Here is a 72089-nt window from a genome sequence, read left to right as displayed (position 1 = left end):
CACGGTGGACAGAGTAGTGAACCTGGAATCGGGAATCTTCCTGAGATGTTCCATTGACCCAGGTCTTCCTGTGTTCCAATCCAGCCTCACACACTTAGCTGTGTGATCTTGGGCCAGTCCCTTCACTCTATTTGCTGCATTTTCCTCATCCATAAAGTGAGCTGGAGAAGAAAATGGCAAACTATTCCAGTATCTTTGCCAAGAAAACCCCAAATAGGTCACAAAGAGTGGGATACGACTGAACATCTATGATATAATTCAGGTTATGCTAAGAGATTTCAACATATGGAGTAAAATGACTTACATGAAGAAGGATTTCACTCATGATACATATGCTGCCTGCTGAAGGGCGAACACATTGAAGAAACTGCTGGACAGAGAGGCTGTAGAAGAGGACGCCTATCCCAGATGCAGAGACCATGGCACTGAGAACATCCATGTAAAGACTCATGCGATCCTGAAAGAGAGTAACTGTGGATGCTCAACTGCTGGTCCTTCCCATCAGCCAGAGCTTCCACAGTGCCCGAGGGGAGAGAGTTCCCAAAACAGGGCACATATGTTATATGGAGAAAACCATATACATAATTTGAATCAAGAGTCCGTTCTTACCTGACTTTCATATTTCACACCATTAAGAATGGTAAAGACTCCTGTAATGGTGTACTGTGAAGAAGAGAGCAAATTTGTTAGTGGAACCCAAGTAGCCTCCAGAGGCTGCACATCTATTGATTTATACCATCACCAAACCCTCAGGATATCAGCAGAGTGATTCAAAGCAGCAGAGAGATGCTATAGTGGGGTCAAAGGGGAGTGCAATATAAGTAATAATATCATTGGGACAAAAGAGAAATCCAGGCAGAATTCTAGGAGAAATTTCAGGTGAGAGAGATCACTTTCAGTTGAGGTGATCAGAAAAGTTTTCATGATTTTCAGCAGGTCTCAAAAATGGAAGAGGTCACTCCAGGCCTGCCACGGAGAGGGGCAGAAATCAAACCTCAGAAATGTAAAAGGGCCAGGTAACAGTAGGGACCCAATGGAGAGTAGTAGTCCACTTGACTTAAAAGGTTGAGTATATAAAAAATGTTAGCATGCTTTGAGGCAGAAAGGGTGTGTGAGAACCAGAGTGTGAAGGGTGTAGACTACCAGGATAAGCTAAGCATTGGGAAGACCATGAAGATTTTTGTATGGAGTAGGGGAGGGATCAGGGTGGTATCTTCTGAACACAACACATGGAAAACTGTGAATGGGTTAGAAATGGGAAAGGAAGGCAGCAAGGAGCTCCTGAAATGTGGAACTCTACCAGCCATCAATCTCATTCTCTCAGTATTGGCTTTCAAGTGGTCACATCTTCCAGATTGCTTTGATTATTTACCCAGTTTTCTAAGGGGAAGAAGAACTGAGAGGAGTCCTTCAGAGTCTCCCATAAAGCCATGTTTATACCTTGTCCTAGGAGAGGTTTCTACTGCTCATGGTAGATTCTGAGATTGCTGGAAATCTGGTCAAGTGACTGGACAAAGAATACAAGCTAGGCACCACCTACTGACTCTGTCCTATTGGTGTCCAGCATAGGATGAGACAGGCAGGCTTTCTCATCCTTTCACAATTCTTTGCAGAGTTGGACAAGCCTAGCATCTTACTTATATGGATAGAATCAGGTTCCTGGACACTACTAGGAATTTCAAAATGGTGTTTTCAGCCTGGTATCCAAAATTATTCTGTTCATTATACTCACACATGCTCCTGTCCAGAATGGATATCGTGTGATAAAGAAACGAGGAATACTTGACTTTGGAAGGCCAGTTTTGTTGGTGTTGGAAAATAATAAGGCTCCAAACAAAGTGATGATTAGACCTATCAAAATCTGGAGAACCTGTGTAAAAAATAAAATGGAAAATTTGGAAATGGGTGTAAGAGTGGGCTCTTAAATAAATGAATCCTCATCCACCTTTGGGAGCTCAGGGAGAGCTTTCATAAGGGGAGGGGTGGGCCTGTTACCCACCAATCTTCTATTCTCTTTCTAATCAAGTTCTTACCCTGATTAGAAATGAGATTCCCTGACCTCCAGCAGATGAGGCAGCTAGATGAAGGGCATAGGGCAAATAGATGACCTTGAGATGACAATTCTATTCAATGAAGGTCAGCAAACACTAAGTACTCCCTGTGGGCCAGGTACAATGTTCAAATCTGGGAATAAAAAACAGGAAAAGGAAACTGTCCTTGCCCTCCAGGAGTTGACATTCGGCTGTAGCTGGCGATACAGCGGTTAGAGTGTTGGCCTGGAGTCAGGACACCTGAGTTCAAACACAGCCTCAAATACTCGTGAGCAAATAGCTTAATCTCTCAGCCTTGCTTTCCTCATCTGCAAAATGGGTGTGTTAATAGTATTTACCTCCAAAGGTTGTTACGAGGATCCAATAGGACAGTATTTTTAAAGCACTTAGCACAGTGCTGGTCACATAGTATGTGCTTAATAAATGCTTACTCCCTTCCCCTCCCGATGGATACAACATTGACATAAGAAATTAAATACAAGCTAATAAAAAGTAATTTCCAGAAGAGAAGCACACTAATAATGTTGGGGAGAGAGGGAATCAAGAAAAAACCTTTGGGAGGAATTGGCATGTCAGCTGTTCTTTGAAGGGAGTGAGGGATTTCACTCAACTAAGAAAGAGAAGGGGTCACGTTGAAGCTCTCAGGGATCGCCTGTGCTGAGCACTGGAGACGGGATAGGAAATGAGGCATCCAGGGAACAGAGAGCAATCCAGTTGGATCAGAATGAGTAATGAGTGAAGGCAGACAGTGTGAGTTGTATGGGGTGTGCTATATTAAAGGCTTTTGATGCCAAGCCAAGGAGCTTGTATTTTACCATAGACAATAAGGAACCATTGAAGATTCTTGAGTGCAAGGGGAAGCAGTCAGAACTGTGTTCTTCAGGTTGGTCTCTAGGTGGAGATTATGTCTGATAATCACTTATTCAACAACATCATTTGATTAAGGAGAGAAGGAAAACAGGGAGTAAAACAAACAGCTTCCTTATACTAGTCCATCAGGCTAGGAAAGACATAATACAAGGCCAAGATGGCAGATTGGGGTGGCTACCCAGCTAAACTCTCCCGTCATTCCCCTCCAAACAACTGCAAAATAATGCCCCAAATCAAATTGTGGAATGGTAGCGCAACAAAAGGTCAGAGTGAGACATCTTTCTGGCCAAAGAAAAGTTAGGAGGTCAGCAGGAGGGGTTTGTGGCATTAGGGCAGAGGCCTGCCCAGAGCTCACACTACAGTATTGGCAACAGAGGCTGCCAGCTACAGCAGCAACTTTGGAAGTTCTTAGCCCAGAGACAGTAAGGAGATCAGACAACTGGTCAGAGATTATAGGGTACCCTTTGCTGGCATGGTACAGCTGGCACTAATTTGCAACTCTACTAACTGTACGCAGTTCTGTGTCTCCGTTACAGGGCAGAGAGGAGCTCTAGTGGTCAGTCACAATGGAGCAGGAGCCCTGGTCACAGTTCCAAAGCAAAAAGAGCATTACCACCTGTGCTGCAGTGGATCAGGGGCCCTTCCTGAGTAAAAACCAGAGTACAGACCAGGAAAGCAATGACCATATATCTTAACCAGGACCACACTATCCTGGAAGTATGAAAAACTTGTAGACCCCCAGAACTATCTCTGAAAACAGCATCACAAAAAAGCCTAAAGCTTAGGACAGTGCCTCCTCACCCCAAGGGAAGCAGAACCCAACTTTAACATGAAGTTCAAAGTCAAGAAATAGGCCAGAAAATAAGCAAATAACAAAGAATTTGACCATAAAAAGCTCCTGTGATGGCAGGCAAAATCAAGACAGAAACTCAGAAGAAGATAACAAGGTTTAAACAACTACAAAGAAAGCCTCAAAGAAAAATGCTAACTGGATCCAAATATAACAAGAATTCCTGGAACATTAAAAAAGAGATAAGTAGTAGAGGAAAAATTGGAAAAAGAAATGAGAGTGATGCAAGAAATTTATTAAAAAAGAATTAATGGCTTGGTAAAAGAGGCACAAGAAATGCTAAAGCAAATAATACTTTAAAAACAGAATTGACCAGGTGGTAAAAGAGGCACAAAAAGAGAACTCCTTAAAAGGTAGAATAGGTCAAATGGAAAACGAGGTACAAAAGCTCACTGAAGAAAATTATTCCTTAAAAATTGGAATTGGGCAAATATAAGCTAATAACTCCATGATATAGACATCAAGAAAAAATAAAACAAAGTAGGAGAGGAAAGGGATAAGATATATATATATACACACACACACATATGTATATATGTTATATTTGTGTATATATTTATATATATCCTCATTTATGTATAGAAATGTAACGTACCCAATAGGGAAATAGGAGGGGAAAGGGATAAGAGAAGGGGTAGGGGATGATAAAAAGGAGGGCAGATTAAAGGAGGCATTGGTTAGAAGTGTAATAGACTTTTGAGGAGAAGGGGAAAGAGAAGAAGAAGAAGGAGGAGGAGGAGGAGGAGGAAAATGGGATGAAGGGAAATACACAGTAATCATATATGTGAATGGGATGAACTCACCCATAAAACAGAAGCAGTTAGCAGAATAGATTAGAAAGTAGAATCCAACAATGTGTTGTTTACAAGAGACATACTTGAAACAGAAAGACACACAGAGTTGAAATAAAGGCCTAGACCAAAAATCTAAGATGCTTTAGCTGAAGTAAAAACAGACAGGGGTAGCAATCATAGTCTCAGAAAAAAGCAAAAGCAAAAACAGAACTAATTAAAGGAGATAATAAGGGAAAATACATTATGCCAAAATGTGCCATGGACAATGAACTTGAGGGAGGAACTTTTGTTTTTGAATTCTCAGAGCTTAGCACATTGTTTGGTACATAGTAGGTACTTAACAAACACTTGTGGACTGATAATATAGCTCCTGTTTCTCCCACTGAAAGGGGCAGGATTTAAATTTGTTTCTCTACCCACTATACCACAATGCCCCTTTGTATATAGAGAGAGCCATCTTCTTCCTTAAGAGTTCCCACCCAACTTTGGGGTCTGTCCCCATTCAAGAAGTGATCCTCAAACTCAGGGCAGGGTTTTTTGTTTGGAGATTTTTTTTAACCATAAATATTTTGGTTTTAATCGTCTTATATGTCAACAACTTTGGCTATTGTTTTGAATCAGTTAACTGCCTGTTAGAAAATTAAATTAAGGTTAGAAAACAGAAGATTAGGGTTTGAATGTCTCATGGATAGTCTACAAAGAAACTTTTAAAATGGTTATACTTAGTCTTTCTCTGTGACCCTGCTGCCTGCCAGACTGAGTCCCCAGTCTGCAGTCATACTGACCTAAAAGACTAAAAGGAATGATCAGCCTCTTTTTTGGTATGAGGAACAGATCTGACTTACCCCCATTATATTTGGCTTCCCTTTAAGCAAACTTGGCACAAAATGTTGACATTTATAAGGAGTTGCAGTCATTTTTAGCTTTCTTTTATGGCGAGGATTTAGAAACTTCTTCATATTTTCTTTGGCCCTTGGCTTTGCCTCCATGGTGTTGGAATTCATTCTGAGGCAGAGATCTGCTCAGAATCTAAGCAGCCAAGCCTCACCACCCACGTCACATTCTGCTTCTCCTCTGGGCTGCTCAGCTAGTCCTCTGCTTTCTATTGGAATCCTAAAATCATGGAATCCTGGAGTCATAGAGTCATGGAACTCCAGAGTCATAGAGCCATGGGCTTGGGAGGGACCTCTAGGCTTCATCTCTTGGTAGTTACTAATTTTTACATTTTTTTGTCTTATGAATCTGACTATCAGCAAAAACACAAACATTTCTACATAAAAAGAACACCAAAGGGGATTGAATGTGAACCCATGAATTTCTGGCATATGTGATCTGACACTTTTTAAAGTGTCTATTAAAGTTAACTAGGAGAGAGCTGTATCACAAAAACCTGGAGAGAAGAGATCATGAAGGAGAAGAGCCTGGTCAGTAGTATCAAAGGCTACAGAGAGGTCAAGAAGGATAAAGATTGAGAAAAGGCCACCAGATTTGAAAATTAAGAGATCACTGGTTACTTTGGAAAGAACAGCTTCAGTTGAATTGTGAGGTCAGAAGCCAGTCTGTAGAGTTAAGAAGAAGGTGAGAGGAAAGGAACTGGTGACCTTCTCAAGGTGTTTAGCCTTAGCCTTCCTAGAAGGAAGGAGAAATATGGGACAATTGCTGGCAGGGGTGGATGGATAGTGTTTGGATGAGGTTCAGAGGAATAAGAAATAGAAGATTAGCCCCATGGGGATATTCTCTGGGCCTACAGATGTGGCATTTAAAAAGGTTTGAGAGACGTAATTTCTGGGTAATTTAATCATTTTATTAATAATGCCAGCGTTTGAATAAAAGCATGGTTATTTGGTCATGTCTGTCTGTATTAGGAGGGCAGAGTTTATAATTTCAAAGAGGATCATATATATGTCTGAAAGGTTCGGAACTGCTGGATATAAGAAATTCTCAAGATAAGAGGCAGAAGAATCAAAGCATATATTTAGGCTCCACAGTAACCAACCCGTGAACCAGCATCCCCATTTTGATATATTGATCAAAAGCTTCCAGGCCCAATAAGTATGCCGCACAAGAGTAACCAGGAGGCCACAGAGAAGCATGATGGTGTACAGCAAAATCATATACATGCTTCCCCTCTATGGTAAAAAGATTACCCACTGTCCTCAAGTCCTTGTTCAGCTTCCTCCCGTAGGTCAGCTCTGCTACCGGCAGCTCCTGCTTCAGCTTCGGCTGTGGCTGTAGTTATAGCAGCCTCTGGCTCCAACAGAAGCTGTTTTTAACCATCTGGCTTCTGCGGGGGTGTAAGGTACGCCGGGGAAAGCACAGGTTCTTTCAATCTGCTTAAGCAAGGTGAAGGGGTTGACCGGGAAAGCACAGGTTCTTTCGATCAGCGTAAGCAAGGGAAGCAAGGTGAAGGGGCCGACAAGCTTACTCCAATCCAACATACAAACAGCATTCAGTTCAGGGGAAAAAGCCAAACTAGTCAAGGGCACTTGTTTACTAAGTGCTAAGGAGCCCATTTTTGGTTACCAACACACTGTCTTAGATCAAAGAAAATCATGGTGGGGTTACAGTTTATATGCCCTTTTGGAAGAGTATTGTTTCTGAGGGCTGCAATCAACTCTGAATAGTTAGCACTTAATGAGACAATGAATATTACAATGAGTTCTGAACTCTGATTATGTAGTTTACTTCTTAGGTTAAGTCCCAGCCTTGAGCAATCTATTCAAATCATTCATCCTCACCCAAACTGAGCAGAGTACTTACAATGGCTACCCCACCTGGGTGGGGTCTGTATAGAGGAGAAACTTAGCTCAAGCTTCAGAGACCAAGGTCTTGAAATGAGGAAGAAAAAGGGGGAAATATGAATTTTCCCCAAATCATTGACTATTAATAATCATTTCTCTCAAGAACCACTGGAGGAATTCATGACAGTTTCTTGAGAGACACCACCATGCTGACCTAGAGATAAGACATACTTAGTATGGAGGAAATCTACTACCTAGCTCTTTTCTGCCAATCTCTCTGGGGAAAAACAAAACAAAACAGAATTGTTTTTTTTATTTTTGTCAATGACTCAGATAAAGTCACGTATTATACTTGTCCAATGTGTAGATGACACAAAGCTGGGAGAGATCACTAAACACACCAGCTGAAAGCATCAGGATCCCAAAGCACCTTGACAGGCTCTATTGGGCTGAATCTAGTCAGGGACAACTGTAAAATCATGTACTTGGGTATCAAACAAGTGAATTTCTTAAGTATAAGATAGGGAAGACTGATCTAGTGTTCACAAAGTGATGCACGTCCATTCTCTTGTTGAATCCTCACAAGAACCTTGCTTAAAGCAGTATATAAATGATACTGCTACTAATAACAATTATGATGAGGGTGATCACAAACCTACAGCTACTAAGCCTCTATTCTGGTGATGCCTTTATTCCTTGAGCCTTTTACTGCTCTCCTCCTGAGCTCAAGGAAGGCTTATAGAGTGTTACAAGGCCATACTAGTAAATGTTCAACCACTGGACTTTTCAGGAAAAAAAATGTATTTCTATACACTTTAAAGTTTAATCCACATTTGTTAATACTTTCTTAAGTCTATACAATCAACAAAATAGTAACTCAAATTTCTGATGTGTGGGGTTGCTGATTTCTTCTAGGCAAATGCTCCCATTGAAAATTCCACAGTCAGGCTCTCACAAGCAGGTTAGAGCTGCCCCCAGTCCAGGGCCTACTCAGCCCCAGCCCTTCCTGCTAGCTAACCTCTAGGAACTAGCTCTCTCCATTGATCATCTCCCCTGTACTCCCCTTTCTGTTGATATTGTTTCTCCTTTTTTCTCCCTCTATTCCTTTAAGATACACCTGGAGAATCACCTTTTACATGAAGCCTTTCCTTATGCTTCCAACCACTGGTGCCTTCCCCCAAATGACCTTGTATCTCTTTTCTTTGTATGTATTTTTATATGTACTTATATATGATGAGATGAAGAACTATATGTAAAGAGCTTTGCAAACCTTAAATAAAGCCTCCACATCAGCTGGCTTTTACTATATTGTTATGTTCTTGAGGTCTTCCTCATTCAGATGTAAACTCCTCAAGAGCAGGGATTCTTCCTTCCTTCCTTCCTTCCATCCTTCCATGTTGGGATGAAAGACCCTCACCAATTAAATTTATAATAAGGAGCCATTTCAGGGGGGGAACAGAAATAAATTTTATTCAATTCTCGAGAATAGGGCGCCCTATGCCAGAACAAATCTAGCAAGAGAGGCCTTTACAAGAGGCAAAGCACCAATAATTATACCTAACACAAGAGAATTCCTGCCTGCCTCTGACCCTTCTCACCATTGGCTGGGAGGCGAGCTTATAATCGAAGCATGAAAGCTAAACAAAGAACTGGGAAATCGAGGCACAGAAACTCCAATTCCCATTCCCTTAGTTAATGATTACAACTGAGGTGACATCTACAAATCTAAATAAGGAGAATAGGATAAGGGGAGGGGGAGACCATCTCCATTCTTCTACAGTGCTTTTACAGTAAAGGAAAGCAGGTCACAGTGACCCTAATCTTACTGAGCAAATCTTTAAACCAGAACCAGAAGAAAGAAAAAAAAGTTTCAGGGTAAACTTTTCCAGAGGCTGAGCCATCAGACTCTCACGGCCTCAGAATTTTTCCACTTCCCTGTTTCACTATTTCTTGACTTTTAAACATTTCTTAGTATAGATATAGATATATATTTATACATATCTTCCCTGTGAAGTCTTCACATTTTATTTACCTCACATCCTTCCTTCCTTCCTTCCCTTTCTTTTTCTTGCAATTGCAGTTAAGTGACTTGCCTTGATTTACACAGCTAGTAAGTGTCAAGTATATGAGGGTGGATTTGAACTCAGGTCCTCTTGACTCCAGAGCCAGTGCTCTGTCCACTGCACAGCCCAGCTATCCCAGGCATGGATTATTTTATTCATCATACTTGTTTTGTCTTCATCCATTGTCCTCAGAACCTCGTACAGGGCTTTGGGCTTTGAGGGCATTTAATAAATGCTTTTGATTGATTCATTGGTTTGTCAGTTGGCTCACTTGTTTTGGAAAGGTGGGGGACTTCCTGGGAATGTTGGTCTGTTTGTACAGCTTTAATAGATTCTGATGGTAGAGTAAATGGGGAAGGAGTATTTAAAGAAACTGGAGAGAGTATAACCAATAGGAGAGCTTAGTGAGGTTTGGTGAGATTCAAGGGTGAGGTCTTTGCTTTGTTTCTGAAAACCTCCCTGGAAAGGGTGAAGAGCCCCCTTCACAGTGCATATGACATGGTAGAAAACATCTGGATATCATATGGGGGTGCCCTTGGATTTTATACTTGATCGATTTATACACCATACAGGACAAGTGGCAGAGGCCTGATGGTCCAGAGATGGTTTAATTGAGTTATGGGGACCGCCCGTGTGTTCTGGACCTTGGGCTGGAGCTTATGAAAGGGAAGAAAAGATCTTCCAGAGATTGTGGAACTGGAGAGAGTTATGCTGAAGACCAGAACTGGGAGAACCAAGAGAGGGCTGACACCCAGAAATTGGATTAGGGTCCCTGGGAGGGTGGGGAGGAGGAAGCCTGGGCAGCTACCTAGCAATCCCCCCAGCTCCAGTGAGGACAGCCATGGAGATATGTGGAGATTTTCCCTATGGAGAGGCAGTGACAGAGTGGAGAGATCGCAGGGCCACAGGAGAAGAAGCCATGTATCCAAAGGATTGAGGGGAATAGGGGAGCCCTGAAGCTGTATAGGGAATGAGAGGCCTGAGTTCCAATCCTGGCTCTTCTGCCTAGGATTGATCATTCGGATCTTCACTCTCTGAGGCTAGTGACCATTTCAGTTTTGTTTTTTTTTATGCTCTATGCTTGAGCACAGAGCTGGACACATATCAGATGTTGATGAATACTAACCAACTGATCACGGTTTTGTCAGCTTTAGAAATGGAAAGGACCTTAAACATGCTCTGATTATCTCCCACCCCTTTACACAGGTGAGGAAGCAGCTGTCCAGAGAAGCCTTGGGTGTAGGGGTTAGGCAGCTGGCTCCAGAGTCAGAAGGGTTTGGGTTCAAGTCAAAACACATGGCCTCTCAGAACTCTGGCAACTCCCTCAGACATAAGGAGCAGATCTGCATTGATAGATGGAATTTCCTCCTTTGGAAGGTCCCATACATGGGTGAAATCACAAGTCTAGCCACTATCCATGTCCATACCTCTTCCATATCTCTATGAGGTATTAGGGAGCTAGGGGATATCACTTGCACACTGTGTGATTGTATGAGGCCTGTTTCCTCATATACAAAATGAAGGAAGGAGACCAGAGAATGAATGGCATGGTAACACTTTGGATTGCATGTCAAGAGGATCCAGGTTTGGATCCTGCCTTCTAAACTAATGAGCTCAATGACCCTGTGAATGTCACTTTCCCATCTCACCATTGGTTTCCTCCTCTTGACTGTGGGTGTGATAGTATTACCAGGTAGCATTCCCCAGATTCCCTTCACAGATTGATCTCAGGTCACATTTTCTCCGTCCCAGCTAAACTGGCTACCTTGCCATTCCTGTCATCCTGCACCTTCCACCAGCTCTCCCCACGGTCACAGAAAGTACCTTCTCCTCATCTCAGCCTCTCATAATCCTCTGCTTTCTTCATGGTTCTGCTGTTTCTTACAGTCAGGAATCTGGGATCTGCCCAGTTCTCCAACTATCTTTTGTTTTCTGATTTGTTTATAAGCAACCCTGAACAAAGCATTGGCTTTTCTGGTTTAGTCTTCCTCTTTTGGGCAGGCCATGATTCCCTATCCATATCTCCTCATTTTGCCTGGTTGGTACCTTCTTACTCCTTCTCTTCTCCTGCAATTGTCCCACTCCTAGATTGTCTGCTAACTGAATATTCCATGTAAAAAGCTTTAAGTTTCCTACCTTATAATATACTTCTTGTTCTGCCATGGCCCAGAACTGAGCAAATTGCTCTTAAGATTGGACCCAGGAGAGCTGGAGTGTGCTGGACTCCCTCTTCCTACCAAGACCTGCCATGCCTGGGTGTGTCTGTTCCCCACCCCCACTTCCTTTGTTGTTTCTGCTTCCTGCCCCCTTGGGTGTCTCCAGTTGAGTCACATGGCCTTTGAGGTTAGGTTTTTCCTTAAGCAGACCAAATAAAAGCCATATGTCAGCTTTTCACATTCTTTGGTAAAGCTCCATTTAGTTCTATTCATGAATCTTCATGGTATGCTTGGTATGTTCCGTAGTAGAATGGAAGTGCCCTGAGGGCAGGGATTGTATCTTTGGTGTCTATGTATGCCCAACTCCTAGTTCAGTGCCCTATACATAGCAAGTATGGAATAAATGATTGAATTGTTCTGAAACAATGGGACAGCCAGTCAAGGAAGAGATTGGAGAGATAAAGTGGAAGGCCCTGGAGATTATGGGAAGTAATGGAAGTGAAAGCATCCATGGAAAAGTGAACTTTAGTAAGGTGGGCTGCTACTTAATTCCCTACGAACACGGAAAAGGAGGAATGAATACACAGATTTGGAAGATTAAGAAAACTTTTATCTGATGGCCTCACTCATCCAAGTGGTACATGATATTCTATTTTCTTGTTCAGTCACTTTAGTCATGTCTGACTCTCCATGACCTCATTTGGGGTTTTCTTGGCAGAGATCATGGAGTGGTTTGTCATTTTCTTTTTCAACTCATTTTACAGAGGAGGAAACTGAAGCAGACTGAGTGAAGTGACTTCTCCAGGGTCACACAGTTAGTGTTTGAAACCAGATTTGAACGTAAGATGAGCCTATCTGATTCTAAGCCCAACACTATGTCCATTGCACCACCTGCCGGTCCATTATTCTATTAGGAGAGAATAAAGATGCCAATCAAACTGGGAATTTAAAGGTGAAGAGGTTGGGATCAAAATCTGGTGGACCATGTAGAATTTTGACCTTATTTCCTTTGCTCTCCTTCAGCCTGAGAAAGGGGCACTGTGCTGGTCCTTGAGCTCTGGGCCTTTAAGTGTGGCCCCATGCCCATTATGTACCCCCTTTTCACCTTCACTCCTTTGAATTCCAGCTCCTTTCAAGGCTTAAGTTCCACCACCACCACCCATAGAAATTATTTCCTTAACACCCTCCTCCAGTCAAGTCAATGATTTTCCCAAAGTAACTTTATATTCTGTATTTCTTTATGTGTGGTTCCTTTTCCCCAGCAGATTGGAGGCTCTCTGAGGGCATAGTCTGGTTTTGGCTGTGTATTCCTGTGCCTAGCATAGTGTCTGACGTATAGAAGGTACTCAATAAGTGCTTTTTGGATTGAGTTGGTGTCCTCTTGCCACTTAGAATTGCAAAGGGAGAAGGGAGGGAGACAGAGTTTGAGGCAAAAGATGTATTTGCAAAAGTAATTATTCAAAATCAGGGACTCATTCCATGGGTGCTGGGGAGCAGGGGAGGACTTCAGAGTTGTTAGAAGCACTCAGGGGAAGAAAAAATGTTCCTCCCAATACAGAGGAGCCTGGTTTGGCTTGGTTTCATTTTCCTCTTTGTGTATTACTTATAGAAGGTTCTCCTCTCTGAAGCCTCTGAAGGGCTAATTCCTTGAGCACACTGGGTGACTCCTTAAACTTTTCATACTGATTTTTATGCTGGCTCTTTTCTGGTGCTTGGGGATTTGAAAGCAGAAAAAAAAAGCAAATAAATCTTTGATGGCTTATAAAAACCCACCAGAATACCAGAACCCTCTTCTATGTCCTCTTTCTATTCCATTCCTCTTTGGGATCATTTCTGTAAACACTCTCTGAATAAGATTTTCCTTTCTCTATTGCCAGGGTTGACCCTTTATCACAGGAAGGACCCAGGCCTACCCTCATCACTTTGATAGCACTTAGGTATATGTAGGCAATGCCCAGGTTTTCCATTCATTGGAACCTGGGCCAACAACAGAAAATGGGACCCAGTTCTTTCATGGGGGGACCCTCCACATCCTTTAGCTTTTGGTTTTGAATTTTTTCACATAGTCACTAAATCTGGGAACTGCAGGGAATGACATCAAACTGAAATGGTTAAAATATGTTTTTCTCTGCTATGTGGCTTGGTATCTTTAGAGTAAAATGCTCTATTCATGTTCTATCCATGAACTTGCTTCAGAGGAAAGGTTGGAAGAGGGGGACTTTAGTGGATACTCTCAATGACCTTGAATTGGAAAAACTATGACCTAAGGATTCTCTCCTTGACCTAGAGAAAGGTGGAACTGGGAAGGCTTCTCTCTTTGAACCAGAGGAAGTGGGACCTCAGAAGAATTCTCTTGGTGAATTTGGGCCAGAAGGTGGTAGAACTTCATTACATTCTTTCAGTGATCTTGGAACAAAGAAAGAGGGAATGCATGTGCATCATCTTGTTGAAATTGACCTGGAGAAAGGTGATTTAGAATGGATTCCCTGAGTGAACTTCTGCTGTAGGAAGGGGGAACTTTTATAAATTCTCCAAGTGAATTTAATTGGTAGAGAGAGACTTTCTCTGGGTTCTTCCTCTAATTTGGGGGGAAGGAAAAAAGAAAGGGGAAAGAGGAGAATGAGACAGGGGATATATAAACGGGAGGGGCAGGAAGGCTACAGGGCTTTAGAAAGTATAATCCCCAATTAAGGAGAGAGAGAGCTCCTTCTCATTTTGGCCAGCAGGGTTTGCCTGAATCTGGAACTGGAACTGTCTTTCCTCTTCATGATGTCCAGGTTCCTTGCTTTCAGAAGGCAGGAAAAACACAACCTATAAAGCCAACCAGAAACAGGACCCATTAAACTCACCCCAGTCTCCTTATTGTGTGTATCATCTTCTTTCCCACTGTCCCTCATGCATGCTTCCTACATCTTTCCAGTCACTGCCCTCACTGCCTTCTCATCAGTTGCCTCAGCAGAAAGATAGCAGGGTGTAGGGTTAGAGGAGCTCTGTATCGATTCTAGAGATCTGCTTACTGTTGGTGTGATGTTGGCCAAAACCCCTCACTGTCTGGGCCTCCCCTACATTACCTGCGCCATGAGAGGACAGAGTGGGAATTGATGGCCTCAAAGGGCCCTTTAGCCCCTAAATCTATGATCTGATGATTCTCCATTCTTTATTTCTCCTCTCAGGGTGCTGTTACTAGCCCCCTTTCTTATTTCTGACATCTTAACTGCCTTTCTTATTAATCAGGAAGGTAATGGGGGCATTTATTAAAAGATCACTATGTGCCCGGAACTGAGCTAGATGTTGAGAAAACTAGAAATACAAGACTTAGGTAGTACCTTCCAAAAGCTTATACTCTGGTTGGTCCAGAGTCATCCATAAGAGAAAGGTGGATGTTATATGGTGTATTAGCAATTTTGATTTGAAGATCTTTCCCACCTATTAATAGGCCATGTGACCTACTTACATCGCAGGACGTCTAAGTTACACGGTGGGAGGAGCTTCCTGACAGGAAAAGGAAGTTACGTCACAGAAAATGCTGGGAGAGAGAGACAGTACGGCTGCTGGCGGCTGCTCACGGCTGCCCTCGTGATCGTTAGAACTGAACAGGCTGACTTAGCTGTACTGTGAGTTTGTGTTTGGGAAAGACCCCGGCAGGGAGTCGGAGAGGTTTTGGGACGTTGAGGCTCCGTGTTGTGATTTTCCGTATTGAATGTTTTGGGTTCCTTGCTGTTATGATGAAGTGGACTGACTGGCTGTGGGAGCTGAACATTTGGTTATGGGATCTGGTCCTCTAGTGTCTGAATACATGGTTCACTTCTTCTACCTTCTGTGTGGAGAGTCTCATATACTTTGCAATACAGAACTACAGAAGCATTTTGACAATTATCATCTACGTTATTATTATCATTGCCTTACTGTTTCATATGGCCACGTCCGTCTAACTCAGGTTCAGATTAATATCAGAGAATCACAGAGTTGGAAGGATCGTCAGAGGAGATCTAACCCACATCATACCTTGCTGCCTATTGTTTACATTGAAGAAGAGAATAAGGTGCAAATTGGGTCAGGTATAAGTGGCACGGCGGATAGAGCGCTGGACCTGTATTCGGGAAGACCCGAGTTCAGACTTGTCCTCAGACACATATTAGTTAGCTCCTTGGGCAAGTCACTTAATGGCTGAGTGCCTCAGTTTCCTCGGTTGTAAAATGGGGATAATAATAGCACCTACCTCACAGGGGCATTGAGGATCAAATGAGGCAGTAATTATAAAGAACTTGGCACAGTGCCTGGCACATGGGAGGCACTTGATAAATGCTTATTCCCTCCTTCCCCTCCCCGAGTCTCTATGGAGATTGAACTTAGATTGAGTTTAATGTAAGAGCATCCGCTATTAAATCTCGGTTCTTGTGTGACCTTGGGCACCTCTCTAGGCCGCTGTTTGCTCTTCTGTAAAAAAAAGGGCATGGACACTCGACTAGGTGAACTCCAAGCTCTCTTCCAGGACTAGTCTCTTCTGATCTCATATGCATGCGCCAAAGCAGTTCAGTCCGCTATAAGATTGCTCTAAAATTTGTTCAAGGCCAAACAGGACAAAGCCCACTTCTCTGCCAGTACTGTAAGACATCCTTGCTAAACTATGGTAGGCAGAATGGAATACATTATTCTAGAGAGAAGCCTCAGGGAGGGATATGAAAAAGGGATCAGGCCAGTTCAGCGTGGCACCTCCAGGGTCAGAGCTAGGAACCACATGGCAACGAGTAGAAGTTGCCAAGGATAAGGAAAAATCTTAACCCTCAGAGCTGTCCAGGAATGGAGGCGGCTACCTTGGGAGCTGATGGGTTTGGTGGGGCCCTCCTCATCAGAGGTCTTCGGCCCGCGGTGGCGCGACTGCTAGTCAGGGAGGGCATAGAGGCTCTTGTTCAGATGCAGATTGGACTAGATGGCCTCTGAGCCTTATTTCTACACTCAAATTCTATGACCCTGTGTCCTGCTGACTGCCCTACTAGGGAGTTGTCAATGTATTGCTGGAGGTGCATACGTGGATGAAAGAATGAATGGAAAGTAAAAAATACAAGGAAGGCTTCAGCCAGTGGGGTACGTTGCAGAAGTTGGGGGTCCTGTCTTCCTAACTGAAAATGCTCCCACCTCTTACGCCTTCAGTTGGCCTATCCTTGTGCCAGGATTGAGTGACATGCCTGCTAAAGGCCTTTGGGTGGTACCAGAGTGAATAGAGTGCCTGGTATGGCTCCAGGAAGATCTCAGTTCAGACCCAGCCTCAGACACTTATATCTGTGTGACCTCTCCTTGCCTCAGTGGTCTCAACTGTAAAATGGGGATAATAATAGCCTCTCCCTTCCAAGGTTGTTTTGAGGATCAAATGAGATAATATTTATATAGTATTTAGCACAGTGCCTGGCACATCATAAGCTCTGTATAAATGTTAGCTATGTATTATTATTAATTATTAGGAGCTCCTAAAGCTAGTCATCACCCATGATAGCCACACAACTTGGAACTTCTTCTTCTCTCACCTCTTTGGCATTTCTCCATATCACATTGGTCTTAAAGGCTAAGACTGTCACCGTGATGCACAATTCTGCAATAGTGAGGAACAGTATCAGAGCCAACACTCCCTATGAAACAAGACAAACAACAAAGAACAATTAGCAGTCGAGGAGGAGGGCCTCCTTGGAGTTGCCAGATAAAGTTGTGTCTGAAATAAAGCAGATATGGTTTAGAGAACACGTGGGGTGACACCATACCATCTGGGCCCCTTTTAGCTTTCTTCTTGTATTGCTTGTAAGACAACATTGAGACATTCCCCACAGTTTAAGTGTTCAGAGCTTACTTCCAAATAGCCTTAAGATGCCTTGGTGACTTTGGCTCCTGGGGGTGGGGGAGGGGGGCTTCTTTGCCTCCAGGACCCACCATAGCTTGGGCACTTTCTGTACACCCCCTCCCCCCTTCACTGTGCTTGGCCTTTGCAATACCCTGCGTTTTCTGGTGCTGGACATTCTTAGCTCCCTACTGTAAGGTTAATTAAGATCTTCCCTGCCCATCAATGGGCCTCATGTGGAGCCCATTAAGGAAGCTTGCTTGCTTATAGGAAGGCTTACATACCTTTTGCTAATTTCTGATTAGGCACTGAGTCAGGAGGGTTCTGGCTCTGAGCCTGTTAGCTGAAAGAGTATATATATTGTGAGAGGCGAGCTTTTGCTTTGGGGGCTCGCTCATGAGAAAGATGTTGTGATTCCCTGGTTGAGACTCTGAGTGGCCAAAGGTTTGGAGCTCCCCGACTCCTCAGAGGTAAAGGCTCTCTTGATTCAGTGGTGAATGTAAAGCTTTGATTCAGGCAGCAGAGCCCTGTCCGTTGGTCTTTATTTCTCTTCTCTGTATTTTCTCTGTTCATGTTTTATGTAAATAAAGAAGATCATTGACCCCTTTAAAGTTGCTTTCCTTAGTAAAGCAGATAAAAGAACTTGCACTAGCAGCCATCCTGGGTGTGCCAGTGTGGTTGCCATTACACCTAATAGCTACATAAGGCTTTCCTGATCATTTCCCCACCCCCAAACACCCAGTTATTAACCCTCTGTCCCATTTCTTTGTATTAAGTTACTTGTCTGCTTGTCCTTTTCCTCCAGGAGAATGAAAACTTCTTTCAGGCAGGAATTGTGTCATTTTTTTCAGTCATATCCCCACCCTAGGCTAGAGACAGGAATAGGATAGGGATGTGGCCTATGATTTCACGGTACAGGGAATTCCCAGGGGTAGGAAGTTCCTCTCCCAAGGCAGTTCAGCATCATCTCTGCCTTGTTGAGTCTTGACAGTTGCCTGGAGCCCTGAGGAGGGGGGGTGACGTGCCTAAGGTCACAGGACCAAGTATGTGTCAGAGGCAAGATTTGAACGCAGGTCTTCTTGGCATCAGGGTCAGCTATCTACCATACCACACTCCACGTTGTGGTCATCTAATGACTGTTGAAATGAATTGAAATCAGAAGGAAATCAAAGCTTCCTGGGATTTTAATGAATGAAGCCTCACTATTCCATGTAATTGGTCTAGTGGGGTGGGATTTTGACTTATAGAACAGAACCACTTACTAGAAAGAGCGTTCTCCCAATAGCACATATGCCGGACTTGGTGGGAACCCGACAATGGAAATAGTTGTCTTCATGGAAGCTGTAAAGAATGATAGCAATCCCCGCTGCAGCCACTAGGGTGCTCACCACGCCCAGGCATAGACTGAAGCGCATCTGTAAGAGAAGGAGTCCTCAGGGTGGGGCACTAGCGCCCAAACCCCCACTCCACTGCAGGACCATCTGGGCAAAGTCCCTGTGAACCCAGGGTGACTGGATCCTGATCTGGCCCATAGACTATGGGAGAGGAGATGGAGATGTGTGTGGGAGAGGCAGGGGAGGATAAGCACACAAACTGAGGAATACTTGACTCCAGCATGAAAAGGGCAAGACTCCCCTGCAGACTCCCCGACCCTTCTCCCTTACAAGAATTCAGCGATTGACTCTGAAAATAGATTTAAAGTCAGGAGCTCAATCTCAAACCAGCTCAAACTGGTTACTGAGAGCTGATTGTTAAATGTTCAGTGTGAGAGTTTATTTATACCTCAGAAATAAGAAAATATACAAATCAGGACTTGAGTTGTTGTTTTGTTGGTTGTCCTCTACAGCAATGGATAAAATGTTAATGTTGAAAGTGTTAAGTTGTTTTTCAGTCCTGTCCCACTTTCCCTGACCTCATTTGGGGTTTTCTTGGCAGAGATACTGGAGTGGTTTGCCATTGCCTTCTCCTGCTCATTTTACAGGTGAGGAAACTGAAGCAGGTAGGGTTAAGTGACTCTTCCAGGGTCATAAGCTAGTAAGTGTCTGAGGCTAGATTTGAACTCGCAAAGATGAATCTTCCTGACTTCAGGAAGTCACTGAAAAGTGTGTCCCTTTTTTCTCCACCCAGAGAGCTAGTTGTCAAACATTTACCAGCATACCACTGTCTAAAATGGTTCTGACATAAACTATTTGTCTTCAGTCAAAGGTCCTAAAGAAGAGATCAAGGCATAGAATGGTTGAAGGATCCTAGATTTAATTTGGAGAATGCAAGACTGGGAGAGGGAGGGTAGGCTGTGATAGGAGCCTTTGAGTTTTTGTAGGGCAACACACAGAGTCTGAGAATTCCAGAATTGGAAGGGACTACGGAAGCCATTTAGCCTGTACCTGAATGTTTCTCTATAACATTCTCAAAGAGTGGTCATCCGACTTTGGCTTGAAGGAGGAATTGACTTTCGCCAATTCAGTCCATTCTACTTATGGATAATCCCAGTTATTAGGATGGTTTTCTTTTCATGGCAGCAAGCCTAAATCTGCCACCCATTACTACTACTTCTGCACTCTGGGCCAACAGAAAAAAAAAGTCTCATCTCTTTTCCATTTGGTAGCCTTCCAAATAGAGACAACGTTGGTGTCTCTCTGGCATCTTTCCTTCTCCAGTCTAAACAGCCCCAGTTCCTTCAACCAGTCCTCATATGACATCATCTCAAGTGCTTTTACATTAGTCTTGAGTCAGCAGATCTGGCTTTGAATCCAAACTCAGCTATCAGGCATGGAGGTAACCTTTACTAAACCCTTTACTCTCTCCTAACTTCATTTTCCTTATCTCTAAACTGAGGGAGTTTAGCCAGATGACCTCTGAGTTCCCCGTGGGCTTTTTTCATAATAGAAGCCAAGAAAAGACCCCAAAGAAATGAGCTGAAGGAGGAAGGGATGGTAGAAGAGAGGAGAAGAAGGCAGAGGGGCTCCAGGATGAGGTAGTTGTTCTAACGCATGAGTAGAATGTGGCCAGAACAGCCCAAATCCTAATAAATGAGAGAAGTTAGTGAGAGAAATCATTTGAGTATGGCTCTGAAAGGAGGGAAGGGGTGCTGAGGAGAGAAAAGATTCTCATCTTCCAGTGGCTCAATAGGGAACACTAGCAAACAGATGGAGGTGTCATTAGTAATTGACATGAATAGCAGTGAAGACTTTGCCATGGCCCACACCGGACACCATGTTTGTAAGACCTCCATGGCTGAGTAATTGCCTTCTACTCTCAAAAATTCAGGCTAATCTGTCTCCTTGCAGAGATGAAGGGCCTAGGGCAACTTCTTTCCATTTTCTGGGTTATCAGAGGCAATGATGTATTCCTAAAACAAACAATGCAAACCAAGCAAAGCAAGAGAAAACAAACACAAAAACTTCAGAAGGGCATTAGGGTGAGAAAACAAGGGAACTAAAAAAGTTCCCTGAATTCAAATTCAATCCTAACCTATAAAAGGAAGTTGGTGGGTGGAGAAATGCCATAGGCATGAGAAAGGACACCTAGAGATAAAGCCAAAAGAAACCAGTAACTTGGAACCTCCTCCCAAAGAGGAGAGAATAATGATAAATTAATCCCTCAGGTACTAACAGCTGAGGGACAATCCCAGAAAGATCAGAAGACAAAGACAGGAGCAATACCATTGGTGACTGGGGGATATCAGTGGAGGTCCCTGCCTGTTAACTAGTTAACCAAAATAGAGTTCTGTTGACTTCCCTATTCACGTGTCCTAGGCATGGCAGTGAGTGATTCGCCCAAGAATTGTTAAAATAGATAACTCCTGCCTGCTTTTGATTTGTTTGGGCACAAATGATACTCAGAGAAATGATTGCCAAAGATTAGGAGGTCTTGGGTAAGAAATAGGAGACCTTTGAGGGCACAGGTTTTGTTTTAATCACTGTTACCCATCAAAAGCAAAGGAGAAGAGAAAAGAATACTGGGAGGATATATGGATCAAAAAGATCTGAGAATGAGATTCGGATCTCTGCACTCTCCCTTTAAATAGAGGAAGGACAGACTCCTGGCTGAAGACAGAATATACGTAGCATAGACTATCACAGATTTATTTGCCTAAATTCTTGCAAATCTCATCAAAAGATCTTTTAACTAAAAAGAAAGGAGAAAGGGCTTACAGATACCCACCAGGGCCTCACAGCTATTAAGACTTTGAGGCCACATTTGAACTCAGGAAATTGAGTCTTCCTGACTCCAGGCCTGGCACTCTATCCATTGTGTCACCTACCTGACTCAGCCAGGATCTAAAGCAAGATCACAGCTCAAGCCTTCCTGACTCCAGGGCCAGCCCTTTGCAATATAGGTCATAATACAGCCAAGACACCCAGGAGTTTATTGAAGATAAAATTCAAGAAAAGAAACAGGAATTAAAACTTTGTTATGTCTTTGATGTTTATCCTCAAATGCATACAATGTAAGTAATAAACAGGATTGTGATGTCAGGAGTATTTCTGAGTCTTGATTAGACTCGTTACTGGACTATAGCTTTAGAATTAATACCCTATTTAAAAGAGATAGGATGGTGGTTGTTGTCTTTCCTTCTTGAAGAGGACCAAAATGTCATCACTGTGTTAGAATCAAGTGACAGTGTGTCTAACTGGCTGATTAGAGCAACATGAGCTCAGGAGGCTCTACTACAGGATGGGCACAAATAGTCCATATGAACATTGGTGCACCTCACATTTCTTTTGAGCTACTTCAGTTCTGCTTGGCTTATGGAGCTCAGCTCCTTCTCTGATGAGGACATGCCATGCTGGGTGGCCCTGTCCAGCCTGTGGTCTGTGCAGCGGTGGAAGGGGGAAGGGGCTGAGATCTAGGAAAGCTCTGAATAGTGACAAGGGATACAAAAGAAGAAACTGAAGACCAGAAGAGCAATAAAGGCAACCTGAATGAAAACCACCACCACCAAATCCTAGCTCATAGCACTAAACCAACATAGAGGATCAGAAAATCAGAAGGAAGAATGAGCAGAATCTCAAAAATAAACCAAAACGTTTTGAATCAGAAATGCGACTGAGAAATATTACCTGATAAAAAGAGAGACTCTGCAGAAATCATGGAACAATAGAAAGAAATTCCAGAATGGTTGGAAAGAGAAATTAAACTATGCTTAAAGAAGAAACTAGGAATGTCTTTGGGTCACTAATCAGAGTTGTTAATGCAAAATTAAAAGGTCTAGTGGTGATACTGGCCACAAAATGGAGGAAAGTAAAGAGAGGTTTGTTTTTTTTTTAATCTGTACTGGAGGAAAGCATTGGACAAATAACGAATGATAATATGCCAGAGTGGGCAGAAGCCCAGGTTAGGTGGGCCAAAGATAATGGAAAGGGCAGACTTGCCAGAACACCCTTTGGATTGGAAAAGACAAGGACTATATATATATATATATATACATATACATATATATATATATATATATGTATATATATATATATATATATATATATATATATATATATATATATATATACATAAATGGCTAATAAGCTATTGTTGCTGATGATAAGTAACGAGATTGAAAGAGAGTACCTGACTTTCCATACTTCTGAGTTACCTGGCTCCGATGAATCCCCTCCCATGGCACTGAAAGAGGTGACAGATGCTGTTGCCGAGTGACTCTTAGGGATTTTTGAAAGATGATGGAGAACAGGAAACTACAAGTTGGAAGAAGGGATATTATTCCCTCAATTTAAAAAAAAAATAGAGTAAAATAATATAGCCTTCAAACTGAAGTCCAGTGAACTGGACTTGACTTCCTGATAGAATTCTAGAATATGACATTGAAATAATAGCAAACCTCTAGAAAAGGAAATTTGGATCACTGAAAGTCAACCTAATATCATTAAGGTGTTGTGAGGACAGTGCCATTCTTTCCCCCACCCTCACCTTCCCCACCCTTAAAAAACATGGCTGCCAGATTAGTAGAATAAGGGAATGTTGTAGATAAGCTTTAATTTGACTTTAGCAAAGCATTTGAGAAAGTCTCTCATACTGTCCTTGTGTAAAAAGGTGGACAGATATGGTCTAAGATGGTGACGGTGTAATTAATTGGATTCAGAATTGGTGGGTTGGCTAAATCTAGAGTCATCATTATTCGATGTCAACTTGGAAGTTGATCTTCATTGGAGAACCCCAGAGATTTAGGCTTTGATCTGTGCGTAACATTTTTGTCAATAACTTGGATAAAAACATGGATATGGATTTTGGAAATGACACAATACTACAGTGGATAGCTAATGCATCAGAGTCAGGATTAAATAGGGTATTTAAAGACTAGAACATCGGCCTGAATACACTATGATGATATGTGAGAATAAGGTTACTGATAGAGAGAACTCCCACATGAGGTGATCCCACCTCTACCAATGCAGACTGGCACCTTCTCTGCAACTTACGGTTGCCCAAAGTTGTACACATCCTGTGTGCATCAAAGGTGGGGCTTGAACCCAAGATTTGAGGCCAGCTCTCTATCCACTACTCCATGCTTATCTTTTGAAGGTCAACTACAAAGACTTACACAGAGGTCCAAAGAATTAACACAACAATTCCAAGATGGGATTACTAAAAACCAAATTATCTGAAGAAGCTCTGAGGGTTTTGGTGGCATGCAATCCCAATATAAATCAACACCATGATATGGCAACCAAGAAAGCCAGGGCTACATTGGCTCCCTCTATTCCATCCTGGTCTGACCCCATCTGGAATGCTGTTCATGAAGTGAGACCACTATGGTAAAAATTCTCCTTTCATGCCCCATGAGAATTATTTGAAAGAACTATGAATGTTAAGCCTACCAAAAAGGGGTGTTCAAGTCTGTGGCTGGCTGTTGGGTCATGTAGAAGTGGGCTTGTGGGAGTGTACCCTGTCCCAGGGAACAGAACTGGGTCCAGAGGGTAATGAGGGGTTGGGGTCAAGGGGAACAGAGGTAGATTAATTTTTATGTCAGGGAAAACATCCTAATAATTAGAAATATCCAGATTCCTTCTCGTTGGAGATCTGCAAGCAGAGACAGAATGACCATTTTTTTGGCTACTTGTTCCCTCAGAGGGAATTCCTTTTCTACTCTACTACTGTATGGGCTGGATGGTAGCACAGCCAGGTGGCTCAGTGGATAGAGCACTGGACCCAGAGTCAAGAAGACTCGACTTCAAATCCAGCCTCCTACACTTACTGGCTATGTTACCCTGGCCAAGTCACTGAAACTTTCTGATCCTTAGTTTCCTCAACTGTAAAATGAAAGATCACACCTACCTCCCAGGGTTGTTGGGAGAATCAAATGAGGTAATATTGCAAAGGTTCTCCTTTCATGCCATGGCATGAATAATATAAGCACTTTGCAAACCTTAGATAAATGCTAGTTATTATTATTATTAATTATTATGATTACATGGGTACTGGTGTTTCTTCCAAAGTTGGGAGTCCATGATTCTGGGACTACGGACCACCTCTCCTTCTGAGAATTTTTCAGGGGAATTTTGGTTTTTAAGACTCACTATAGCAGTTATTTGGAGATTGATAGTTTAGCTTATGTTTTTTAACCCAAACATGTAGGAACTACAGAATAATGCAGGGAGTTGATGCATTAACAAACAGGGTGATTTCCATTTAGATAAGCCATGGAAAATCGCTATGGGCCTGGTGATTTCTGAAAGCTTTTAATTGGGAGCTATTAAACCACATGGAAATTTTGAAATGTCAAGAGGTTGTTCTTACCCAGCGAGGATGTTTTACTTCATTAAGAATTGTGAAGTATCCTGTAATAACGTACTGTTGAGAGAATACATTGGTTAGTAGGCCTTAAGTAGACACTAAAGGTGACCCATATATTTCTTTATATGATTAAGAAAGACTTGTTGACTTACTGACATCCCCTCCCCAACCAGTCACCATAGCTTCAGGATGGAGTCATGGATCTCCAGGGGGAGGATAAATACTATGGCTTCTACAGGAACCTCTAAGGCCATCCAACCCAGCCCCTCATTTTACAGATGAGAAAGTGGATGCCCAGGAACATTGGATGACTGGAGGGGGCAGGGAAGTGTTGCCATTGGAGTGTTGGGGACAGTGGCTTCTGATACAGAAGGCTTCTTTGTGGAGATGTCCAACCTCCTCAGATCCACAGGAATCCATTCTCCTTGAAAGTGTAATTTGTATGATGGAAATTAAAACAAACAGGTATGTCCCAGGGAAACTGGTAGCCTTTTTCATAGAAGTCCACAGCTTGGTGTTTCCCTTATTGTGGGAGAAGAGGAGCTGGGCCCACCCTCTTTGGCAACCAAGTGTCTGCCTCGAACCACGGAAGATTTCTGTCACCATTAGTAGTTTCGGAGAGCTTGCTGCTATGCTGATAGGTGAGTGCCCAAAGCATGGCAAGGTGGCACCACCCAAGGGCATGGCAGTGGAATGGTTGGGGCCTGATTCTCCTGTACTCCGACCCATGGATGCTATAGGGACATGCCTTCTCATTCCTGGTCATGTACAAGCCCAGCCTCTCTCCCATATTCTGTATTTAGGCTCATGGCAGCTGCCAGGAGTTTCAGAATGGATCCTCCATTTTGTCTCTATGTTGTTTACTATACTCACACATGCTCCTGCCCAGAATGGATAACCCGTGACAAAGATAACAGGATGCTTCTTTTCAAGGTGAAGTCTGTTGACGCTGTGCCATAAAATGTACCCCATGGCAGTGATAATAAGACCCAACAAAATCTGGAAAACCTGTGTAAAGAGAAATGGGTCAAGATGAGGAGGGGAGTTTAAAAAGTAGATTGCTCTTTAAAAAAATTCAGCGTAAGTTTTTTGGTTGCTCAGGAAGGGCTCACCTGGCCCAGGGTTAAGGGAGGAGGTTGAATACTCTGGGTGACCCTTCAAGATTATTTTCTCTTCTCCATCGAGGCCCATTTGATTGTGAGCTCCTTGAAGGCAGGGACTGACACCTCCTTTGTATCCTCACCACCTAGCTCAGTGCCTGGCATATAGTAGGGGTTTAATGTTTATTGACTGACAGGCCTTCACTTGTCTAGGGATGAGAAAGAGCCAGCAGCCTAACCTCAGGAGGATAAGCTTCATCATAGAGGGATGTGAGGCCTAGAGAATTGTACCTTGAGATGATGATCTCTCTGTCCCTGGTTGGTCTTTGTCTTTCCCCTGTGGCCAGCTCTGTGCCCCACCCCACCCCACCCTGCTTTACTTTCAGGTTTTGTCTCAGGTCAACCCTGGGTGATATCACTATGGCAGAATTATGTTCTACCCATGTCAGGGGAGATGGATTGGGGAAGACTTGAGTGAATGTCTGCATTGGCCCTGACTGACTCAGTGCTGCATCTGTGAAGAATCTTTCTGAGGTCAGTGGGCATCCAGGTTACAGTCATTTGAGGGAGAGGAGAAGGAGGAACCAAGTGAAAAATCATAATGTAATTATTTTCATTCATTCGTTGAGCATTAATAAGTACCTATTGTTGGGAAGAGGGGTTGCAAAGTGGAGATAGGTAAGGTCCCTACAGTCAAGTGAGGGTTTCCCATTCCAACCCAAAGAACTACCAGACCCTGTCAAGTGCATTAGAAGGATTCCAAACCAAATATTGGATGTGGCATGAGATCTGAAGAGGAAGACCATTAATGACCTGCTGGGTTTTAACTCCAGTAAATTATTCCATCCATTCCCTGTGAACATTTATGTTTTTAATTAGTCACCTCATATTTTGCTCATTTGTTAAGCACTATTTTGGGTGAGGAAATATGGGTTCCCCAGGATCGTCAGTGGCTGGCTCTTGGCGGCCCATCCTAGTCTTGGTATTTCTTGTTTTCCCTCTTGAAGCTACGCTCTTGACTCTTCAGACCTCACTCATGGACTTCCCACATTGAAAATAACCTCCATTCTTTGGCTTCTCCTTGTGATTGGTTGGTTCCTCCCAAACCTCCATTTTAAGGAGGACACCCCCAGACCACTTGTGTCTTCCTCCCTAGACTGCACTCCTGACTCTGTAGACTTTGTTGTGCCTGCCCCTTCTCAACTTCCTCTTATGTGTTGTTTTCTCCCATTAGAATATAAGCTTCTTAGGGCAGGACTGTCTTTCTTACAATACTGCTTGGGGGAGGTAGGGAAGGAAAAAAAAGAAATTTACATGATAACTTTGTTATATATTTAAAGGAATAGCAAGTTGTGCATAGTAGACATGCAGTTTCATGTGCGACCATTGTAGCCATGGACATGCTTGTTTTATTCCATAAATTAATAAATTTTAAAAAAGAAATATGGTGATCAAACTACTTAAAAAAAACCCCAACAAATACTGCTTGTATTTGTATTCCCAGCCCTTAGCACAGGGACTGGCACATAGGGCTTGAATTTTTAAAAAGTCAATTAAGTTTTTCTTTTCTTTTTTTTTTCTTCAGTGCATTTGATAGTTATTCTCAAGAATGGGAATCATCCCAAGAAGCATTTGCATGTCACAAAACTAGTTCTTGTCTATAAACTTTTCCCTGCTTTATCCTTTTTAAAGTATGGATCTAGAAAGAAGGTCAACCTTGGAAACTATTGAGGCAGAGTGACTCAGTGACAGTTAAACCAGGAGGCTTTTCAGTCATGGCATCCTATCACTTAACTCTCCCAGTTCACTGACCAACAATTACAAGATTGTTGTTGAGTCATTTTTCAGTCGTGTCTGACTCTTTGTGTTTACCATTTCCTTCTCCAGCTCATGTTACAGATGAAGAAACTGAAACAAGGTTAAGTGACTTGCCCAGGGTCACACAGCTAGTAATTATCTGAGTCCAGGCACTGTATCCACTGCTGTAGTTACACAGCAATAAATCAAGAAAGAAAGAAAATGTAATCTACTTGTGTCTGTGTCCCCAGCACCAAACACAGGTCCTGGCACATAGTAGGTGCTCAATAAATGCCTGTTCAATGAATGGATGGATGATATGGCCCAGGCAGAGAGGTATGATTTCTCCCCCTGACCCCCACTTTGGAGGTGATCTGACTTACCCCCATCATCTTCGGCTCCCCCTTCAGGAAATTCAGTAGGGTCTTAGAAGGCTTATAAGGAAATGCAGTAATGGCTATCTGTTCTGTTTGGAGAGGATCCCTGGGAAGTTCCTGGGTCTCCACTACCCTAGACTTTGGTGGCATGGTAAGGAAATGGATTGTTTGACAGGAATATGCTAATCGAACAGGCTGGTCAACATCACAGCCAGGATCATGCTCTGCTCCTCTGCCAAGGTCACCTGGGTAGCTTGACTGCTCCTGGGCTCGGTATTAGAATCATAGAGTCACAGGGCCATGGAGTCATAGTTCTGGAACTCTGCTGTCATAGAATCATGGAACTGGTAGGAGCCTTGAGAGCTTTCATCTGGCTCCCCACGTGCAGGCAGGTGAAGGACTGGGCCATCCAGGAGCATTTTCTTTGGGCTCAAGGGCTTCTCCACTCCCCTGAGACTGTAGTCTCACCATTGAGAAGCATGTGAAGTATCTCTCTTTTTTTTTACTTTAAGCCCATCTCTCTTCTCTGTTTTTTTTTTTGTAGAGATGGAGAATGTTGTTTTAATATCACACCCATAAACACCTCTAGATACTGTATTTGGTGCCTCCTTAACTTTCTCTTCTAGGCAAAGAAACTTCATGTCTCTGAAATTTTCATTAGAAGACTTGTTTTCTATCTTTTCTGTTACCTTGTCTCTTTTCCCTTTTATTCAAAATTATTTTTTTCAAACAGAAAAAATCTACCTCTCTCCCCTACTGCCCAGTGCCAATGAAATAAAAACAAAACCCCTGTTACAAATAGGAAAGTCAAGCAGAAATTAATATCTAAAAGAAATAGATTATATATATATAAAATGTTTATATATCACATATATACATAATATATGCACACACACATATATATATATAGACATATACATACATTATCAGTTCTGATGTAGTTTTTGTTTTGAAAACAAATTTATTCCAACATCACTGATATATTAGAGACCAATTAGTGCAAAAGTAGAATTTGTTTTGCTAATACTCAATTTCCTCTGGGAGAAATAGTGAGAACCAATCTATACCTCTTCATAATAAAACTACACAGAACGATGCCTCACACTTCCCTCACGAGCGGCAGCTCTTAAGGCACCCACTTCCACAAGCAAATTTTTTTTTCTTTTCAGGCTGTGTTTCTCTGTAAGGCTTTGCTTTGTTTTGGAGTCATTATGCTCTACATCTGTGTCTTGAGCATCTTCTTTTTTGTTTGCTCATTCTTCCAGCCTTGGACTGGAAGATTTCAGACTATGTTAGAGACAGGCCCGTACACTTCTGGAGAAGATCTGGCTTAGTCTTTTTGCTGATTTCTTCAGGGTATCGATCGTTGTGTTATTACAGGCTTTTAGGGACAGCTCAGGGTAGAGATCTGCAAGCTTTAAGTGCTCCCAAAGTCTCATCATTGGTCCTCTGGCCTGAGCTCTGCAAGTTTTTGACCTGGGATTGAGTCTGAACCACAGTCGATGCTGCTGGATTCCACCCCTTTAAACCAGCCAGAAAGCTCTGTTAGTTCAGAAGGACAGAACTGTTGGCTTCCCTTTGGTCCTGCTCCAATTATTCCTCCATGGGCTTCAGATTGGGCTAGAATCTGCAGTTAAGACCCTGCTCTGCTCCTGGGGTCTTGAACCACACTACTGCTGCTTGCTTCTGAACTTCCTTTCTTGGTACACAGGCCAGAGCTGGCAACTGCTCCTCACCACTGAGCACAGGTCCCTTCCTCAGTCTGCCCTGGATCTGTAGCCCAGAATTGGATAACAGGTGACAAAGCTTCCACTTGGCACCTGTGTATGAGGTTGTGGACTGACATGGGTCTGGAACCTTACCTGGCTCTTGGCGCAGTCCCAGGGCATGCTCCTAACCAGACTTCCTCCCCAGTGCTTGCAGACCTATCTCCCTGTGCCAACCTTGGCTGCAAAAACGACAGTGCTTTTTATCTTGGATTTTCCACACAGGATTAGATGTGATGCATTTTATAATGACGTTTGGAGACTTGGCGGGGGGGTGGGGTACAGCTGTGCTACCTCTTGCTACTCTTCCCCTTTCTTGGCTCTGCCCAGTGTCCATCCGCTTTGACTCTGGTTCTTTCTCTTAACCCTTTGGTTTCTCCAGATATCTTGAAAAGCAGAGCCCATATGATTCTAATTGATATGTTACAGAGGACAGTAACTCAGAAACAGATGCCTTGGGTGTGAATGGCTGCCTACACTTGCTCCATGGTAGGGAGGGGCTGAGGTAGCAGGACTCACCTTTTTGAGAGCTTCAAAAGCAAAAGCTGTATGGCTCCCTGTCAGGTATGTTGTAAAATTGATTCCTTTTCAGTGACAGGGTAAACTAAAAGGTCAGCCCTTTTCAACTCATTTTGTGGCATTCTCTGCCTCTTTGACCTTGGACCTTGAGCCTTTCCAGACCTGTAAAATGAGGAGGGTTGGACTGAACAACGTCTAGCATCTTTCACAAAAGCATCTGAGAAAGGAGGCCCCTTCGCACTGCACTGGTGGTCTTGGTTAGCTGCGGGTCAACCTAGGATCCTATTCTGTTAATCTGTCTCTCCAGTCTTTTCCCATTCAGTTTTTGTGCTGATGCCTTTTTTGCTCTATGACTTACCATCTGAAATTTCTCTGAGCTGAATTTGAACTTGTTTTTTCCAGGATTCTGTAATTCCATCAGACTTTGGACACTGGGGTGATGCAGACTCTCTGACTCTTTGGGGAGCAAGAGACAGAGAGATGGAAAATAAGAATATTAGAGATGCAGGTAGACTGTAGCCTTCACCTTTGCTAATCAGAAGGGTTTCCTGTGTTATGAAAATGATAGAACAGGGCACTTCAAGAGTGAAGAAAGACCTCAGGGTCCTCCTGGAGGGACAGTATGGTATGATGGAAGGAACAATAGACCTGCTGTCAGAACAGTTGGCTTTGCCATTTCTCTCCTATTTATTTGCTGCTTAACCCTGGCTGAGCAAGTCTCTCTGAACCTCAGTTTCTTTGGCATTCAGGGTAAACAGGAAGAAATGTGGTTTCAGGCAAACTTTCTAAGACAAATTCAGTTGAACCATGGATTATGGAGGGAGGGCCCACAAGGCCACTTCTGAGAAAAGTGCTGCTTAGCAGGTTAAGTGGGGAGGGGAAGGCTGGGCACGAAAGTTCGCCTGGGGAGATCACTGAGGAGAGGAAGCTGCCTCCAGCCACCTGACATAGTTCTTTAGAGGCCCTGGCTTCAAGCGCCACTCTTGACTCTTACTGGCCATGTGACCATGGGCAGGATATTTAACCTCTCGAAGCCCAAGGTTCCACGTCTGTCAAATGAGGATAATACTTTCTGTGGTAACTAAATCTTGCTAACTGCTAAGTTCAGATATTTTTAAATTTGTCGAGGAGTGTGAGAGCGCCCAGTGTCCTCTAAATTTTGGTGACATGAGATAAAGCCCAAGTTTCTGAGACCTCGTTGTTTCCTTTGAGTTTCCTCTTCTTTAAAGGGAGGTTAATTATGTTTTTATTGCTTTTTCTCTACAGAATGTAAGGTGCTATATGAATGGGAGCCACCTCTTTTTCATCCAGCTCCTTCATCGGGCAGTGAAACCTAGAAGACAACAGATGTTTCCTTAGGTAAGGTTTAGATCTGCCATCCCTGTGTCTGACAGTCCATTAGAAACTTGCTATCTTCCCTGGAGTCCATGCAACTTGCCTTGGATCACATGGGGTGCTCACTGTTCATCCCTTACTCTACCTCTACCCAGTGGTCTATCTCTTTTTTCACTCTTAACTTTCTCTAATGAAGTCCTTTACCCTGCTTCTCCTGTGTAATTCTTCTTTTGTCCTACCTTGCAGTCAATAAATGAGTTTTTATTTCTTCCCCCCACCAAATGAAATTATTCTGAATGGAAAGGTAAAGTGTCCCCTTCTTGGGTGGTATCTTTGATATAGAACCAAACTTGTAATAGAGTTCAGTTGTGAACATCAAATACTGTTCCAATTATCTTGGTGGGCTTTTCTTTTCTGTGATAATATATTTAGTTACTGTAAGTTCCAATTACTCTAATAAGCTTTTTTGCTTAATTATTTGGGGGAAACATACTTTGTGTATGGGTTGGTTGTGTATTTGTTGGGAAGCATCTATTGTATCAAACTCTTCATTTCAACTTTCCAAGTTTATGCCTAGAATCTGAATATTATCTTTGGCCAACTACATGTAGCTTCATGGCTTCCAAATGGTGGGAGGTGATATTTTCTCTGTACTCTATGCCCTGGCTACATCACGTCTGGAATATTGTGGTCTGCTTTGTGATAGAAGTATACTGATGAACACATTGCCCAAAAGCAGGCTGAATGAATGAGCATCTCCAGTTCCTAAAATAATGGGGGCTTACCCATGTTAAAGAATTTCATTTGACTAGATGCCATTTAATGATGATGGAGCAATGGAACTGAGGATAATAACCTCAGAAGTAAAAAGATATGAGGGATGGGATGCATGATGGCTGACTTCAAGTATTTGAAGGGCAGTGAAAAATTTGGGTTTGGACTTGCTATGCCTTATTCCAAAAGGCAGAACTAAGAACAGTAAGTAGAGGTTACAAGAAGCAGGTTTTATCTCAGTATAAGGATAGGCCTCTTAATAATTAGAGCTGTCCAAAAAATTCAGTGATCTACCTCAGGGACTAGTGAATGACTCAGCTTTGTCGATCTTCTACTCTGTGCTAGATAACCACATGTTGGAGACATCGAGTTGAGTAAGAATAGGAACACAACACAACCCTCTGAAATTCCTGACAACTGTGGGATTCTTTCACTGTCTCCCAAAGTCCTTCTTACACATACTCATGATAGAATAATTAACTCACCAGATGCCCACTACTGATGACTTTGCATCCAGCACATATGAGTGGCACAAGAATGCAGAATTTAGTCACAGTGAAGGTGAGCATCACTGATAAATGCCCAAGATTATAGAACACAAGAAGATAATTGAGCTGAAGTAGCATGAATGTCTGTGAATTCAAGGAGCGAGCAAAGCCTGTATCCGTGGGTCAGTAGACCTTTCAGATACTCATAGCCCACCCAGGTATCCGCCATCTCCCCCACCTTTCCTGTCTTGTCAGTCACCAAGGCCTGTTGAGTGTGCTCATTACCACACTTCTGGACTACTGTAATAGCCTCCCAGTTTGTCTCCCTACCTCTACTATCTCCTTCTTCCAATCCTTCCAACCCAGTGCTATCCTCTCTATGCATCTATTTTTGTCACCTTCCTGCTGGCATTGGGTTCTGAATATGTGGCCAGTGTTGTACCAGCCTCTGAATGCTACCTCTGGGATGAGTGGCACTGCATTGGACCTAGGCTCCATGTTTTAGGAAGGGCACTGACAAAATAATGCAGAGAAGGGAGACAGTGAGACCATTGGCTCAATATAAGGAAAATCATTAACTGTACAAAGCTGAGGGAGTGACCTTCCCCTGGAAGCAGTGGACTTGCCACCACAAGAGTTCTCCACATAGGGGCAGGAGAGTTACTTGGCAGGGATGTTATAGAGAAGACTCCCCTGAAGGCACAGGTCAATTGAGGTTTCTTCTTCTGTTACCTCTTTTGATTATGACATCATGTACCTGATGAGGTGGGATTGGGGGCCCATGGGGGGCACATGGGGCACATCATCCTGCAGCCCAGTAGGCTTGATCGTGTGTCTGCTTTGTGATATCCACTGTCCTTTGGTGGAAGAATGCCAGGAGACTCGGTGGCTATATTTCTGACCCGTTGCCTGCTGGTTAAACACTGTGTAGGGACGGGCACTGCGTCTTACTCCAATTTATAAGTTTCTCTTCACCATCTTAATAACCAGTGCCCACATAATGGGCAGCTAGGCACTGGATAGAGGGCCAGGCTTGCAGTCAGGGAGACTCATCTTTCCAAGTTCAAATCCAGCCTCAGACACTTCCTTGCTGGTGACCCTGGGCCTGTCACTTAACCCTATTTGCCATAATGTAAAATGAGATAGAGAAGGAAATGACAAACCAATCCAATTCCTTTGCCATGAAAATCCCAAATGGGGTCATGAAGAGTTGGACACGACTGATAAATGACTGATCACGTTGTTGTTTGTCCTTCATTTTCAGGGGACCAGTGACATCATGGGGAGATGTTTTGACTTATGTGTAAATTGGATTTAAGTGAGGAGAGTTGCACAAAGTCATCAGCCTCATTCTCCATAAGTCCAGTGGCGAGGTAAAAGTCAGGAAGATTGGCAGTGGCCTGGAATGCAGTAACTCAGGTTTGAGGCCTGTCAGTTAACTTCCACCTGGTTTAGCCCGTCTGCTGAGACAATGTGTGGCCGCTGAGCATGCTACAGCTTTTTGGAGCCACAGGTGAGAGCTGAGTGCCAGGTAAACACCAAAGGTGGATAAGCATCCCTGAAAAGGGCTCGGCAAGCCCTCCCGCCAGAGGTGCTGGTCCTCCCTGGACACTCCACACACCACCGGAGCACATAATGAACTCACTAAGAAGCACCAGACTTATGCACAGAGTAGGTGTCTTTGTGCTCCATCTAAGTAAACAAGCAGTGATTAAGCATTTAGAAGTGGCCCTTTGCCCAGTGCTGGAGATACAAAGAAAAGCAAGAGCAGCTGCCTCCCTCAAGGAGCTCACTCTCTAGTAGGGGACTGGAAGCAAACAACTACATACAAACAAGGGTACATAGCAGCATAAACTGCAGATAATCTCAGAGGAAAAGGGAAACTGAGAAAGAATTCTTGTAGAAGCTGAACCTGGAAGGGAAGCTAGGAGTGATTGAATTCTAGGCATGGGGGACAGCATGTGAAAATGCTCCAAGTCGGGAGATGGGAGTGCCCCGTAGAATGAAGAGCGTGTGGAGGGAAGTCAGGCCTAAGAAGACTAGAAAAGAATGAAGGAGTCTGGGTAGAAAGGGCTTTAAAAGCTAAACAGAAGATTTTTATATCGTGTGATTTTATGGGTTCTTGAAGGTCATTTCTATCCCCCAGGTCTCTTGATAACCTTCCCTTCCCTGTACCAAGCCCCAAATTTCTCTCCATAGAATTTAGAACACATATTAGATGGTGCGGTATTATTTTCAGAAAGCCCATGCTGAAATGCATGGTAACATATTACCTAGGAGAAGAGGCTAAATGCTGGTTCTGTTGAGCATATTATCGTTGATAAGTTGACCAGATAGTCTCACTTTCTCAGACACAGGAGACCAAGACAGGTTGAGATAAATGACCAACAAGGGCCTAGACTGCAAGGCAGAGATAGGCCCTGGGGTGTTGGGGTTGGGGTAGACTGTCAGGTACCAGATAATACTGATGAAGGCAAAACAAGAGAGGGAAAGATAGAGTAAGGAGATGAAGACCAGATTAAGACTAACATCACAATCTGGCCTAAGATCAACCTTGTAGCTTAGAGTTAGACGTAGCCTGCCACTGGGTTGAAATTCTAAAAAAGTCACATCTGGCTTTCCACAGAGAAAAGAACTGGGTCTAGATGAAAACACATCCCCACCGGCATTTGTCATTTTCCTTTTCCACATTTTCTCAGCCAATCTGATAGGGTATGAGGTGGTACCTCAGAGTTGTTTTGATTTGCAATTCTCTAATTTATTTAGTGCAATTTTTGAGATGGCTATTGACAGCTTTGGTTATTTTAATGAAAATTGTTTGTATCCCTTGACCATTTATTAGTTTGGGAATGGATCCTATTCTTATAAATTTGGCTCAATTCCCCATATAGTTGAGAAATGAGATCTTTATCAGAGAAACTTGCTGCAAAGATTTTTGCCCCAGTTTCCTGCTTTTCTTCTAATTTTGGCTGCATTGGTTTTGTTTGTGTAAAAACTTTAATTTTATGTCATCAGAATTATCCATTTTACCTCCAGTGAACTTCTCTATCTCTTTGTTTGGTCATGAACTCTTCCCCTATCCATAGATCTAACAGATAATTTCTCTTGTTCCACTAATTTGTTTATATCACTCTTTATATATAAATCGAGTACCCATTTTGAGTTTATGTTGGTATACGGTGCGAGAGGTTGGTCTGTATCTACTTTCTGCTTGACTACTTTCCAGTCTTCCCAGTAGTTTTATTTTTTCCTCCCCACATAGAGAGTTTTTTGCCTCAGTAGCTGGGATCTTTGGGTTTGCCCAACACTAGGTTACTGGGCTCATTTGCTCCTGCATATTGCACACCAGACATTTCCAGTGTTCAGTCATTCTCTTTCTTGTCCAGCCCCAGATTGTTGGGATGATTTATTACTTTGTTACACAGTTTGCAATCTTGTCTGCCGGGCCTTGCATCTGACGTCTTCTCTTGACTCACACAGATGCCTCCCTGGTTCCAGTTCTTCTCACATCTCCCTGGTCTCCTAAGTGATTCTGCCTGCCTTCAATGTTTTCATTCTCCAGATGGCTGCCAAAGTGATTGATTTTCCTCAAGCAGAATTCTTACAGTGTCCCTCGCCCACTCAATGAACTCATCCCCTATTGCCTATAAGATTGAATGTGAATTCCTACTGAGCTTTGAAAGACCTTCAGCAATTAGCCCCAAACTGCTTTTCTTAGCTTCTCCCCCACTCCCCCACCCCCACCTGCCCAATGCTCCATACATTTTGATGGCTGAAAGCTACCTATTAACTCGGGGTTTACTGGCTAGATTTCTTTCTCAAAGACCAAGCTTTAAACCCAATTCACTCTGGATCTCTTGGGTTGGACAACAATAGGTCCCTGCCCAAAAACCCCTTAATGGTTATTTTTTGGGCCCTCCTAGCTCAAGAGTGAGTGTAAATAGTAACTGCTTCTCTTTTGGCCAGCCACCGCCAAGGGTCTTCCTCTCCCAGTTTGATATATGTATATATATATTTTAATTAAAGGGGCTATCCCTTGACTCACTTCTTAAAGAGGCCTATTCACTGAATGGGCCTTGCCTCACTCAAAATGAGAACCTGAAAAGGCCTTAGTTTAAAAGGGCCAAGGACTCCTACTACATCCTGGGCCATCTCTACTCATCCTGATAGATATCTGGCCACTGGACCCAGATGGCTCTGGAAGAGAAAGTGAGGCTGGTGACTTTGCACAGCTCTCCCTCACTCAAATCAAAGTCAACTGCAAGTCATGTCATCATCTCCCTGATGTCATGGTCCCCTTTGAGAACGAAGGACAAACCACACAGCCACAACATGGCGATCCATCTTCTCTTCCCTTTTCCATTCTTTGCACTGGCTGTCCTCGTTAGCTAGCAAGCCTGCCTTTCTCCCCTCTGCCTCACTTCCTCTAGCTCCTCACCTCCTGCTCAAACACCCCCTTCTACAAGAAGCACTGTCTGATCCCTGAAACTGCTACTGCCTGCCTTCCCAGACTACGTCATATTTAGGTGTAACCCTGGGTTGGGTTAGTGTATTGGTAATTAAAATTAGCCTAGTTTACATGGGTTTGAGTGAAATGTTTGTGACCTGAGAGGCTTTTAGACCATGTGGGTTTAAGTCACATTTTTGTGACACTTTTAGGTCACATGGGTGAGTCACATGTGTGACTCACCTTTGACCCTGAACAAGATATATAAACCCAGAGGTTGGCATTCTCCCTTGGAGCTCTGAGCCACAGGAGGAGTGGCGTGTGACTCTGGGCCAGCCATTGTTGAGGTCCCCGGCTCACAAACTCGGAAGCTGATGCTTTTTGGTAAGTATGAATTGAGATTTTAATCAAACAAGGTCTGTCTGTTGATGTTTGTAATTTGTTTGTATTTGCCCTGAAGTTCAGGGTGCTGGCTTTTCCCCCTGAACTAAGTGAATGATATTTGTATGTTGGATTGAAATAAACTTGTCAACCCCTTAACGCTACTTTCCTTAGTAAAGCAGATCAAAAGAACCTGTGCTGGCAGCATTCTTGTTGTTGGGCTTGTGTTGGTCTTTCACTCCCACAGCAGCTGCTAGCCCAATTGTTGCAACAGTTAGTAGTTGAGTTGGTAGCCCAGACCTACCATGCTGAGGATCTAAGACTGAGATGGGAAACTCCAAAGAACCAATCTAGTTTTAAGACTCAGGTGAAACTTGGTCTGTTAAAGGAGTTTGATATTCTCCTCATCGCTCGCTGTTTCAGGAGCAGTTGAGTAAAACCTGCATCTACATAGATTTGAACAGTTTTCAGGGTGCTGTCTTCTCAAGGGTAGACTGGGCCTCCACAGCCCCTCTTGACGCTTTCTGTTATTTGTCGAATAACTCCTCTGAAACCCTTCTAGTGAATCACGCCCTATTACAGAAGGGAATTCAAATTCAGTCTGTGTAGCTGTGCCTAATGCTTGGATTTTAGGCACCAACACAACCCAGGATGCCCCTCATTCCCAGTTTTGTACAGATCGACTGGCCAGAGCTGGTACCACTGCCTGCACCAGTGACTGGTTTCTCATTAGCCATACCTCTTTGATGGGGCCTGCTTAAAACTCTGGCCTGACAAAATGGGAGTTAAATAATTTACTTGAATCTCCATTGAGGTTACCTTTGGCCAAAGTACAGTCTTACCTCTAACAGTGTGGCCAACAACCCTTGCCTCAACCCTTCCATGGGCATGACTCTATGTCCAACCTGGCTCCTTCATACTAGAGACCCGAGCAAGGGCCTCTTTTCTTATCTAGGATCCAGGGTGTTCAGTTCAATAGGTTCCCAGGTTCCCTTAGGTTTTCCTTTACTTTGCCATCATCACAGGGAATGTTCTTCTTGTGTGGCACATCTCTTTATCAGACATGCCCCCTGCCCCTCAACAGGGCTGTACACAATCATTTTGGCTATTCCTGACCTTTGGTAAATTCTAGACAGTACCCCACCAAATACCTGACACTCCAATGCTCTGAAATTCAGGCACTTAAATTTCTCCCATGCTTACGGGTCTTAAGAATTTTCTGGCTTAGAACATGAGAATTTGGAATGCGAGAAACAAGGAATTTGTCTATGTGGTATGGCACGTTGTCCTCCTGGAAGGAAGGAAATGCCCTCACCTCACACTTACCCCCTGCCAAAGAAGTTGCAAAGAACTATGCTCCAAAGTTTCTAAATTAGTGGAAGCCAAAGGGGTCTTAAGCTTGTGGCGTGCTTGTGAATACACTGTGAGAGCAAAAGGAGGCCAGGAGCTGTGGGAATGTCCAGAGTGCAGGGTTGGTGACATTAGCTTCAGATACATAATCTCTAAGAATCACCTAAGGGCCAGTTCTTGACTTTTTGTCTTTCTTGTATTTGGATTTTTTACTTATCCTTTATATTACTTGTGCTGGAAGAAAGTTGCCCTTGAAGTATCATTACAATCACCTGTTATGAGCCTGGGCCTTCTCCTCTTGTATCAGGACTGAAAGTACTTAAAAAATAGATCAGAGATTATGGGCTGTGTTATTTTTGTCCTCTTTTTCTTGCCAAGACATTAGTGCATCCTCAAAAAAAAAATGAACATATCCCATATCCTGTTTATTGCTTAAAGGAGTCCTCAGAATTTCATCAGTTAATTTCTATAGAATTATTCTGAGCCCAGAGAAACATTCAAAAATGTCACAAAAACAAAGCAGAAGGTAACAGGGAGTAATGGGGGACTGGATGAATAAATAATAACACCTCAAAATATCACAAAGGGAGTAGATTCCTGAAAAGAAAAACAGAGAACAACTACTTTCTCATTTTTATGATGTCTTATGAAAATCAACTACTGATATTTGCACAGTGTCATTGCTAATAGTATTGCAAGTGAACAATGAGACTTTGGCAAAAGTTTTCTTGCACAGGCCATGAATTTACAGTGACATAATGGATGGAAAGGAATGAAAGACATAATAACTTCTGGCACATATTCATTGGTGACGAATCACCTTACTCAGCAAATTGATTGGGTCTTATACTTGCCACAAAAAATCTTCTCCCATGGATATATGTTTATTTCATCCAATAATATTTGATAAATGTAATGACTGATATAATTCAGATACACAAACTGGGGAAAGATTATAGTTTCAATTTGGTAAATAAGAAATCAATGGGGGGGGGGGTGCAGAGCCAAGATGGCAGCTGGAAAGCAGGGACTAGCATGAGCTCCCTGCCGAGTCCCTCCAAAAACCTATAAAAAATGGCTCTGAACCAATTCTGGAGCTGCAGAACCCACAAAACAGCAGAGGGAAGCAGGGCTCCAGCCCAGGACAGCCTGGATGCCCTCTGGGTGAGCTCTATCCCACATGGAGTTGGAAGCTGGGAGCTGGGAGAGGAGCGGAGCAGAGCCCAGAGTGAGCGGCACAGAACAACCAGACCAGGAGCCAGGCAGAGTGTGCCCTGGCACCCTGAATCAGTGAGCTGCGGCACTTACCAGACTTCTCAACCCACAAACACCAAAGACAGGGGAGAGCGTTAGTGGGAAAAGCTGCGGGAGTGGAAGGAGTTCCCGGTTCGGCCACTGCCTCCTGGGGCAGCGGAGGTGGGGCAGCTACAGCTGTAGTTGCTTCCGGCCCCAGGCCCACCTGGTGGGAGGAATTAAGTGGCGGATCAGAGCAGGAGTGCACAGCCTGCTGAAGATCTAAGCCCAGTCCGGGTTGGGGGTTCTTGGGGAAGGAGGTGTGGCTGCTGGTGTGGCAGAGCTGGCACATCCTCCCCAAACGTGGAACATAGAACTCCTTAGTCTACAAGCAGTCATACCCCGCTGAAAAACTCAAGGGTCAAGTTAGTTGGTTGGGAATATGGACAGGCAGGGAAAACGCACCCAGATTCAGTCTCAGACTTTGGATTCTTTCTTTGGTGACAAAGAAGACCAAAACATACAGCCAGAAGAAGTCAACAAAGTCAAAGAGCCTACATCAAAAGCCTCCAAGAAAAACATGAACTGGTCTCAGGCCATGGAAGAGCTCAAAAAGGATTTGGAAAAGCAAGTTAGAGAAGTAGAGGAAAAATTGGGAAGAGAAATGAGAAGGATGCAAGAAAACCATGAAAAACAAGTCAATGACTTGCTAAAGGAGACCCAAAAAATACTGAAAAATACACTGAAGAAAACAACACCTTAAAAATAGACTAACTCAAATGGCAAAAGAGCTCCAAAAAGCCAATGAGGAGAAGAATGCATTGAAAGGCAGAATTAGCCAAATGGAAAAGGAGGTCCAAAAGACCACTGAAGAAAATACTACCTTAAAAATTAGACTGGAGCAAGTGGAAGCTAGTGACTTTATGAGAAATCAAGATATTATGAAACAGAACCAAAGGAATGAAAAAATGGAAGACAATGAGACATATCTCATTGGAAAAACCACTGACCTGGAAAATAGATCCAGGAGAGATAATTTAAAAATTATTGGACTACCTGAAAGCCATGATCAAAAAAAGAGCCTAGATATCATCTTTCAAGAAATTATCAAGGAGAACTGCCCTGATATTCTAGAGCCACAGGGCAAAATAGAAATTGAAAGAATCCATCGATCGCCTCCTCAAAAAGATCCCAAAAAGAAATCTCCTAGGAATATTGTCGCCAAATTCCAGAGCTCCCAGATCAAGGAAAAAATACTGCAAGCAGCCAGAAAGAAAAACTTTGAGTATTGTGGAAACACAATCAGAATAACCGAAGATCTGGCAGCTTCTACAGTAAGAGATCGAAGGGCTTGGAATACGATATTCCGGAGGTCAATGGAGCTAGGATTAAAACCTAGAATCACCTACCCAGCAAAACTGAGTATCATGTTCCAAGGCAAAGTATGGATTTTCAATAAAAGAGAGGACTTTCAAGCTTTCTCAGTGAAAAGACCAGAGCTGAATAGAAAATTTGACCTTCAAACACAAGAATCAGGAGAAGCATGAAAAGGTAATCAAGAAAAAGAACAAGAAAAAAGAAATTGCAAGGGACTTACTAAAGTTGAACTGTTTTGTTTACATTCCTACATGGAAAGATGACGTGTATGATTCATGACACCTCAGTATTAGGTAGCTGAAGGGAATATGCATATATATATATATATATGTGAATGTATACATATCCATATATGTGTGTGTATGTATATATGTGTGTATATATATATATATATATATATATATATATATATATATATATATATAGAGAGAGAGAGAGAGAGAGAGAGAACACAGGGTGAGTTGAAGATGAAGGAAAGATATCTAAATATCTAAAAGAAATAAAATCAAATTAACGGATAAGAGAGGAATATATTGAGAGAGGGAGACAGAGAGAGATAGAATGGGGTGGATTATCTTGCATAAAGGTGGCAAGATGAAGCAGTTCTGTGGGAGGAGGGGAGAGGGCAGGTGAGGGGGGAATGAGTGAATCTTGCTCTCAGCAGATTTGGCCTGAGGAGGGAATACCATACATACTCAATTGGGTATCTCACCCCACAGGAAAGAAGAGGGAAGAAGATAAGAAAAAAGGGTGGATGATGGAGGGGAGGGAAGATGGGGGTGGAGGTAATCAAAAATAAACACTTTGGAAAGGGGACAGGGTCAAGGGAGAAAATTCAATAAAAGGGGATGGGTTGGGAAGGAGCAAAACATAGTCTTTCATGACGTGAGTATTGTGGAAGGGTTATACATAACGATACACATGTGGCCTATGTTGAATTGCTTGACTTCTTAGGGAGGGTGGGTGAGAAGGGAAGAGGGGAGAGAATCTGGAACTCAAAGTTTTAAAAACAGATGTTCAAAAACAAAAAAAAAAGTTTTTGCATGCAACTAGAAAATCAGATACACAGGCAATGGGGCATAGAAATTTATCTTGCCCTACAGGAAAGGAAGGGAAAAGGGGATGGGAGGGGAGTGGGGTGACAGAAGGGAGGGCTGACTGGGGAACAGGGCAACCAGAATATACACCATCTCGGAGTGGAGGGGGGAGGGTAGAAATAGGGAGAAAATGTGTAATTCAAACTCATGTGAAAATCAATGCTGAAAACTAAATATGTTAAATAAATAAATTTAAAAAAATTATTAGTCATTAAAAAAAGAGTTAGAAATGCTCAAAACAGTAAAGAAATAAAAAAGCAGAAAAAGTAAAATGGTCTCATGTTTGGGAACTGTTTTCAAATTGAAACCGAAATTACAAAAGATCATTAATTCTGCAGGACTTATGTCACTAGTCAAAGGTTATATCCCTGTTTAATAAAATCAGTCTAAGTCAGAATACGGTTGATGTATATTGTACAGAAGCTTGTCACCTCTTCTAATTATTGCCATTTTACATTTTGTCTTGAGAATTAGTATCTATTTGGTAGAGCTCCTTAATTATCTAGAGTGAAAATGCTATTTTCTAGAGAAAATATAAAAATAAAATTAATTAAAAAAATAAAAAGAAATCAATGACTCAGGATGCTGGATGGACCTATCCAGGGTTAGAATTGGAAACCAGACACAATTGTCTTTAAATTCATAGGTTTTTTTCCCCACTACTTTTATTTTAAATCATCATTCATATACTAAATGTCTGTCATATGTAAGCTATTTCAGCACAATTAATCTAATTCTAAGAAATCAGGCAATATGAGTCCAGTCAAACTGCTGTTACATTCAAATTTTAAAAGATGATGTTAACAGAAAATAGAAGGCACATAATATAGATCCGTTTAAAATATTTTATTAAGACTATAGGACCAGGGTCTACCTCACTGTTATTGGTAAGGAAGAGCTTGAAAAGACCAGGATGCTCAGAGATTTGCTTTCCTTTTCAGTATCTCCAGGGTATTTCTGTCTGACCTCAGAAGGATCACATAGCACTTGGGAGCAAAGATGCAAGTGAGAAGCCCAGCACTGGATGTCAAGATGGAAAAGACTTCCACGGCCACCATAGCCTTGCCCTTGGTGCTCTGATATGTGGGCAGAAAGGAAATCCAGACACTGCAGAATACAAGCATGGTGAAGGTCAGCAATTTGGCTTCATTGAAAGTGTCTGGCAGATTCCTGGCCAAGAAAGCCATGGTGAAGCTCCCCAAGGCCAGCAAGGCCGTGTATCCCAGGACACAGTAGAAGGTAATGATAGAGCTCTCATTACACTGAATGACAATGAAGGTAGTCTCTGCATGCACGTCCATCTCCAGGAATGGGGGATAGATCCCAAGCCAGATGCCACAGAGACACATTTGGACTAGAGTGCAGATCAAAATGAGATAATAAGATGCTGTGGAGCCCATCCATCTCCTGAGTTTGCTCCCTGGCTTTCTGACCTTGAAGGCCAGAACCACAGTGATGGTTTTGGCCAAGATGGAGGCAATGGCCACTGTAAACACAACTGCAAATGTGGTTTGTCGCAGGAGGCAAGTGGTGATGTTAGGATGGCCAATGAAGACCAAGGAGCAGAGAAAGCAGAGGTTGAGGGAGACCAGAAGAGTATAGCTGAGACTGTGGTTATTGGCTTTGACTATTGGGGGTGTGTCTGTGCTTCACAAAGACTCCAAGGACCAGAGCAGTGAGGAGTGAGAAGCAGAGAGCAGCACAGGCCAGAGTCATTCCAAGAGGTTCTTCATAGGTCAAGAAGGTCACAGTCTTGGGGAGGCATTGATCTCTCTCCCTACTTGGGTAGTGATCTTCAGGGCACAGCAGACACTGCTCTGCATCTGTGAACAAAACAAGAAGAGAATCTCACTATATCCATTATAGATAATTGTTTTCTGTTTCCCATAAAGCAGAGTTTCAGTCATTCCACATGGAGCTCAGCCTCATGTTGTACTCCTATCAGAAGGGCAAGAATTCTCAAGGCTGAATCAGATAGACGCATATTTCAATATCTTCATATCTCCATCTGTGGATAAAATAATGTGGTGAATGTATCACTGTGTCCCTATCATATAGTTACTAAACAGAAATTTAAGCTATCTATAGTCTATTCCAGTATCAAAACACCTACCTATTAAAACCCTGAGGCATCACTTTGTAGATAATCCTGTATATTTCAGAGTGACCAAAAAGCACATTGAAAGTGATTGAATAAGTGCAATCTTATTTTAACTTAGAAAATGTTACATTGGTAAGTAAAAGTGACTTCAGGTTAATATTCCAAAGAAAAAAAATAAACAACTTCTATTACTTTGGGAGAAGGACTATTTATCCTTAGGAACCCACTTGTCTGGTTGGAAGTCTGTCCTTCAGGGCATGGGGTACAATCAAAGCAGCCTATGGGCTGGCTTTCACGGACTGTCTTCTTGAACCCAGGGCCACAGTTCAGACTGCACATTGAAGCAGGAGTCTGTGTTTCCACCATAGAAAGGGAGAAAATGTCACTGTAAGAATGACAGCTGAAATACAGATATGCTGAGATGATGATTTCAGACCTCTCCTGACATTTAGAATAAAGTATTTGCAATTCTACAGGGCAAGGAAGATCTAATTCTTCATGGAGACTTTCTTCCTGTATTTCCATCTTCCACTCCAGATCATCTTTTCCCCAATGAACCTGTGCAGATGCACCACTAGGCATAATCAAGCTACTTGATTTTTTTTAACTGTCATATCTTGCTGGCACATTTTCCCCCAAAGTACAAATATATTTCTAAACTGCACTCCATTTTTGAACAGGTAATGCTGAAATTATTAATTGACCGCATAAGAGGAAACATTTCTTTGATATCTTCCCCCCAAAGGCCTATTTTTTGTGTTTTCACAATGTATCCTGAATGTTTCAGGGAACAATGTGTTTAGAGAGTATATACTACAATGAACTAATTCAAAAGTTCACCTTGATTGAATCTATGTAAGAATGAGATCATTTGATTGACTGATCTGGAGTCTTGGGCTGACATTTGGACACTCCTCTGGGGACCGCTGTGAAGGGTGGGGTCAAATTCGTATTTGATGAATTCCAAAGACAAATGAAACTGCAGAGATACATATGTCTGACATCAGCAGAAGACAGAACCATAACATTTAAGTTAGGAATTTCTAAAAGTCATTGTCCATTCTGGGGACACAAACTCGGGACAACTTGTTTCTGCAGCTGTTGAATTCCAGATATTGGATAGTCTTTAGTACTATAGATCCCTTTGGGGGAAAACATTTTTTCCACTCTCTACCCTATTGCTATTCTTCAAACTTGACTACTTTATTTGGGATAGTTCAAGTTTCTCTTAGTATGAACACCTGAGATCATTGTGTAACTTATTGGAAAGAATTAGAAAGTAAGACTGAAAAAAAGGAAACCAGAGCTCTGTCTTATTCAGAGCAAAAAAGAAGAGTAAGTAGATGTTAGCACCCTGTCACAGTCATTTCCGGTGTCTTTGTGGAAGTTCACGGTTTCAATGACGGAACAACAGTGTGAAAGACTCTATACAGGCAAAGTGATAAAGCTCGTATCATCCACTGGCCTCTTACCTGAGAGAAATCTTCCTGCCAATCTATGTCTGCTTCATTAATGCTGAATCCCTGACCATGAGGGGTCACTTCACCCACTTTCACCAGTGTCTCAGTCTGATCAGGGAAGAATTTAAAATTCAGGATATCCTACATCTCAGCCACAGTCCTGGCTCCATCCCCACATAACTCATCACTGGCACTATATGCAGGACTGGTGCACTTCAGGACATGTTGGAGCTACAGGCAAGGACAGGAGTTTGTTACTCCTTGGAGAAACAAGGATTCATGCCCATGTTCCAAACTTGACTATCAACACAAAACAGGTTCTGAATTTGGAGCTTCCAAAAGGTGTCATTGCATCTTTTCTTCCAATTCTTCTTAAGCTCCTCTTAGAGTCCTGCACTCTTTTTCTCCTTTTTCATAGCAAACCATGGGCAATGAACAAAGCCAGAAAATAATTATGTGTTATGGATACTGAACTTCATCCTCCTTTCACCAAATTAGGAATTTCTCCCAAATATCTCTGATGTTTTGCATTCTAAGTTTTTTTCTAAAACCCATGGTCACAGAGAACTCAGTATCTTCTGTGAGTAGAATATGAACATTTATTTCCCCGTTGGATTTTGAGATGCTCAAAAACTGGGACTTTCTTTGCCTTTATTTGAGTCCCCTGAATTTAGCACATTCTCTAGTACATAGTGGGCACTTAAGAAACACGTATGGATGGACTGGTTCTTAGGGGTAATCTTGTATCTTGTACAAAAGTCTCCTTAATTTTAAAAAAGGCCAATAGAAGTTCCTGTAGCAGTTGATAAGGTAAACTTAGGAATAAAGGAAAATTTGACATTCATAGTGATGCAATTTAAAGTAAAAAAGGTTTAACAAGTAAAATGATTAAGAGTAAGTAATTTGGAAAATTCAATGATGCAAAATAAACAGAAAAGAGAAGAATTTCAAATGAAGAAATTATGAAAGAAATCATATAATGATAACAGTGATAAAAAAAATCTCATTTAAAGAGTGCAAAAGAGAAGCAAAAGTTTCAATAAAAGCTAGAAATCCTTTTGGATACACAGGATATAGATGTCATTGTTCAGCGGAAAATATTCAGTGGAGCCAAGATGGCAGGGATAAGCCAGGAAGTTGCCTGAGCTCTCTTCAGTTTCCCTCAGAAACAATGTTAAATCAAGACTCAACAGATTCTGGAGTAACAGAACCCTCAAAAAGCAGAATAAAAAAATTTTCCAGCTTAAGATACCTTAGAGGAACTTCAGGAAAGGTCTGTTTCACTTGGGTAAAAGCGGAGTGCAGCCCAGCACAGACTGTGTCTGAGTAAGCTGACTAAAGGCCCTTACCATAGTGCAGATCAGCAACTGAGGCCCCTTGGTACTGGCTCAGCAGGCCAATAGTGAGGCCTCCAGTCCCAGTGCAAAATGCCTGCTCTGGAACCCTTGCACAACAGGCCTGACAAGGCCAGGCCACCCCCAGTGTATTGAGCAAGGTGCCAGCACCTGTGGTCCTGGAGCAGAAAGCCAGTGACCAGAGCCTTGGCCCCCAGCATAAGAAGTTTGGAACAGTGCTCCATGTGCCCCAGGAGCAGAGCTCAACTTTAAAAGTCATAGAATAGGCTGAAAAATTAGTAAGAAGCAGAAAAGAGCCCTGACCATAGAAAGCTTCTGTGGTGACAGGGAAGATCAAAACACTAACTCAGAAGAGAACAGCAATGTCAAAATACCTATGTATGAATCCTCAAAGGGGGACATGAATTGGTCTCAAGATCAAAAAAGCCCTCTTGGAAGAACTCAAAAAGGATCTTAAAAACCAGCTAAGAGAGATAGAAGAAAATTTGGGAAAAGAAATGAGAGTTATGTGGAGAATTATGAAAAAAAAAGCCAACAGCTTGGAAAAGGAAGGACAAAAATTGACTGATGAAAACAATTCCTTAAAAACTAGAATTGGCCAAATGGAGGAAAAATCCACTGAAGAAAACAAGTCCTTTATAGGTAGAAATGGCAAAATGATAAAGGGGGTACAAAAGCTAACTGAAGAAAATAAAAATTAGAATTGGGCAAGTGGAAACTAATCACTCTATGAGACATTGAGAATCAGTCAAACAAAGTTGAAAGATGATTGAGAATCAGTCAAACAAAGTTGAAAGATGAAAAAAAAGACAGAGAAGTTAAGAATTATTGGACTACCAGAAAGCTGTGATCAAAAAAAGGGCCTGGACAGCATCTTTCAAGAAATTATCAAGGAAAACTTCCCCTCCTAGAACCAGAGGGTAAAAGAGTAATTGAAAGAATCTGCTAATTACCTCCTGAAAGACATCCCAAACTGAAAACTCCAAGGAATATAGTAGCTAAATTCCGCAATCATCAGGTCTAGGAGAAAATATTGCAAACAGCCAGAAAAAAACCCAACAGTTCAAATATCAGGAACCACAGTCAGAATTGCACAGGACTTAGCAGTTTCTACATTAAAGGATGAGAGGATTTGGAATATTATATTCTGGAAGACAAAGGAACTTGGATTACAACCAAGAATCAAATACCCAGAAAAACTGAGCATAGTATTTCAAGGGAAAAGACTGACATTCAATGAAAAAAATGACATCAAACTTTCCTGATGAAAAGATCAGAGCCGAACAGAAAATTCGACCTTCAAATACAGAACTCAAGAGAAGCATAAAAAGTAAACAAGAAAGAAAAAAACAAACAAACATGTTATTCAATAAGATTTAAACTGTTTTCCCTACATGGGAAGATGATATTTGTAGCTCTTGAAAACTGTATCCCTATTAGGGCAGTTAGAAGGAGCCTATATAGACAGAGAGTTTGGGTATAAGTTGACTTTAATGTAATGATATTAAAAAAAATTTAGGGGTGAAAAAAGGATTATACTAGGAGAAAAGGAAAAGGAGAAGCAGAAGAGGGTAAATTACATTACATGAAGAGATGAAAAAGCTATTATAGTAGAGGGAATTTTAGAAAAGTTAAATATGATAGACCTCTGGAGAAAATTGAATGGGGATAGAAAGGAATATACTTTTTTCTCAGTGGTACATGGCACCTACACAAAAATTGACCACGTATTAGGCTATAAAAACCTCAACATCAAATTCAGAAAGGCAGAAATATTAAATGCATCCTTTTCAGATCATGATGCAATAAAAATTCCAGGTAATAAAGGGCCATGGAAAGATAGGCTAAAATTAATCGTAAACTAAGTAATCTAATCCTAAAAATGAATGAATCAAACAAAAAATCATAGAAACAGTCAATAATTTCATCAAAGAGAATGACAATAATGAGACAACACAGCAAAACTTATGGGATGCAGTCAAAGCAGTTCTTAGGAGAAATTTCATATTTCTAAGTGCTTGCATGAATAAAATAAAGAGGAAATTAATGAATTGGATGCACAACTAAAAAAGCCAGAGAAAGAACAAATTAAACATAATCAATTAAATACCAAATTAGAAATTCTGAAACTCAAAGGGGAGATTAATAAAATTGAAATTAAAACTATTGAACTAATAACTAAGAGCTAGTTTTATGAAAAAAAAACAATAAAATAGATAACTATTTGGTTAATTTGACTTTAAAAAAGAAGAAAACCAAATTACCAGTATCAAAAATAAAAAGGGTGAATTCATCACCAACGAAGAGGAAATTGAAACAATATTTAGGAGATATTTTGCCCAACTCTTTGCCAATAAAGCTGTCAATTTAAATGAAATGGATGAATATTTACAAAAATATGAATTGTCTAGATTAACAGAAGAGGAAATAAAATCCTTAAATGACCTCGTTTTAGAAAAAGAAATTGAACTAGCTATCAATGAACTCACCTGAGAAAATCTCCGGGGCCAGATGGATTTACAAGTGAATTCTACCAAACATTTTAAGAACAAATAATTCCAGTCCTATATAAACTATTTGGAAAAACAGGCAAAGAAGGAATCCTATCAAATTCTTCTTATGACACACATATGGTGCTGATACCTAAACCAGGAAGCACCAAAATAGAGAAAGAAAATTATAGACCAATTTACCTATTGAATATTGGTGAATTTTTTTTTAAGTTGGCAAAGAGATTACAGCAATTTATCATGAGGTTAATACATTATGACCGGGTGGGATTTATAACAGAAATTCAGGATGGTTTGATATTAGGAAAATTATCAGCATAATTGACCATATCAATAATTTAAGTAACAGAATTCATATGATTATTTCAATAGATGCACAAAAAGCTTTTGATAAAATACAGCACTCATTCCTATTAAAAACACTAGAGAATACAGGAATAAATGGAGTTTTCCTTAAAACGATAAGCAGTCTCTAGCTAAAACAACCAGCACACGGGAACATGCTAGACACATTCCCAGTAATATCAGGGAGTGAAACTAGGTTGCTCATCATCACCACTATTACTCAATATTCTACTAGGAATCTTAGCTTTTACAAAAAGAGAAGAAAAAGAAATTGAAGGAAGTAGAATGGGCAATGAGGAAACAAAACTATCACTCTTTGCAGATGATATGATGGTATACTTAGAGGATCAACTGTAAAACTACTTGAAACAACTTTGGCAAAGTAGCAAGATATAAAATAAACTCACCTAAATCATCATAAATAATTTCTATGTGTAATACACAAAGCCCAGCAGCTAGATATAGAAAGAGAAATTCCATTTAAAGTAACTGTAGGCAATATAAAATATTTGGAAGTCTACCTGCTGAGACAAACCTAGGAAGTATATGAATACAATTATAAAATGCAAATAAAATCAGATCTAAATACTTGGAAAAATATCAGTTGCTCATGGGTAGACTGATAAAATGGAATAAACATGAGAATTCTACTTACAGTAATTTACTTATTCAGTGCTTTGCCAATAAAATGACCAGAAAATTATTTTATAGTTAGAAAAAATAATAAAATTCATCTGGAGGAACAAAAAGTTAAGAATATCAAGGGAATTAGTAAAAAGAAATTCAAGGGAAGGTGGTCTAACCATATCAGATCTAAAACTGTATTACAAAGCAGCAATCATCAAAACTATTTGGTACTGGCTAAGAAACAGAGCAGTGGATCAGTGGAATAGGTTAGGTATACACGATACAGTAGTAATTGACTATCATAACCTAAGAACTCACTATTTGCCAAAAACTTCTGGGAAAACTGGGAAATATTGTGGCAGAAACTAGGCATAGACCAACATCTTGCATCATATACCAAAACAGGGTTAAAATGGGTACATGAAGGGTGATATCAAAAGGAAATTGGGAGTGCAAGGAATAGTTTGCCTTCAGATCTATGGAGAAGGGAAGAATTTATGACCAAGAAGAAGACAGAAAACATTATGAAATGCAAAATGGATAATTTTGATTACACTAAATTTAAAAAAATTACACAAAGCCAATGCAACCAAGATTAAAAGGGAATCAGAAAGCTGGGAAACACTTTATAGTCTGTGTCTCTGATAAAGGCCTCATTTCTAAAATACATAGAGAACTCAGTCCAATTTATAAGAATACATTGATTAGAAAAATGCAAATTAAAACAATTCCGAGGTACCGTCTCATAACTATCTGATTGGCTAATATGACAGAAAAGGAAAATGATGGGTGTTGGAGAAGATGTGGCAAAATTGGAACACTAATGCATTCATAGTGGAGTTGTGAACTGATCCAACCATTCTGGAGAGCAGTTTGGAACTATTTCCAATGGCAACCAAATTGTGTATACCCTTTGATCCAGTGATACCACTAGTAAGTCTATATTCCAAAGAGATCATAAAAAAGGGAAAAGGACCCACATGTACAAAAATATTTGCACCATTTCTTTTTTGTGGTGGCAAAGAATTGGTAACTGAGGGGATGCCTATCAATTGGGGAATGCCTGAACAAGTCGTGGTGTATGAATGCAATGGGACACTATTGTTCTATAAGAAATGATGAGTAGGCTAATTTCAGAAAAACCTGGTAGGACTTACATGGACAGATGCTGAGTGAAATGAGCAGAACCAGGAGAACATTGTACACAGTAACAGCAACACCGTGCAATGACCAACTTTGATAGAGTTAGCTCTTCACAGAAATACAATGAGCTGGGACAATTCCAAAAGACTCATTATCTAAAATGCTATCCACATCTAGAGAAAGAACTATGCTGTCTGAGTGTAGATTGAAGCAGATTATTTTCATTCTTTTTGGCTTTTGTTTTTTTTTTTCTCTTATGTGGTTTTCTCCTTTTGCTTTGAATCTTCTTTCACAACATGACTAATGTGGAAATAAGTTTAACAAGATTATACATGTATAACCTATATCAGATTGCTAGATGTCTTGTGGGGGGGAGGAGGGCAAAAAGGAAACTCAAAATCTTACAAAAAAATGAATGTTTCAAAATATCTTTACATGCGATTAAAAAGTACTATTAACTGTTTAAAAAAGAAAATGTTCAAGAAAATTCCCCAGAGAGATTGAAAAGGTAGAATGAGAAGCATGATAAAAGAAATAACATTTCCCTTCTTCTCACTGGAAATGTAAGATTTCATCATTTCAGGGGAAAAAAGAATCTAACAGGCCAGAAATAATAATAAATCTTTATTGTTCAGTCTTTGAGTACTGTCCAAGTCTTCATGACCCCATTGCTGATAGCACACCCAGCTCTCCTATCCTCCACTATACCTCAAAGTCTGTCCAAGTTAATGTTAATATCTATCCATCTTGTCCTCTGTTGTCCCCTCTTCCTTTTCCCTTCAATCTTTTCCAACATCAGGGTTTTTTTCCAGTGAATCCCATCTTTGCATTTTAGGGCTAAGGTATTTAAGCTTCAACTTCAGGATTTGAACTTCCAGTGAAGAGTCTAAAGTAATTTTTTTAGGTATTGACTGATTTGATCTTTTTGCTGTCCAAGAATCTCTCAACAATCTTCTCCAGCACCACAGTTCAAAAGCATCGATTCTGCAGCACGACCTTTCCTTATAATCCAAATCTCACAGCCATACATTGCTACTGAGAAAAAATATATAGCTTTGACCACACAGACCTTTGTCAGCAAAGTTTAATTCTGGTCATTATCACATATACTACTGTGAATAAGAATCTCTTAGAAGAAATGGAGTAGCCCTTGTAGTAAATAAAAGGGTGAGCCAAGCGGTACTAGAGTCTCATCTCAAAAATGACAGAATGATAACTATTGGAATCCAAGGCAAACCACTCAACATCATACTAATATATGTCCAAACTTCAACCACTGATGCCAAAGAGGCCAAAGTCTATCAGTTCCATGGAGACCTGCAGCATCTTCTACAAATAACACACATACACACACACACACATACACATACAGAGATGTCACATTCATCATAGGGATAGGAAGGTTAAAGTAGAAAATCAAAAGACAATTAGAGTAACAGGCAAGTTTGGCATTGTAGTTCAAAATGAACAAGAAATACAAAATAAAGCTGGCTTATATCATACAATCCAGAACAGTAAATAAGAAAAGCAAACAAAATGTAATATGGAAAAATCAGATAAACTAAGCTTTCAGCACAAAATTTCCTATCTAGTCAAACTATGTATGTGAGTGTATTTGTGCACACCTGTGTGTGTATGTGTGTGTGTACACATATGCACATAAGTATGTAACCATTGAGAGTTCCAAAAGTTCCAGAAAATGGGGCAAAACTTCCAAAAATTTGGGCATTACCAAGCCAAGGGGTACTTAGTAAATTTCTTTATTTTTACAATTTATTTTATTATTTATTTAATATTTTAGTTCTGAACATTGATTTCCATAAGATTTTGAGTTATAAATTTTCTTCCCATTTCTACCCTCCTCCCCAATCCAAGATGGCATATATTCTGATTGCCCCGTTCCCCAGTCAGCCCTCCCTTCTGTCACCCCACTCCCCACACATCCCCTTCCCCCTTACTTCCTTGTATGGCAGGATAGATTTCTGTGCACCATTCACTATATATCTTATTTCTCAGTTGAATACAAAAACAACTTTTTCTTTTGAGCACCTGATTTTAAAACTCTGAGTTCCAAATTCTCTCCCCCCTTCCTTCCCATTCACCCTCCCTAAGAAGGCAAGCAATTCCACCCAGTCCACACATGTATCATTATGTAAAACACTTCCACAATACTCATATTGTGAAAGACTAATTATATTTCCCTCCATCCTATCCTGTCCCCCTTTATTCAATTTTCTCCCTTGACCCTGTCCCTTTTCAAAAGTGCTTGCTTTTGATTACCTCCTCCCCCTATCTGCCCTCCCTTCTATCATCCCCCTTTTTTATCCCCTTCCCCATACTCTTCTGTGGGGTAAGATACCCAATTGATTGTGTATGTTGTTTCCTCCTCAAGTCAAATCCTATGAGACCAAGATTCACTCAATCCTCCTCACTTGCCCCCTCTTCCCTTCCAACATAACTGCTGTTTCTTGCCACTTTTATGTGAGATAATTTACCCAATTCTCTCTCTCCCTTTCTCCCTCTCTCAATATATTCCTCTCTCATCCCTTAATTTAATTCTATGTTTTTAGATATCATCCCTTCATATTCACCTCACCCTGTCCCCTCTGTCTACATATATATGCATATTCCCTTCAGCTACCCTAATATTGAGAAAGGTCTCATGATTACACACATCATCTTTCCATGTAGGAATGTAAATAAAATTGTTCAACTTTAAGTCCCTTATGATTTCTCTTTCTTGTTTACCTTTCCTTGATTCTTGTGTTTGAAAGTTATGTCAGTACATCTGCCATGATGGAATAAAAGCAACGTTGAAGAGGAAAGAAGGAAGCATGGCTGGGAATATTTAGTCTGCCCTGTAGATGAATATCACAAATAAAGTCCAAGCTAATGAATAAAATGGAGCCAGGGACACAGTAAATAATCCTTCAGTCTCTTGGCTAAATAAAGAAAAGCCACTGAAATTAGCTCATTAAAAATTATTTGTCAGGCAGAGCTAGGATGGCAGAGTAGAGGAAGCAACCCAGGTGAATTCTCTCAATGTTCTCCAAACAAGCATCAAGTGAAATTCTGGAACAGCTGAACCAATAAAAGGTCAGGATGAGGCATTTTGTCAGCCCAAGACAACTTACAAGGTTGGAAAGAGTGGTCTGTGAGACCTTGTTGGGGCCTAAACCAGAGGGTACATGGTGAAAATAAAAGCAGTGGGCATTGGAGGCAGCTGCAACAGCAGCTGCAGCAGCTTCAGGAACTCAGCCCAAACACTTTCCAGGGCAAAGAGGAGCACTAGCCCCAGAGGATCTAGAGGAGCAGGGGATCTGGTCACAGTTGAAAGGTAGAGGTCTGTGTTTCTGCTCACAGTTACCGAAGAAAAGAGTTGCTTCTTGGGTAAAGACCAGATGCCAGACAAGGAGAGCAGTCATTACACTTCTCTCTAGAGAACAACACCTTAGAAGCACCAATAACATGTAGACTCCCAGAAGCCACTCTTAAAAGAACTGCATAAAAAGGCCTAACACTTCAGACAGTACCCCCCACACCCATGCCAAAACCATAGCCCAACTTTAAGTTAAGATTCAAAATGAAGAAAAAGTATGGAAAAATGAGTAAATGACAAAAAACAATCTGACCATAAAAAGCTCCTATGGTGGCAGAAAAGATCAAGACACGAACTCAAAAGAAGATAACAGTATTAAAACAGTAACAAGCAAAGCCACAAATGCAAATTTGAATTAGACACAGCCATAACAAGAATTCCTGAAGAAGATAAAGAGATAAAAGTTGTAGAGGAAAACTTGGCTAAATAAATGTGTGTGATTCAAGAAAAACAACTTAATAAAAGAGACAAAAATTTAATAAAGGAAATAATTACCTTAAAAACAGAATTAGGAACAGAACCAGGACTGTCTGACCTATCCCCAATTCCCATAAAATCCCATGAAAATAATGCCTCAAAAGAAATTCTGGTGTGACAGAACCAACAAAAAGAGGGATTGAAACATTTTTCCAGCCCAAGACAACATAGACAATCAGCAGGAAATGTCTGTTTCAGTGGATCGGGAGTAAAATGAAGTCCAGAAAGGCCATACCTTTACACACCAGCAGCTCTCCCCAAAAAATCGATACCCATGACACACTCCTAAGATTAATCTACCTTAATTATCTCTTTTTTAACCATTATTTTGTTTCTATACAATGTTTTTTTTCTTTCTAGACAATCAACAAAACAATAAATCAAGCTTTGACTTACAGAAAAAAAATCAATTCTAGAACTGTGCCAAGATTCAAAGACAAGTGTGCTATCCTATAGTTAATATTAGTAGTAGTTGTCATAGTAGTACCTGTAGTTATTGTCTTGGTGGTCATAGTAGTGGAGGTGGTGGTGGTGGTGGTAGTAGTAGTAGTAATAGTAAGTAGTAGAAGAGTAATAGAACCAGAAGTAGTAGAAAGTGATATTTGTATTATTATTATATAATGGTGCATTTTATCATGCATTTTATATTATAAATGTTATATAATTACATATTATTATACCATTAGTAATTATTTTGTAAATGATAACTATGATAAGAATAATTAGCTTTTTTCCAAATAGAAGGTCAGTGGCTTGCCTAAGATCACACAGTTATTAAGTGGGTGAGGCTAGATTGTAACTGAGTTCTTCTCAAATCTAGACCCAGCACTATGTCAATTATCAGTTGTCTGGTTCTAAAAAAGAGAAAATAAAACATCAAAACAATAAAACAGCCAGTTCCCAAAAGGTTGAAGCTTCTCCCTCTGATTTATGAGCACAGAAGGAAAGCTTTAAATGTCCCCAGAAACTATACTCAGTCGATGTGACTCTTGGTACTTGGGCTCCATTAATCTTTGCCCTGGTGTGACTGTCTTTTACCAGTCCATTCGCTAAGCTCATTCAGATCACAGACATTTTCTCATTGAGTTGTTTGAAATATGCTCTCTCCCAATCTAAACTGCTGATCGTTCAGTACCCAGATGTCTTCTTTTGTATTATAAACTATACTAGGCTGTGATCAGTCCCTATGTGCCCAGTTTCCCAAAAGTTCCACCACAGTAAGGAGTTCTTTCAAACACTAAGTACCTTATATGGGATGATACAAGTTCCATCAAAGGGTTCCTCTACATTTAAAAAGTGAATGCATCATTTAAATAAGTGGAATCATGTACACATATCAACTCTGCTGCTCAGTTATAGATGTTGATAGAAGTTAAAATTGATCAATTAGAAATTCCCACAAAGCACCTTGGCATGTGCAAGGTCATGGACCAGGACACTGTAAAGGTACTAAATTGCAACAGATTTAATGAAACTCTCTTGCCACACAGACTTTTCCCCAGGGAGATGTGTAAAAGGAAGAAGACTAACAACTTCACCAAGGTTGCCATATCAGATTTGAAATAAATGCTTATTCTTGGAGCTCATTTCATTGTTTTCCCCCAGAATTCAATGTAATCACAAATGAAAAAAATAGGGAATAAGAAGTAGTATTGAAGTCTCAGGCTATTGCTGCATACAGATAACTAACAAATGAATGTTGTGAGTACCCTGTGCTAAGACCAAGAATGGAAGAGGAATGCTACCTTCCAAGAAAGATCTCAGTTACTTCCAAGTTCTGATGTCTCTTTTGCCTCAGAGAGGAGCATTTGATGGAGAGCATGTGCCACTAAATGTACTGCATTGTAAACATTAGAACTCAGTTCCATAATGATCGTGTCGAATTTCATATTAGGTAAATCTGTCAAGGAAACATCTGGGCACCCAGAGTGTAACATTTCTAGATGACTTTTTTACTGAAAATTTGCAATTAAAGACTGACTCAAAGAAGGTCTTTAGGAAAATGTCCTCAGAGTTCACACTGGGTTTCAGGCTTCTTGGAAAATCTGTGAAACCAGAAATCTCCATCTGGGAATGAGAAAATAGAATTGTACCATGAAAATGGGTAAGTAGTTCCAAATGAGATTCAAAGGAAAAATCCCAAGCAGTGGTGGCAACCAACATCTTCCCATAAAGTACATAATCCAAAAATACAATAGCAAGTTGTTGAAGGGAATCTGTATCTCCATAGATGAAAATCACATTTGATGATGATGCAGTGATCCTAGAGGGTAATTGATAATGTTCATTAAATCCAAAATTTGGGGACAGTCTTTCCTTAAAAGCCACACACAGACCATTCCTGTCCATCTCCTCTTTCAGATCACTGAAGAAATTTTCCCCTTTCATGTTATCCGAAAGAATCAGTCCCACCCAAGTCCAGCCAAAATGGAGCATCAATTGGATGAATGTGAGGTACAGAGTGGATTCCCTGCTGCCCATGTGATAGACAAATGGATACTGGACCTTATCAGTCAGACGAAGATCATATGGGCCAGGGCTTATCTAAATGAAAAAGAAAGAAGACTGGAATGGTGATTTAAGTTCCATCAAGTAGGAATTTATCCTTCAATACATTTGTATATCAAGCAACTATCAGTGGCTTCCACAGAGCAGGGGTAATCAATAAACAACAAATGATAAATGATTATTCATTTAATTTATAGTTTTTTGTCACAAAATTACTCTATTATGGAATATAACAATGTGAATGAAATTCTAAAACTGAACCTAATCAAGAATCCTTTCTCCAATGTCTCCATAAAGAAATTACTAATTCTCTGCTTGAAATTTTCCAAAGAAAGAAAATTCAGTTCCCTTCCAAAAGGCCATTCCTCTTTTAGACAAATCTACCAATTAGAACCTTTTGTCTTAACTTTGTGACTAAGTCAGCCTCTTTGGAACATTGACTCATTGGTCCTATTTCTTTCATGTTGATTCACATAGAACATTCTTAGTGCCTCCTGCACAAAGTTCCATGTCCTCTCTAATTCATCTCACCTCTCCTTCAATGCAAATGGCAACAATTCCTTTACCAAGCCTTTCTTTGGCATGCATTCTACTCCTCTCATTATTCCAGGGAGGACAGTATTTCTCTGATGTCAAGAACTGTGCCCCAGAGCTTCTTCTAGCAGAAAAGTTCTCTAGCCCAAACCCAATCTGAGAGGAGACAGGGAGACCTCTTCACACTGAAACCAACTGCCAAGGTTGGCATTGCACATTACCCCTACCCTATTAGTAAGAACTCTAGAAGATAAGCAATAAGTCTCTTTTTCATATACTTTGAGCACCCAAATGCCTAATCTCTAAACAGAGAATAATCCATGAATATCAGAACTTCGGTCATCAGATTTGTCCTGAAGGCAAGAGAAAGTTTCATCTGCAGAGGGTATTTGTTGTATTCTTCATCTCCAATTTTCTAAGAATGAGATAAAAGAACTAGTGCTGGACTGTGAATTTAATCATATCCCCAGTAACCCAATCAGTGAGGCTATCTTGTGTCAGATTCCCAAGCTGCTGTTCTCATGAGATGAAGTCTGTGACAGACAATAGTGGAGTGATAAGTTTCACATATAAGGGGAATGCAAATGGAAGACACAGAAAAGTGGGAGATGCTCTTACCAGGAACATGACTGTGGAGTAGCAGGATGGCAACTCCTATGATCTCTTGGCAAGAGAGTAGCTACCAAAAAAGACAGAATCACTAGAGAAGAAATCAGAACCAGGACAGCAGAGATCAAAGATTTGCAAACAGGGGCGGTTGGCAAGGAACATAATTATGGAGGAGGAGTGTGCAGCTAAAGTAAGAGTCAAGGAGGTTACTGTGGGTTTAATGCAGCAGAAGGTCAATTCTCTGGGTTACAGTTCCATCAAACAAGATAGTTATCTGTGACATGACTGGTCAAGGAATATATGAGTTCCAAAGCACAGCCAACACTGAGCAATGATTGTGGTTCCTGAGAGAATAGAGAGGGAAAAAGGGGCTGGAGATGGGCCAATATGGGTTGCAAGAAAAGATTCTTTATGGTGAGTGCAAGGGGACAGACGTCATTATTTACGACTCAGTTTGACCCCCATCATGTGGCACAGTGAAATGTGACAGTGGTTCCTCAGGAACATTTGTTTTTTAAATCAGGGTGCTTAACTCAGTGAAAACCTCAATGGCATTGATATTAACATTCTGGCTATAAATAAAAGCTTAAAGATAGGAGTGAAAGGCAGGCATTATATAATAAGATGATACAGTAAAATGGAAAACACCCTTACATTGACCATTTGGAATTTTTTTCCCCTCCCAGGTTCTGATATAGGGAAGAAATGCTGAGAAACCAAAGGCATGAGGAAGAACAAATGTCTCTTCTTCACTGCCTTGCCCCTGAAACTGCCATATGCCCCTGAGCATATGGTACCTGAAGTTACTCTGATCTTCAGTGCATGCAGATCTAGAGATGGAAGTGAACAAGTTACAGCATGGTGAGATTCAAATAATTAGAAGGGTCTTTGGAGGTCTCCTGGGAATACAGTCTTTGTTCAGAGCCATAGCAGGTGATTCTAATATACTTCAAGAGCACCAGGCCAACAAACTGCTGTTCCAAATGGGCAGAAAACTGACCCATGTCTCAGAATATCAACTCCTGCAAAGAACCAGCCCAGATCAGCCAGGGAGTAACTTCATGACAAACCTCTTTGCAGAATCATTTCTATCTCTTCAGAACTTCCTTTAGAAGAATGAATAAATCACCCTCTCTGTTTCCAGAGTCCCAAGTGTTGGATTGTTAGAAGGCAGACAGTGTATGAACAGCCCTCTCTCCACAACATCACGTTACGTAAGGGCAACTGGAATATGTTTTTGTGTACCATTTGGTCATCTTGCTGCATGAGAGCATAAGAAAGGGGACCCACAAGAAGAACAACAATTTCTGGTTCAAACAACCAGATCAGTCTTAAAGCTTGTTAAAATGTCAGCATATATTTGTTAATATGCTCACTTTGTGCCTGGCACTGTGTCAAGAACTTGGGACAACTACAAGAAAAAGAAAGAGCCAATGCCCTTAGGTAGCTGATCTTATAATAAGGGGTAGACAACCCCTAAAAAGCACAGAAAAGTGAGGAGAGGAGGAGGGAAAAGGGCTTCCTTGGTCTTAGGCATAATGTGGAAATCCAGAGATTCAGAAGCACAGCTGAGAAAAAGAAGGGTGGTTGACCTGGAGACCTTTCTCAGAGTGAAGGTCTGGCAGGAACTCTCCAATGGCCAAGAGGACTCCAAGGGTTGTAGGAAGTTCCAGGATTAAAAGGGCACTTTGTGGTGAGAAGGAATCTTCTAAACGGAGGAGGAGAAAGAATATTTTTGGATACCAAAAACACTTTGGACTGGTGACTCCCTTAGATTAGCTAACCCTTTGAAGTGGGTTTCTTCTTGGTTAACAGGTCAAAGCCCTGCTAGATTAGCTCCAAGGTGTGGCTTAGCTACTACTATTGTTTTTGCTACCAACTCAACCTAATGAAGGGACCAATGATGAAACTTTCAAGCTTTCAATGCTTAAAAGTTCAAAATAATTCTTTCCTATGTCTAGATAGTTATTCACAAATCCTAAAGAAAGAAAGAAAAGCAAAGAAAAGAAGCACCATATGTTTAGGTACATGAAGAATTGAGAACTAAATACAAGATTGGCTTCCTGGTTCTCCTTTGAGAACATAAGAATTTCAAGAACCGATTTATTTTGTATGCCTGAGTTTAATGGAGGGTGAAGGGCAGTGGCCAGTGATCCTTGGTCCATCAAGCATGAGGAAGCTTTCTCTGCCTGCTACCATTTCAACCTGCGAAACTTTGGAAGATTGTTTGGGCCTTGATGATTCAGAACTTCCTAGGAAGTGATACATACAAAGGACCAATATTTCCCTCTCTCAGCCCTTTCTGGAATTTTGACTAGACCTCTACTGTATACAAAGTAGCTGTATTCTTTTATCCTTTCATCTGTAAACCTTGTGGACCTAAACAGGGAACCTCCCACTAAAGAGCCTTCTGATCCTAGAAGGTAAGCTTGCCTCTATCACCACTTCCACTGGTTGGTCAGTTCCTCCTAGAACCACTTACACCTGGCTTTCCAGAATTCTTCTCTACCATTCCCCTCACAAATATCTACATCTTATGGAAAATCTCTGTATTTAAACCTCTTTTGATGTGTTATCCCCCCCCATACTAGTATATAAGGTGTTTGAAAAAAACTGTAGTTATAATAAACATTTCTGTGTGCCCAGCATGTATCACTGTGCTGTTATTTGTTTATTCATTCACGAAGAGGATCATGACATCAAGGAGGTGATGCCATGACTGGCAAGTGAATTGAATTTAAGTTAGGGAAAGCTGTGCAAAGTAACCAGCCTCACTTTCTCCTTTGAAGCTATCTGGGTCCCATGGGGAGATTTAGATCAGGAGCACTGGTGATGGCCCTGGATGCAGTGGGAAACCTTGGCCTTTTTAAGCTTAGGTCCTTAAAAGGTCTCAGTTTGAGTGGGGCAATGCCCATTCAGTGATTAAGAATTGGTAAGAAATGAGGCAGAGAATGGCCTCTTAGTCCAAAAAAAAATAGATCTGGGAGGGGAAGACCTTCAGGGTTTCTGGCTAAAACAGAAACACTTGCTGTTTACATTCACTTGATAGAAATGTGTTCCTTAGAAATAACTTGAATTGAGTGTATAAACCATTTCCGCTCAAAGGGTTTCATCATATATTTGACAAGTCAGGCACAGATGTAGGAAGGAAGCAAATTTTCAGCCCAAATTGGAAGATCAATCTAAACAGAGAATTGAATGATGCTTGTTAGCCCAGACTGCTAAAGGAAAAGACTAAAGGTTCATCCTTTAGGGAAAATACAACAAATCAGTCTCAGAATGAGAAGGAATAGAGCCAGTTCCCTGGGAATTTTTTGAGGTGAGGAAAGAGGAAATATTTCTTTCTTTTAAAGTCTTCTGAGTTCTATACAAATATAAATGATGAATTAAGAGTATAGTGACCATTAGTTGGGCAGATTTTTACTTGGTTCAAAACTATCTGAGTTAAACAATAAGGAATAATACCCCCTCATCCAGAAGACAGACTGAGTTCCCTGGAGGAAAGGACTGTTTCCCCCCTTTTTGTATCTCCTGTTGTCAGAACAGTGTCTAGAACTTCTTGATAACTCTTTCTTGACTCACTGGTGCTGCACCAGAACAGATTATGAAGGATTTGCTGTTTTAAATACAAGAACATATCGGATGAAAATGAATGACTGTATTGGGATCCCTTACTTGTGGAACTTAATAAAGTTTGAGAATGGTGGCCATGACCATGGACAGTGTAGATGACATCCCTCCAATGACAGCCACTGAATTGTGCTGTCACAGCTATAGTTAGGGATAGTTGGACCCCTCCCTGACAGCCACAAGAAGGAGCTCTCCACAGCCAGTTTGTCATTATGGAAGTTATTGAGCAACTGGTAACCCAACATTATGTTTGGCAGCAAATGGGGATTCTTGTTGATCTCATCTACAGCAAATTGGAAAGCGAGGATATGTTGGTAATGTTTGAGCAACATCCTAAAGTTGGAGGAAAAATATAAAGAACCAGGTAAAGTCTATATGTGCAGAAAGAACAAGGTGTCGTAGTGGATGGAGTACTGGACATGGAGTCAGGAACTCCTGTCTTAAATCTTGCCCCTAATATTCACTAACAGTGTGGCCCTGGGCCAGTCATTGTATCGCCACGAGTGTTAATGTCCACATCTGTAAAATGAGAGACTTAGACTAAACATCCTCTAAGATTCTTTCAAGAACACACACACACACACACATACAACATACACACACACAAGCACATACACAGAAATGATGATGTGCTTCACACATTGGAATATGTCTAGTCTTGAAACAGAACTGAACAAACCAAGCCATCTGATTTTCTATCTTATACACATACAGAAAGAGGATCTTCTAGTTCTAAACTTTCAATTTGGAGATATTTTTAATGGCTCCCTTAACCATGCAAAATATATTAGCTAGGAATAGACAAATATATTGATAACATAGATTCTATATATGTTATAATGATTTTTAAGATTATACCTTCAGGTGAAAATGAAATACATGTATTTCAAATGTAGGATTTTCAGGAAAATATAATGGGTAACATTGAAAGATTCAAGGAGAAGTATTTATCTCATTCTTGCTGAAATAACTACCTTAGCTAAAGCAGGAAGATTCTCAAAATTCAGGATTTCAGGACATATTTATTGGCTCCACAATTCATCCTCCTGACTTATTCAGGTCAGAAAGCAATGTTATTCTCTTAGAAGCTGGATAACTGAGCACCATGGAATCAATCTATCAATATTTAACAAGCACCTACTATGTGCCAGGTATTGTGCTAAGGAATGTGGAAACAAAAAGCAACAAGAAAAAGTCCTGTCCTTAAGGAGATCACATCTTAATGGGAAAGAAAGCATGTAAATAGAAACAGAGAAAGATAGAGAGAAAGACAGAGACACACAGAAAGAGACATACACAGAGAAAGGGACAGACAGGGAGGGAGGGAGCTATATATTTAAGAGACATTGCCAAGCTGAGATTGACAGGCTTTGGCAATGTGGGATATGTGGGAAGAAGGATAGAGAAGAATTTAGGATCACTCCAAGTCTGGGAGCCAGAGGGCATGTGAGGATGGTTTTGCCCAGGACAGTAACAGAGAAAATAGGAGAGGGGGGAGTTTAGGGACAAAAGGGAACGGTTTCCGCTTTGGATATATTGAACTTAAATTGTCCATTGGACATTGTCTAAAAGACACTTGGTGATACGAGATGTGAGGTCAGCAGACAGTTTGGGCCAGATAGGTAAGTCTGAGAATCGGCAGCATAGAGATGCTATATAAATCATGGGAGCTGATAAGATAACCAAGTGAAGTAGTAGAGTGGGTTAGAGATGGATGCCTGTGGGACACTTACAGTTACATAGTGTGATCTGAAGAGGATGCAGCAAAGGAGAAAGAGAAGGAACAGCAAGAAAACGGGGAGGAGAATTGGGAAAACTGAGCCCCTAAAGCCTAGAGAGAAGAGAGCACCAGGGAGGAGAGAGTGATCAATGGTGTGAAAGGCTACACAGAAGTCAATGACAATGAGGAAGAGAAGTTAAATGAATGGTATCAGGCTCACAATGCAGTAAACTGAAAGACAGAACCTGGAGCTCCCAATAAGTAGAAAATGAAATGATTAAGAAGTGATTTCAATCAGCTTACAAGCATTTATGAGGACCCTACTAGAGATCAGGCATTTACAAGCTAGGGGGGCATAGAGACATAAGTGTAAAAACAAACAAACAAACCAAAAAACCCCCAAAACCTTGTCCTCAGAGGTTACATCACAGCCAGCAGAGAAAACACATCCACATGGAAGCAATACATTAAACTACAGACAACAGTGACAGATATGATGTGAAGGAAGTCACTAACATCTCAGGGGAGCAGAAAAGACTTTGTGTCAAGAAAGTTGAAATTTTAATGAAACTAGGAATTCTGAGACATGGAAGTGAATATAGAGAAAAGGGAAGGAGCAGATCAAATGAATGGCTTCTGCATTATCGGAATATTTTAAGGCAATGTTCTCAGCTGAGAATGTGGAGAATGAGGTGATAACTGGGAGTTTGCAAATACAAGGGAAGGTTCTGTAGAATGAGTAATCACTTGGGAAGTAGTACCCAGAGAGCCTCCCAGTAATGTCTTGTGCTGAGGGACCATCACTTTCTTTGTAATAGAAAATTCTCTTCTTTAAATCACCTAGTAGAGTTGGAGCTAAGATGGTGTAGAGAAGCCCAGAAGGTGCCTGGGCTGTCCCCAGTTTCCCTCAGAACCAACATTAAATCAAGTCTCCAAATGGATTCTGTAGTGACAGAACCTACAAAAAGATGGAGTGAGACAATTTTCCCACTCAGGAAAACTTGGAAGGACTTCAGGAAAGGTCTGTCTCCATTGGGTTTGGGGAGTGGCAGGGAGCGTAGTCTCTGGCCAAGCCAGTGGAAAGCACTGAGCTGCCCCGCAGATCAGCATCCAAGGGCTCTCAGTCCTGCCTCAGCAGACCAGCTGTGAAGCCCCAGCCCCAGAGCAGAAGACAAATTGAAAGGCCGGCACCCTGGCACAACTGACATGAATAAACTGGGCTACCCCCATTGCAAGAGGTAAGCCACAAGCACCTGAGGCCCCTGCATGGAAATCCAGTGATTTGGCCCTTTATCCATAGCATAAGAAGCTTGGCATAGCTCCCTCTGTGTCCCAGGAGCAGAGATCAAATTAAAAAGTCATGAAATAGGCTGAAAATTAGTAAGAAACAGAAAAGAGTCTTCAATGTAGAAAACTTCTATGGTGACAGGGAAGATCAAAACACAAACTCAGAAGAGGACAACTATGTCACGGCTACATGTAAAGCCTCAAAGGGGAATATGAACTGGTTGCAAGCCCAAAAAGTCCCCTTGGGAGAGCTCAAGAAGGATTTAAAAATCAAATAAGAGAGGTGGAAGAAAAATTGGGAAAAGGATTAAGAGTTATGCGGGACAATTATGTAAAAAAGAGTCAACAGCTTGGAAAATGAAGCACAGAAATTGACTGTGCATACCCTTTGATCCAGCAATACCACTTCTAGGTCTGTATCCCAAAGAGATCATAAAACAGGGAAAGGACCCACATGTATAAAAATATTTATAGCAGCTCTTATTGTGGTGACAAAAATTGGAAATTGAGGGGATGCCCATCAACTGGGGAATGGCTGAACAAAATGTGGCATATGAATGTAACGGAATGCCGTTGTTCCACAAGAAATGATGAGCAGGAATACGTCAGAAAAACCTGGAATGACTTACCTGAACTGATACTGAGTGAAGTGAGCAGAACCAGGAGAATTGTATACAGCAACAGCAATATCCTGTGATTGTTAAGTGTGATAGACTTAGCTCTACTTTACAATATAATGATCTGAGACAATTCCAACAGGCTCATGATAGAAAATGTTATCCACATCTAGAGAAATAACTGTGGAGTCTGAACGCAGATCGAAGCACTCTATTTTCAATATGTTTTTTCTTTTTTCTTTCTCATGCTTTTGCCCTTTTGTTCTGATTCTTCATTCACAACATGACTAATGTGGAATGATGTTTAATGTGACTGTACATGTATAACCTATATAAGATTGCATGCTTGGGGAGGGCAGAAGGAAAGAAAGGAGAGAGGGAGAAAAATTTGGAACTCAAAAATCTTACAAAAATGAATGTTGAAAACTATCTTTACATGTACTTTAAAAAATAAAGCAATATTAAGTTAAAATTAATCACTTCATAGTTCACTAGAACCCTCAAACAGTTCTTCTGCTAGTAACCACACGTCAATCTGGGTGTTCTTAAATTGTTGATTTTGAAGGCAGAATGAAGAGTGCATTTATAACTATTCTCTCCTTTCTTGATTCAGTGCCACTCTTGAGCCCTCCAAGATTGTGTTGTATCCTGAGTTTCTCATGCCATGTTTTATAATCCCTCCTAAACCTGTGTCATTTGCAGATTTGGTAAATTGCTCTCTTGTCTTTCTCCAAATCTTTAGCAAAGATGATGCTTGAGTCATTACTGAACTTCTTCCCAGTGTATACAGAAAATTCATCACTACCAAAATTTTTTGACTTTTCAAAAGGAAAATCCTAACGGTTAACACTTTCAAGATATACTTTACTCATGGGATTGCTGCCATATGTTATCCATTTGCAGAGTATAGGTATGATCACAAGAAAGACAAGACAAAGAAATTCTAGCATAAAAGAAGAAATTAACCATGGATATTTAATTAGAGGGAGGACTGAGTAGGAGAACTTTGAGGGAGAACATGAGGGGCTGAAACATCCTGCCAGGCAAAATGGAAAGGAACGAAAGGAGAGTAAGGGAAGTAGTTGTCAGAGACTTCCCATGCCCAGGTCTTAGCAAAACTCCAGCTACTGGGTACATAAGAGACACAGAAGGAACTAGAAACAGTGTGCATTTCACACACCTCAATTTGGAGATATCCTAGAAGGGAGCCCAGTGCCATGATCATTGACCTCATATATTAGGAAGGCAGAATTTATGATTTCAAAGAGAATCTCATATGTGCCTAAAAGGTCCGGAACCGCAGGATATAAGGAATTCTCTAGGCAGAAGGCAGGAGAACTAAAGCATGTATTTACACTCCACAGTAACAAGCCCACAAACCAGCATCCCCATTTTGATATTTTCATCAAAAGCTTCCAGGCCCAATAAGTCCGCCTCACAAGGGTAACCAGGAGGCCACAGAGAAGCAAGATGGTATAAGGCAAAATCGTATACATGCTTCCCCTCTACGGTAAGAAGATTACCCACTGGCCTCCAGTCAGCTCTGCTACCGGCAGCTCAGCTTCGGCTGTAGGCGTCTCTGGCTCCAACCGGAAAAGGAAGAGAGGATCTTCAAGCTGTCCTCTCCCCTCTTATAGAGTTTTTGACATCATCAAGCGCCACCTGAATGACCAGGGCGGATTGGTTCTTGACTTGGCCCCTCCCCCTAGCGTAGACCAGGTTAACACACCTCCCCTCAGCCAGCCCCATGCCTCATCACACAGGCAGTTCTCTGATTCCTGGCATGGTCGCTGGGCTTCCTGCCCCGGAAGAGCAAGCCCCAGTGTCCAGGGAAGCTCAATGAGGTAAGCTGAGTCATTCAAAGAAAACAAAGTCCATTCTGGTTACACCTCATGGTAATGACATCCCAAGGACAAGCCTAAACCAGGTCCTATCACTATGTCCCCTCCTAAAATATTAAAAAAAATCATAGGGAGAAGAAATAGTAGGAAAGGAAAGCAAGCAGAACAAAAGGATTGGAGAGAATGAGGATTGAAAGAATTATATTGAATCCCAGGCTCTAAACCTTCAAAAGGAGCAGTCTTATTACTCAGAGGAGGAATTATTTGCACAAATGACCATCTCAAATATAGGCAACATTACAATGATAGTAAATTAAGCAATTCTTGATGCCAAGCTCATTTTTCATTTGTTAATCACTAGGTCATGGCCTTCGAGCGGCGTTCTGCTTGTATATTTGAGGCAAATTGCCCTATGGTTTATAAAAGGATTGACAACTCAATGCAATCAATGAACCTTGTCAATGGTGTGATAGACATGGCACTTGTGGTCATTGTAAACTTCATATCATTTCGTGTTTTAGATATATATTAATGTCATAATGATAGAACTTCAGTATGGAATTGCTTAGATCTAGGGACTCTAAAGCCCATCAGAGTTTATAAGCGACAATAGGCATTGTGCCTTTTCCCCTGGTAATTCTCCCCATCAGGCAGATGAGGCTTGATGCTTTGGATTGGATGAAACTCTGGACTGACTGGAGAATTCTAAATTCCTTATCTTTTCTTGTGCCTGAGATAGTTAACTTTAGATCTTTTCCTTAGTTTGTTCTATAAAGATGCAGAAACTCCCCCTACCCAAACCTCACCCAACTCTAGCAGTAAGTGCCCTGGAGAATTTCCTCACATATGGGTCCAGTAGGGATAGTTTGCTCCCATATTTGGTACCAATAACCGCTTGTCAGCCAGCCCATTCTTAGGCTGTATAGTTTTGTCACCTGAATCTCAACTTTGAGTGTATTTCCTTCCTGATGTGTCTCTCTCATCCTTGTAATGGGTCAGTTTTTTCATCTGTTGAGTGAATCCCTGACTGTTTAAAATGTAGATATGTATGGATAGTCCCTATTTCTCTGCTTGCTGCACTACACATTAGTAAAATATTTAATTTATCAGCCTCCTGAGTAGCAGGCTTCTAGAAATTGTGAAACCCAGGTCTTTGCTTTAAACAGTGCTGTGAGGCTAACTAAAATGCAACTGGAGCAACAAACCAGTCAGTCAGAAATATGGATGGCCATTTCAGCAATCAGAAAAAATAAAAACAACCACTTACTGTGTGTGTGCAGCAGTCCAGCAGGGAGGATGTTGGGAAAGAAACTTGTTGTGTAGTAGCTCTTCCTTCTGATACAAGGAGAAGAAGCCCCCTATGACTAGGTCCCCTTGTTTTCTATAGGTGGGACAAGGACTCTTCTCCATGTGGTACTGAAAATGAGAAACCTGAAGAAGTAGGATCACAAATAACCTAGTGAACAAGAACCCAAGTTTCCTCAGGCTCATGGCCAATATCCCAAATCTCTGAAGAGCCAGGGAGAAGGGCGCTTGAGGTTGACTGGGGGTCCTTATTCCTACAACCATAGGCACCTTCTCTGTTGCTAAAGACTTTTCTTTCCTAACATATGCTCAGAGTTTGAACAGCCCCTCTCACTTGGAAGAACAAAATGTGAGACATGCAGCAGGCCTCTGTTTAGGACAAAGGCAAAAGCTAGAAAGAGCAGGGCATATTTATGGGACATTTTTGCCTCCTGGATATTATTCTCTTTGTTCCCTGTGGATGGATTAGGAAGGGAAGGTCATCTTCATGTCTCTTGGGTTCAAGTCAAACAAATACATTGACCAGAGTCTGAGACTGAGGGTCTCTTGGGCCCATCCTGCTCAGAAGCTCTGCACCTGCAGCCTTCATCTTGGAAACTTCAAAAACTTAAGCATAAAAAAAAGATGTTTGGGAATCTCCTTCCCAGCCTTCAGTCCCTGGAGCCATCACAGCTTCCATGGGTTCTGAGATGCCCACAGGACCCTCTGATCTCTCTCAAGGTAGGTTTCTTGGGCTTTCCAGAGCTCTACTTCCATTCTCCCCAAGCTAGATCTCTGCAGTGGCTCAAAATTACCAGACATTACTTACAAGGAAGCAAAGATGGACAATTCTCAACACAAGGTGTATTATATTTGTTGTTATGTATTTTGAATCCTCTCTTATGTTCTGCTTTGCACAGGACATTCTATTTTTCCCCTTTCTTACTTTGTATTTAAATTCCAATATTTAAGTTTGTGATGTGTTTTTGTTTATTTTCTCTATTCTGTATTTGTTTTCTCCTGTTTGAGTCAAATATAAAATAAAAACAAATTACCAGACATTGTATCAGTCAAAGGAAAGTGTGACATTACAAGGGCAGAAATTGTGAATGACAGTGATGAGGCCCAGGCCCACAAGTTCCGAGAATGAGATGAATTTAACATTTGTCTTACCTTGATTACATTTTCACAGTGCTTTGGCCTTTGAAAGTACATGCTAAACCATTGACAAAGGAATGAATAATCATAAGAACGATAGGACTCTCAATAATGTTTTCAGGTTGATAAATCACATTTCTCACAAGGCTGCCTGTTACCTCATTAGTGGAAACATTAGACCAGTAGGGCACTTACCTCCCACAGGCAATTGAGAAGGTGAAAGTATGTCATGCCTGAAATGAATGAAAAGCCAGAGAGACAGAGTTTCTGAGTAATTAATAACCAACTTATTAATTAGGCTAGGAAATAATGAGTAAATTGAATATCAAGAGTGTTTCTCAGTAACCAAAGAAAAAAATCATGGT

At 41.3% G+C, this 72089-nt stretch overlaps 2 protein-coding genes and 1 pseudogene across 2 annotated transcripts in view; all 3 read right to left on the bottom strand.

Moving 5' to 3' along the window:
• LOC118855196 (mucin-2-like) overlaps positions 1 to 5688 on the bottom strand; it is a 15653-nt gene extending 9965 nt beyond the window's left edge. The window contains exons 1-4 of the mRNA XM_036765285.1: positions 5411 to 5688; positions 1733 to 1870; positions 610 to 663; positions 305 to 457 (exon numbers count right to left, since the gene is read on the bottom strand). Of these exons, the coding sequence (XP_036621180.1) occupies positions 305 to 457; positions 610 to 663; positions 1733 to 1870; positions 5411 to 5569 (504 nt within the window). The 5' untranslated portion in view covers positions 5570 to 5688. The remainder of the gene's footprint in view (positions 1 to 304; positions 458 to 609; positions 664 to 1732; positions 1871 to 5410) is intronic.
• A 7262-nt stretch (positions 5689 to 12950) lies between these two features.
• LOC118852965 (membrane-spanning 4-domains subfamily A member 14-like) lies at positions 12951 to 28664 on the bottom strand. The gene is made up of 6 exons (XM_036762723.1): positions 28379 to 28664; positions 25972 to 26106; positions 25102 to 25155; positions 18615 to 18767; positions 17048 to 17149; positions 12951 to 14336 (listed from the first exon to the last, which is right to left on the bottom strand). Exons 1-6 carry the CDS (start codon positions 28520 to 28522, stop codon positions 14193 to 14195), a joined length of 732 nt encoding a protein of 243 aa, XP_036618618.1. The 5' UTR covers positions 28523 to 28664; the 3' UTR covers positions 12951 to 14192.
• A 15392-nt stretch (positions 28665 to 44056) lies between these two features.
• On the bottom strand, positions 44057 to 70773 carry LOC118855195 (annotated as a pseudogene).
• Positions 70774 to 72089: the final 1316 nt, after the last annotated feature.

Source organism: Trichosurus vulpecula, chromosome 6, assembly GCF_011100635.1.
Source record: "Trichosurus vulpecula isolate mTriVul1 chromosome 6, mTriVul1.pri, whole genome shotgun sequence".
Classification (NCBI taxonomy): Eukaryota; Metazoa; Chordata; class Mammalia; order Diprotodontia; family Phalangeridae; genus Trichosurus; species Trichosurus vulpecula.
The sequence above is the reverse complement of the archived record's forward strand: the minus strand, read 5'-3'. Positions and strand labels throughout refer to the sequence as shown.

Coding starts and splice junctions, on each gene's coding strand:
- LOC118852965 (XM_036762723.1), bottom strand. CDS start 28,522: ATGCCACCAAAGTCTAGGGTAGTGGAGACCCAGGAACTTCCCAGGGAT. Junction 25,156..25,971: donor CATTCTGGGCAGGAGCATGT/GTGAGTATAGTA, acceptor TTCTCTCAACAG/TACGTTATTACAGGATACTT. Junction 14,337..17,047: donor TATGGAGAAATGCCAAAGAG/GTGAGAGAAGAA, acceptor TTGGCTTTATAG/GTTGTGTTTTTCCTGCCTTC.